The 61120-nt window shown below is 47.4% G+C and overlaps 1 protein-coding gene across 1 annotated transcript; it reads left to right on the top strand.

The window, feature by feature from the left end:
- The first annotated feature begins 11302 nt into the window (after window positions 1-11302).
- Window positions 11303-60626, top strand: ldhd (lactate dehydrogenase D). Its single transcript, XM_078211041.1, has 11 exons — window positions 11303-11445; window positions 18340-18452; window positions 21337-21478; window positions 26829-26970; window positions 35007-35166; window positions 36201-36400; window positions 38848-38976; window positions 51753-51880; window positions 51970-52060; window positions 54661-54772; window positions 59970-60626. The coding sequence occupies exons 1-11, from the start codon at window positions 11317-11319 to the stop codon at window positions 60133-60135; spliced, it is 1512 nt and encodes a 503-aa protein (XP_078067167.1). The 5' UTR covers window positions 11303-11316; the 3' UTR covers window positions 60136-60626.
- The last annotated feature ends 494 nt before the right edge of the window (window positions 60627-61120 follow it).

The raw sequence follows: 61120 nt of genomic DNA on the forward strand, positions 1-61120 counted from the left end.
TGGTATAGAGTGACTCCTGCTGGATATGACATGTATGTATGTCAAGAGAAGGCAGACTGGGTTAGATTGGTAATTCCCTCCATAGTGCATGTTTGGATAGAAAGTGTTCAGTGTTATGTGACCCTGTGAACAGGGTCCAATGTGCAGAATTATCCAGTCGTCCAGTTAGAAATTGCTGCTGTAATGTTGAAACTTTTTTTTTTGAGTGTGTTTCTTTGAAAGGATCTTTACATTTAAACCTGGTGGGATTATGTGCAGGTGAAGGACGTGGAATCAGAGACTGATGTAGTGCAGAAACAAGTCCATTTTGTCAGTGGTGCCTGTTTGAAAGAGTTATCCAACGAGTCTCACTCCAATGCCCTTTCCTGCTATAATTCTGAAAAATGTTCCTCTTTAAGTGCTTATCTAATTCCTTTTTGAGTGTTACTATTAAATCTATTTCCTCAACCCTTTCAGTGCATTCCAGATCACAACAATTCACTGTGTAAAAGATATATTCTCCTCATGCGCCAAGTCCTGGTGAACTGTTGTGTGAGTGTGTTCTGGGTATGTTTTGAACACTTAACGCCAATGTAACTGTTAAAGCTGTTGGAGTCTTACTGCAGATATTTTTCTTGGGTTCAGCATCACAGGCCATTCGCACTGGTGGGCTCTTGCCTGCCAGCCAGGCACTGCCCACTAGGCACCCTGGCATTGCCCACCAGGCACCGGACAATGCCAAGGGGCGGGGCCTGAAGGGTGGGCTTGAAGGGGATGAGGGGAGTGACAGATTCCAGTGCACTGCGTACACTTGTACAAAAAAGACAGAGAGAGGTTAAAGGGCACTGCTCAACCCTGCCCCTGATGACCCTGGGGGCTTCAATGGCCTTTGGTCCCACTGTTGGTGGGGACGATACGTGATCTTCGCCAGTGAGGACCTGCACCGGTAAGGTCGGAAAGGCAAGTGAGCCCGGACAATTGCATCCTGAGCTCACTAATAGTATTAAAATTAGGTAATGAATATTAAAATCAGCCTCACATCCTTCCCTGGCACAAGGTTCATTACGCCAGCAGGACAGGGCCGGTAATATCACGAGAGGTGAGAAACCGGGCGTGAACCCAGTTTTTCACCTCTCGCGTGATCTTAGTGGCTTGCTACGCTGATGGGCTAGTGTGACGAGCCAATAAGATACCCCCAACATGTTGATTGTCTGTTATTTTTACATATTTCAATTAATTTTGTATCAAAGCTATTGTGAACACTTGCACTAATTAAACAATATATACCCAAGTATCAGTTGTCAAAGTGCTCAGTGAATATTCAGCATCAGTCAGGTCCCAAACGTGGACTTGTCAAATTAAGTTTTCTCTGAAGAATGAATATAATTTTGCACCATTAAAAGCACACTGGACATTCCACACAGAACACATAATAGGAAATTAAATTCTGTGTTGGAAAGTTTTGATCCAATTTGACATCAGTGCAACTACCAAGACATAGAATGATCCACAACATCATCGGCCTGTATGAAGGGAAGGGTAACAACACCAGGTTAAAGTTCGACAGGTTTATTTGGTAGCAAAAGCCACAAGCTTTCGAAGCCTTAAGCTCCTTCTTCAGGTGAGTGGGAATTCTGTTCACAAACAGGGCATATAAAGACACAAACTCAATTTACAGAATAATGGTTGGAATGCGAATACTTGCAGCTAATCAAGTCTTAAAGGTACAAACAATGTGAGTGGAGAGAGCATTAAGACAGGTTAAAGAGATGTGTATTGTCTCCAGACAGGACAGCCAGTGAAATTCTGCAAGTCCAGGCAAGTTGTGGGGGTTACAGATAGTGTCACATGAACCCAAGATCCCGGTTGAGGCCATCCTCATGTGTGCGGAACTTGGCTATCAGTTTCTGCTCAGTGACTCTGTGCCGTCATGTGTCGTGAAGGCCGCCTTGGAGAACGCTTACCCGAATATCAGAGGCCGAATGCCCGTGACCGCTGAAGTGCTCCCCAACAGGAAGAGAACAGTCTTGCCTGGGGAGTCCCACTCACCTGAAGAAGGAGCTTAAGGCTCCGAAAGCTTGTGGCTTTTGCTACCAAATAAACCTGTTGGACTTTAACCTGGTGTTGTTAAACTTCTTACTGTGTTTACCCCAGTCCAACGCCGGCATCTCCACATCATGAAGAGAAGGGTGGCAGATATCCTCAGCTAGGCCTTCACTACAATCCATCCTTTCTAGAAACAGAGTATATCTGAATCACAGAAAAAGACCATGTCTGTACATAACAGTAATCACAGGAGATAATCTAAATGGAAAACTGTATCAATCCTCAGCCTAATCTGAACTGCTTATAGAGCCTTTGGCAGAGCGGGAACATTCCTGCCTCTGAGTCTGCAGGCACAGAGTTCAAACTGTTCCCGACCATTTGGTAACTACAGACAGGAGCTTGGGCTCTGAATTCTGTGCCAATCTTCTGGGCATGCTTGTATCTGGTGGGTGCGGCCCATCCCCCTCATTGTGTGGGTTAAGAGCCCATAAAATCCTCTCACCAAACAGGGGCTAACCCCGTCCACTCCGATCAGCTGGTACAAGGATGGTTCTGACTGTGGAAGGAGTGCCCAGTTCTGGCCAGCCAGCTTCATAATCCTTCCTTTTTCACATTAGCTTCCAAGGGATGAGACTGAAGATTTGAAACTAATAATTGCCAGGTAAAATGCAATCCTTTTCAAGTTTGTTTTCAATTATAGGCACTCCACATTTAAAATTATTTTCCATTTTCAGCTTGTTCACCTTGTTAATGAAGGCAGGTGAAGGTGAAGACAGGCATGGTGGCCCAGTGGTTCGCATTACTGCCTCACAGCGCCAGGGACCCAGGTTCGATTCCCGACTTGGGTCACTGTCTGGCACAGTGGTTAGCCCTGCTGTCTCACAGTGCCAGGGACCTGGGTTTGATTCCCGGCTTGGGTCACTGTCTGTGTGGAGTTTGCACATTCTCCCTGTGTCTGCATGGGTTTCCTCCGGGTGCTCCGGTTTCCTCCCACAGTCCAAAAGATATGCTGGTTGGGTGTATTGGCCATGTTAAATTCTCCTCAGTGTGGCGACTAGGGGATTTTCACAGTAACTTCATTACAGTGTTAATGTAAGCCTACTGGTGACACTAATAAATAAACTTTAAACTTCAAACTAATGGTCAGGGATATTTCTCACATGTTTAAATCACCTTTCACACAGAAGCAATGGTAAACCCAGGTACCATCCAAACAATGCACCCAAATACCCCTTGAAGTGTATAGAGGGTGTAGGAGTAGAGTTAAGAGAGAAATCAGGAAGGCAAAAAGGGGACGCGAGATTGTTTTGGCAGATAAGGCAAAGGGAAATCCAAAGAGCTTCTACAAATACATAAAGGCCAAAAGAGTAACAAGGGAGAGAGTAGGGCCTCTTAAGGATCAACAAGGTCATTTATGTGCAGATCCACAAGAGATGGGTGAGATCCTAAATGAATATTTCTCATCAGTATTTACTGTTGAGAAAAGCATGGATGTTAGAGAACTTGGGGAAATAAATAGTGATGTCTTGAGGAGTGTACATAATACAGAGAAGGAGCTGTTGGAAGTCTTAAAGTGCATCAAGGGAGATAAATCCCCGGGACCTGATTAAGGGAATCCCGGGACATTGTGGGAGGCTAGGGAGGAACTTGCGAGTCCCCTAGCAGAGATATTTGAATCACTGATAGTCACAGGTGAGGTGCCTGAAGATTGGAGGGTGGCAAATCATAGAATCATAGAATCCCTGCAGTGCAGAAGGAGGCCATTCGGCCCATCGAGTCTGTACCGATCACAATCCCAGCCAGGCCCTATTCCCGTAACCCCACATATTTACCCCACTAATCCCCCTGACACTAGAGTCAATTTAGCAAAGCCAATCAACCTAACCCGCACATCTTTGGAGTGTGGGAGGAAACCGGAGCACCCGGAGGAAACCCACACAGACATGGGGAGAACGTGCAAACTCTGCACAGACAGTGAGCCGAGACCGGAATCAAACCCAAATCCCTGGTGCTGTGAGGCAGCAGTGCTAACCACTGTGCCACCGTGCCGTGCCATGTTGTGTTGTGCCTTTGTTTAAAAAGGGCTGCAGGGAAAATCTTGGGAATTACAGGCCAGTGAGTCTCACATCTGTAGTGGGTAAGTTGTTGGAAGGTATTTTGAGCAACAGGACCTACAGGCATTTAGAGACACAAGGAATGATTAGGGACAGTCAGCATGGCTTTGTATAGGAAAATCATGTCTCACAAATTTGATTGAGTTTTTTGAAGGGGTAACCAAGAATGATGAAAACAGTGCAGTTGATGTTGTCTACATGGACTTTAGCAAGGCCTTTGACAAGGTACCGCATGGTAGGTTGTTGCATAAGGTTAAATCTCACAGGATCGAGGATGAGGTAACTAAATGGATACAAAATTGGCTTGCTAATAGAAGGTGGTTGTAGAGGGTTATTTTTCAAACTGGAGGCCTGTGACCAGCGGTGTGCCTCAGGGATCAGTGCTGGGTCCACTATTATTTGTCATTTATATTAATGATTTGGATGAGAATATAAGAGGCATGGTTAGTAAGTTTGCAGATGACACCAAGATTGGTGGCATAGTGGACAATGAAGAAGGTTATCTCCAATCGCAACGGGATCTTGATCAATTGGGCCAGTGGGCTGATGAATGGCAGGTGGAGTTTAATTTAGATAAATGCGAGGTGATGCATTTTGGTAGATTGAACCAGGACAGGACATATTCAGTTAATGGTAGGGCGTTGGGGAGAGTTACAGAACAAAGAGATCTAGGGGTACAGGTTCATAGCTCCTTGAAAGTGGAGTCACAGGTGGACAGAGTGGTGAAGAAGGCATTCAGCATGCTTGGTTTCATTGGTCAGAACACTGAATACAGGAGTTGGGACGTCTTGTTGAAGTTGTACAAGACATTGGTAAGGCCACACTTGGAATACTGTGTGCAGTTCTGGTCACCCTGTTATAGAAAGGATATTATTAAACTAGAAAGAGTGTAGAAAAGATTTACTAGGATGTTATCGGGACTTGATGGTTTGAGTTATAAGGAAAGGCTGGATAGACTGGGACTTTTTTCTCTGACGCATAGAAGGGCTGAGAGGTGATCATATAAAGGTCTATAAAATAATGAGGGACATAGATCAGCTAGATAGTCAATATATTTTCCCTAAGGTAGCGGAGTCTAAAACTAGAGGGCATAGGGTTAAGGTGAGAGTGGGAGATACAAAAGGGTCCAGAGGGGCAATTTTTTCACACAGAGGGTTGTGACTTTCTGGAACAAGCTGCCAGAGGTCGTTGTAGAGTTGGGTTCAATTTTGTCTTTTTAAAAGCATTTAGACAGTTACATGAGTAAGATGGATATAGAGAGATATGGGTCAAATGCGGGCAATTGGGACTAGCTTAGGGGGTTTTTAAAAAAAGGGCGGCATGGACAGGTTGGATCGAAGGGCTTATTTCCATGCTGTAAACCTCTGTGACTCTATGGCCTGGGCACCATCAGAAATCTGCTGCCTGCACCAATTAGTAGATTTAAAAACGGTAAAATTGGAAGCCAGAAATGGATGAAATAAGCTTGCTAGAACTCCAAGCTTCATGCAGATGACCACACCTTACACAAGCACCTTTAAAGAACTGGCTTTGTTCACTGTACAATCGCAAAATGCTTGATGTGTTAGTGCAGACTTATTTAAAGCAACATGTATTTTATAAATAGTTCCAGTAATAAATTTATAATACATCTGAGTGGAATAAAGTCAGTATGTTAGTTCAGTCTGTAAATAGCATTTATGAAACTACTCAACGTGCAATCTGAAAAGCCTCATGATGGGATTTGATTTACAGAAAAGTGATTTTGAGTATGAGTCAGGACTATAGAACCCTTTGGGGCCTTTGTGGCTCACCCCCATGTCAGGGAAAAATTGTTCCATAAGTAGGACTCAAAGCGTTGTGAATCTGTGGAATTCCCTGCCCACTGAAGCAGTTGAGGCTACCTCATTGAGTGTTTTTAAGGCAAGGATAAATTTTTGAACAGTAAAGAAATTAAGGGTTATGGTGAGCGGGCGGGTAAGTGGAGCTGAGTCCACGAAAAGATCAGCCATGATCTTATTGAATGACGGAGCAGGCTCGAGGGGCCAGATGGCCTACTCCTGCTCCTAGTTCTTATGTTTTTATGACCTGTCCATTCCCCTGTAATCAGCATCGGGTTCATTTCTATGAACATGTTATAGTGACATTATCCGTATTTCGTAATAAGAAAGACTTGCATTTATATAGTGCCTTTCACAAAATCCCATGGGTGGAATATAGTGCCACCACACAGTGAGTTAGGAGATGTATGTGGGGGGAGGGGGGGCGCATTTAAATGATTGGGAGAGTACCAGGGGGTACCCTGCTACCCAATGCTGATTAAATCCAGGGTGGGAAGGCTTATGGATGGCTTTCCTGCCCTGACACTAATTGAGGTCCTTATAAGAACATAAGAAATAGGAGCAGGAGTAGGCCATCTAGCCCCTTGAGCCTGCCCCGCCATTCAATAAGATCATGGCTGATCTGACGTGGATCAGTACCACTTACCCGCCTGATCCCCATAACCCTTAATTCCCTTACCGATCAGGAATCCATCCATCCGCGCTTTAAACATATTCAGCGAGGTAGCCTCCACCACCTCAGTGGGCAGAGAATTCCAGAGATTCACCACCCTCTGGGAGAAGAAGTTCCTCCTCAACTCTGTCTTAAACCGACCCCCCTTTATTTTGAGGCTGTGTCCTCTAGTTTTAACTTCCTTACTAAGTGGAAAGAATCTCTCCGCCTCCACCCTATCCAGCCCCCGCATTATCTTATAAGTCTCCATAAGATCCCCCCTCATCCTTCTAAACTCCAACGAGTACAAACCCAATCTCCTCAGCCTCTCCTCATAATCCAAACCCCTCATCTCCGGTATCAACCTGGTGAACCTTCTCTGCACTCCCTCCAATGCCAATATATCCTTCCTCATATAAGGGGACCAATACTGCACACAGTATTCCAGCTGCGGCCTCACCAATGCCCTGTACAGGTGCATCAAGACATCCCTGCTTTTATATTCTATCCCCCTCGCGATATAGGGCAACATCCCATTTGCCTTCTTGATCACCTGTTGTACCTGCAGACTGGGCTTTTGCGTCTCATGCACAAGGACCCCCAGGTCCCTTTGCACGGTAGCATGTTTTAATTTGTTTCCATTGAGATAGTAATCCCATTTGTTATTATTTCCTCCAAAGTGTATAACCTCGCATTTATCAACGTTATACTCCATTTGCCATATCCTCGCCCACTCACTCAGCCTGTCCAAATCTCTCTGCAGATCTTCTCCGTCCTCCACACGATTCACTTTTCCACTTATCTTTGTGTCGTCTGCAAACTTCGTTACCCTACACTCCGTCCCCTCCTCCAGATCATCTATATAAATGGTAAATAGTTATGTGAGCAATTAATGCCTTTCTGGAAACCTGAAAAGCAGATGCTTGTTGGGTAAGTTTGCAGACTGCCAGGGAGGGTCCCTCAGTGTCTGATCAACAGAGCTGGCATTGGGAAGCAGAGCAACTAAACCACCTCGGCTTGCCTGTAAACCTCCCCTCCCATAACCCCAATCCCAACCTCACTCAGCTTTGGCTGCGGGTCCTTCATTGGTCCCTGGGCCTCAGGTGGGTGCATACCGGCACTGCATCACTCCCAGTGGTACTGCCTCTGGTTGACTGGAAGCTCCTGGGGTGGGGGTGGGGGCGGGGAGATTTCCTTCGCTAAAGGACATCCAAGAGCAAGTTGGGTTTTTACAACAAACTAGAAGTTCCGTGGTCACCATTGCCGATCCGGATTTATTTAATTCACTGAATTTAAATTCTCCAAGTGTTATGTTGGGATTTGAACTTGCATCTCTAGATCCGTAGTAACATAACCACTACCAAACCCAACATCTTAAAGTCAGCACCTGCTGGCAGTGCAGCACTCCCTCAGCACTGCAGTGAAGCATCGGCCTAGATTTCATGTTCGAGTCTGTGGACTGGAACCTGACCTCAAAATCTCGCCCAGAGGCAAAAATGTTACCCAGAGACAGCCTGGGCAGTTATCCTGCAAGGAAAGACCAAAAGGAAAATCAATACCATGAAAAAAAACTTTAAAAATACTGTATCCAGGCCAGGAAATGGACCCATTTCCAATCTTGCAGTGAAAGGTCCTATTTAGCAGTTTCTGTTATTCAATGGTGGGACATGGATGTAGCTGGCTGGCCAGCATTTATTGCCCATCCCTCGTTGCTCTTCTTCAGAGGGCAGTTGAAAGTCAACAACATTGCTGTGGTTCTGGAGTCACATGTAGCTCAGACTGGGTAAGGTCAGCAGATTTCCTTCCCTAAAGGACATTAGTGAGCGAGATGGGTTTTTCCGATAATCAACAATGGTTTCATGGTCATCAGTAGATTCTTAATTCCAGATTTTAAAAAAAATTGATCTCAAATTCCACCAAGTGCCATGGCAGGATTCAAACCCAAGTCCTCAGAACATTAGCTGAGTTTCTGGATTAATAGTCTGGCAATAATACCACTAGGCCATCGCCTCCCCAGAATCAGTGGAAGAATCTTTGTGAATGTAGAGACATCAGGGGCATGAGACCCATTTGGGATTTCCATAGTGTTTGACTCTGACTTTAAAACATTCATTTAACCTTTTATGGTTGGCAGGATTTTACTTACTAAATTCTTTAATGAGAAAAGAGCAGCTCGTTCTAGTTAGTTCCAGCTGGGCCAACCTCTGCCATACCCGGTGTTATCTAAACTTCCCTGATTAGAAAAGTGTTGTGCTCAGGGCTGTAAATCCAACTCTGATGTTAAAGCAAAACTCTGCGAATGCTGGAAATCTGAAATAGAATTAGGAAGGCACATGATATGTTAGCCATCATTGCAAGGGCATCTGAGTACAGGAGTGAGGAAGTCTTGCTGAAGTTGTATAGAGCTTTGGTGAGATCACACCTGGAGTATTGTGTGCTGTTTGGGTCTCTTTACCCAAGAATGATATACTGGCCACAGAGGGAGCGCGACAAAGATTCATCAGTCTAATCCCGGGAATGTTTTCTGAGTAGATACTGAGGAGATCGGGCCTATATTCTCTAGAGTTTATAAGAGTGAGTGGTGATCTCATTGAAGTGGATAGAATTCCTACAGGGCTTGACAGGATAGACGTAGGAAGGATGTTTCCCCTGGTTAGGGATCTGGAACCAGGGGACACAGTCCCAGAATTAGGCCACTTAGGACCGAGATGAGGAGGAATTTCTTCAGAGGATGGTGAATCTTTGGAATTCCCTACCCGTGAAGGCCCAGTCATTGAGTATGTTCAAAGCAGAGGTCAATAGATTTCCAGATACCAATGACATTAAGGGATACAGGGATAGCGCGGGAAGATGGCATTGAGGTAGAAGATCAGATCTGATTGAATGGCAGAGCACGCTTGGTGGGCTGAATGGTCTACTCCTGCTCTTATGTTCCTGAAAATGAAGATACTGGAAATGAATGCTCAGCAGGCCGGCAGCATCTGTGGAGAGAGAAACAGCTAATGTTTAAGGATCCCTTTGAGGCACTGCTTTTCTCAAGGGGGCGGGGGGGGGTCTCCAAGGGACACTGTGGCTCAGGAGGGTGGTGATGGGGCATCAATATGGGTAGTGTGGGGGGGGGGGGGGGCAGGAGGGGCACCAGATCAGATGGGAATAATGGAAAGGCACCAGGTCGGAAGGAGGGTGGTACAGAGACAGGGCACCAGGTCAGACTGAGGTGGGGTGCTGGGGCGGGGAAGGGGGGGGGGAGGGGGGGTGGAGGTGCAGAGGTTTAGTGTTAAAATAGGAATCTCCAGATCCCAAGGGGATCCCTTCAGCCATTTGACTTATGTATCTATTCACTTCCTAGAATGTCACTAATAGAAATAAACCTTCTCTAATCGGTTTCCTTCTGTATAGCTGGTTCATATGTCTTGGAAATATATCAACCAATTCAGTACCTTTCACCATGATATCAGGAAACAACTGAGCAATACGTGGGGGGGAAGGGAGCAGGGTGGGGGGGAAGGGAGCAGGGTGGGGGGGAGGGCATTCACAATGTCTACCAGTCCTCATGACATAACAGCTGAAAACTTGTGCCTGTGCTTCAGAAGAAACTGTGCCCTTAGCCAAGCTGTTCCAGTACAGCTACAACACTGGCATCTACCCAATAATGTGGAATAATGCACAGATAGGTGTTGTCCACAAAGATCATGACAAATCCAATCCAACCAATTACTGCCCAATTACTCTCAATCATCAGTAAGATGAAGGAAGGGGTCATCAACAGCGCTATCAAGCAGCACTTACTTAGCAATAACCTGCTCACGGACACTCAGTCTGGGTTTCACCAGGGTCACTCAGCTCCTGACCCAATTACAGCCTTGGTTCAAACATGGACAAAAGAGCTGAATGCCAGGGGTGAGGTGACAGCCCTTGACATCAAGGCAGCATTCGACCGAGTGTGGCATCAAGGAGCCCTAGCAAAACTGGAGTCAGTGGAAATCGGGGGAAAACTCTCACATTCAAGAAGTGTGGTACCATCTAGGTCAAAGCAGTCCGCTAGACCCATCCACCACCTTAGCATTCACTCCCTCCACCACAGTGGCAGCAGTGTGCACCAGCTACAAGGTGCATTGCAACAAGTCCCCAAAATCTCTTTCAACTGAACCTTGCAAACCCGGGACTTCATTCCACCTCTTCAAAGGGGCATCATGGCCAAGTGCCCATCCAAGTCATATTCAATCCTGACCTGATAATAGGGTGGTACGGTGGCACAGTGGTTAGCACTGCTGCCTCACAGCGCCAGGGACCCAGGTTCGATTCTTGGCTTGGGTCATTGTCGATGTGGAGTCTGCATGTTCTCCTCGTGTCTGCGTGGGTTTCCTCCAGGTGCTCTGGTTTCTTCCCACAGTCTGAAAGACATGCTGGATAGGTGCATAGGCCATGCTAAATTCGTCCTCAGTGCACCCGAACAGGGGCCAGAGAGTGGCGACTAGGGGGCTTTCACAGTAACTTCATTGCAGTGTTAATGTAAGCCTACTTGTGACACTAATAAATACACTTAAAATGTCATACAGTTCCTTTATAGTTTCTGGGGTAAAACCCTTCCCCCTGGACAGTTAAGGGACTGAGACCGGGTGATGGTGAGACAGCTGCCATTCTTTGGGTGTCGGCTGCTCCTCCAGGGGCGCTGCGGTCTGCTTAGTGGGTTGTAATTTGTTACATGGTGGCCGGAGTGTTTCAATCTGTCTGGGATCTTGCTGAAATGGCTCTGCGCAGCGCTCTGCACTGGCGGCTGCTGGCTCTCAAATACACCACAACATGCAGGAGAAAGCAGCGGCTTCAACCCCAGGTACAGGCTCCGGGCACTGTTTGTCATTCAGTGCTGGCACTATGTCATTGCGCTTCAATTCCCAGTGAAATGAACAGGGAAATGAACCAAACCCCCTCGAATCGCCCAGGCAAAAATTTCTAATCGGCTTAAATCCAGAGCTACTGTTTTGTAATTCATGCAAGTTTAATCGTTTCACTTGACTTGCAATCCTTCATTTACAATTAAAATCACAATTGTTTCCATCCCGACCTGGTGAGCAGAGGTACAATACCGCCAGGTCAACAAGGGACTGCAATCGACTTCCACACTCCACCCCCCGCACCCGCGGTCGCTGCAAACGGGTTAATAGAAAGTAAATGCAGAATAAACCGGACCAGAGCTGGGATAAACATTTAAGTAGAGTTAGACTAGTTGCTTTTGCAGTCAATTCCGATGTTGACATCCAAATTCCGCTAACTGCCAGTTTGAAAGTGAAACTACTTCGCATCGAATCTCACCTCAAGATGACATTCAGTTATTTTTAGAATCCCTCTTATAAACAAACACAGTTCTCTATATGTTTGCAATGTATCCCTTTATTGCAACTCATAAATGCCCACCTCATGTAACCAGTCCCCTGTCTGCCCATTGCCTCCTGCCCCTTGGTTCACTTGAGGCGAGGACAATATTATAGTTAAATTGGTCAATATGGGCACATCAACCGGGAGCACTGCAACGTTACAGCAGCAAAACCAAGCAGCTCACAATCACAATGAGACTATTAGAAATCAGGAGTCGTTTCGCAGTCTGGGATTCATCCAGCAGACACCAGGAGTAATGAAAACAATACAGACTATACACTCCTAAAATATCCTCATTCCTTGCTTTTCATCTCTCTAAACATATTAGTGTCTGAATATATTTGTCAGGGTTTATTTTCAGTCTTTGTTTACACTGATCTACATTTCATCCTCCTTGCTGATTTAGTCTGTCGCTTCCTCATTGTTCTTTCTATGCTACATTTTCCTCGTTTGTTTTATTTTATTCTTTCCACCCTATTATGTCTCCGCCTGTGTTGTTTACTAGTCCCTCTCAGTAATGCCCACACACTGAGCTTCAATCAGTGTCTCGCAGCCCTTGGCACAGATTCACTGGTTCCCCATGGTTCTGCTGCTCCATGGTTCTTTAATATTGTGATTAATTTTATTTAATTGGAACCCGTTAGCTTCAACCACCCCCCCACACCCCCCCCTATTACGGAACACTGAGCATCTGCACTGTCCAGCGTGGCAATGAGGCCTGCAGTCCCTTTATCATTTTGAAGTCATCCAGCATGTCACCCTTAATGCTCTGAGCTTCAGTGAAGATGACCACAGTCTTTCCTCATGTCTGTGCCACCTTGAGGCCTGAGAACATCCTAATGAATCTATGCTGCATAGTTCTTAATGATTTATACTGCCAATCTTTCACTGGACATTCAAATCTGCACTTAATACAACTTCAACATAATTCAGATCATATATAAATTCAATAGCTCCTCCTTGTTTTGTATATGGCCTCGAGACAAACTAAGGATCCCATTTTTCTGTGGCCTGATCAGCTCCAGTTAAAACCATTTAAGGGTTTTCCCTTTCCATATTGTTACTTGCCTAATCTGCCCCATTGCCCACCCGTCCTTTGAGCCTGTCTGACCCTCAGGCAGTCTTTGTTCCAATTTGCTGTACTTCACAAAGCCGGCCCTGTTCCTTCAATTCCTAAACCCAGATTAATTATGTTTCCCATAAGTAAGGGGGAAATGGGGAGGCTGCAGAATGACTTGGGCAGGTTAGGAGAATGGGCAAAGAAGTGGCAGATCAGGGGTTATGGGGAAAAGGCAGGAGAATGGGGCTGATAGAGAACCAAGAGAGGGAACTGTGGCAGATTCATTCCCCCCTTACTGATCCTCCCCCTCTTTCCTACATCCCCAACCCTCCCCCTCTTCCCCCCAGGACCGACCCCCCATCTCTTCCCCTGAACCCCCCTCTCATCCCCCAACCCCTCCCCTCTCTTCCCCCGACCTCCCCTCTCTTCCCCCGACCCCCCCTCTCTTCCCCCGACCCCCCTCTCTTCCCCCAACCCCTCCCCTCTCTTCACCCGACCCCCCTCTCTTCCCCTGACCACCCCTCTCTTACCATGACAACCCCTCCCTTCGCCCAAAACCCCCTCCCTTCCCTGACACCCCCTCCTTTCCCCCAATCCCCCATCCCTTCCCCCGACCCCCCTCTCTTCCCCTGACCCCCCTCCCTTCCCCGATCCCCCTCCCTTACCCCGACCCCCCCTTCCCCAGCTCCCCTCCCTCCCCACCCCCCTCCCTCCCTTCCCCTGACCCCCCTCCCTTCCCCTGACCCCCCCTCCCTTCCCCGACCCCCCTCCCATCACCCAACCCCTCTCCCTTCCCCCGAACCCCCCTCCCTTCCCCCAAACCACCTCCCCTCTTCCCCCGACCCACCCTTCTTCCCCCGATCCCCCTCTCTTCCCCCAACCGCTCTCTCTTCCCCTGAGCCACCATCTCTTCCCCCGAGCCACCATCTCTTCCCCCGACCCCCCTCTCTACCCGACCCCCCCTCTTCCCCGACCCTTCCTCTTCCCTGACCCACCCTCTCTTCCCCCGACCCCCCCTCTTCCACCAACCCCCCTCTCTTCCCCCGACTCCCCCTCTCTTCCCCCGACTCCCCCTCTCTTCCCCGACCCTCCCTCTCTTGCCCCGACCCCCCCTCACTCCCCGACCCCCCTCTCTCCCCGGCCCCCTCTCTCGCAGACCCCCCTCTTCCACCAATCCCCCCCTCTTCCCCCGACTCCCCCTCTCTTCCGCGACCTTCCCTCTCTTCCCCTGACACCCCACTCTCTCCGGCCCCCCCTCTCTCCCCAACCCCCCTCTCTCCCCGACCCCCCTCTCTTCCCCTGACTCCCCCTCTCTTCCCCTGACTCCCCCTCTCTTCCCCTGACTCCCCCTCTCTCCCCGACCCCCCTCAATTCCCGACCACCTTCTCTCCCCGACCCTCCCTCCCTTCCCCAACCCTCCTCTATTTCCCCGACCGCTCTCCCCCCTCTCTTCCCCGACCCCCCTCTTTTCCCCCAACTCCCCCCTCTTTTCCCCCAACTCCCCCCTCTTTTCCCCCGACCCCCCTCTCTCCTGACCCCCCTATCTCCTCCACCCCCCTCTCTCCCCGACCCCCCTCTCTCCCCAATCCCCCCTCTCTTCCTGACCATCCTCTCTCCCTGACCCTCCCTCCCTTCCCCAAACCCCCTCTATTTCCCGACCCCCCACCCCCTCTCTTTCCCGACCCCCCTCTGTTCCCCTGACCCACCCTCTTTTCCCCCGACCCCCCCTCTCCTCCCCCAACTCCCCCTCATCCGCTGACCCCCCCTCATCCACCGACCCCACCCTCATCCCCCGACCCCCCCTCTCATCCTCGACACCCCCTCTCTTCCCCTAACCCCTGCCTCTTCCCCCGACCACCCCCTCTTCCCCCGACCCCCCCTCTTCCCCCGACCCCCCCTCTCTTCCCCCGACCCACCCTCTCTTCCCCTGACACCCCCTCTTCCCCCGACCCCCCCCTCTTCCCCCGACCCCCCCCTCTTCCCCCGACCCCCCCCTTCTCCCGACCCCCCCCTCTTCCCCCGACCCCCCCTCTTCCCCCGACCCCCCCTCTCTTCCCCCGACCCACCCTCTCTTCCCCTGACACGCCCTCTTCCCCCGACCCCCCCCCTTCCCCCGACCCCTCCCTTCCCCCGACCCCCCCTCTTACCCCAACCCCCCCTCTTCCCCCGACCCCCCCTCTTCCCCCGACCCCCCGCTCTTCCCCCAACCCCCCCTCTCTATCCCCGACCCCCCCCATATCCCCCGACCCCCCCTCTTCCCCCGACCCCTCCTCTCTTCCCCCGAACCCCCCCTCTTCCCCTGACCCCCCCTCTCTTCCCCCGACCACCCTCTCTCTTCTCCCTGATCGCCCCTCTCTTCCCCGACCCTTCCCCCGACTCCCCTCTCTTCCCCCGACCCCCCTCTCTTCCCCCGAATCCCCCTCCTTTCCCCCGACCTCCCCTGTCTTACCCCGACCCCCCCCCCTCTTCCCCCAACCCCCCCTCTCTTCCCCCGACCCACCCTCTCTTCCCCTGACACGCCCTCTTCCCCCAACCCCCCCTCTTCCCCCGACCCCTCCCTTCCCCCGACCCCCCCTCTTACCCCGACCCCCCCTCTTCCCCCGACCCCCCCTCTTCCCCCGACACCCCTCTCTTCCCCCGACCCCCCCCTCTCTATCCCCGACCCCCCCTCATCCCCCGACCCCCCCTCTTCCCCCGACCCCTCCTCTCTTCCCCCGAACCCCCCTCTCTTCCCCTGACCCCCCCTCTCTTCCCCCGACCACCCTCTCTCTTCTCCCTGACCGCCCCTCTCTTCCCCGACCCTTCCCCCGACTCCCCTCTCTTCCCCCGACCCCCCTCTCTTCCCCCGAATCCCCCTCTTTTCCCCCGACCTTCCCTGTCTTACCCCGACCACCCCTTCTCTTCCCCCGACCCCCCCTCTCTTCCCCCCCGACCCACCCTCTCTTCCCCCGACCTCCCCTCTTCCACTGACCCCCCCTCTCTTCCCCCGACTCCCCCTCTCTTCCCCGACCCTCCCTCACTTCCCTGACCCCCCCCCTCCCTGACCCCCCTCTCTCCCGACCTCCCTCTCTCTCCGACCCCCCTCTCTCCCTGACCCCCTCTTCCCCAACCCCCCTCTCTCCCCCGACCCCCCTCTCCTCCACCCCCTCTCTCCCCGACCCCCCCTCTTCCCCCGACCCCCCTCTCTTCCCCCGAACCCCCCTCTCTTCCCCCGACCCCCCCTCTTCCCCCGAGCCCCCCTCTCTTCCCCCGAACCCCCCTCTCTTCCCCCGACCCCCCCTCTCTATCCCCGACCCCCCCATCCCCCGACCCCCCTCTCTTCTCCCGACCACCCCTCTCTTCCCCCGAACCCCCCTCTCTTCCCCTGACCCCCCCCTCTCTTCCCCCGACCACCCTCTCTCTTCTCCCTGACCGCCCCTCTCTTCCCCGACCCTTCCCCCGACTCCCCTCTCTTCCCCCGACCCCCCTCTCTTCCCCCGAATCCCCCTCTTTTCCCCCGACCTCCCCTGTCTTACCCCGACCCCCCCTTCTCTTCCCCCGACCACCCCTCTCTTCCCCCCCGACCCACCCTCTCTTCCCCCGACCTCCCCTCTTCCACTGACCCCCCCTCTCTTCCCCCGACTCCCCCTCTCTTCCCCGACCCTCCCTCACTTCCCTGACCCCCCCTCTCCCTGACCCCCTTCTCTCCCCAACCTCCCTCTCTCTCCGACCCCCCTCTCTCCCTGACCCCCTCTTCCCCAACCCCCCCTCTCCCTCGACCCCCCCTCTCCCCAACCCCCCTCTCCCCCGACCCCCTCTCCTCCACCCCCTCTCTCCCCGACCCCCCTCTCTCCCCAATCCGCCCTCTCTCCCTGACCACCTTCTCTCCCCGACCCACCCTCCCTTCCCCAACCCCCCTCTATTTCCCCGACCCCGCACCCCCCCTCTCTTCCCCGACCCCCTCTGTTCCCCGATCCCCCTCTGTTCCCCCGATCCCCCTCTTTTCCCCGACCCCCCTCTTTTCCCCTGACCCTGCCTCTTTTCCCCCGATCCCGCCTCTTTTCCCCAACCCCCCCTCTCTTCCCCCAACCTCCCCTCATCCCCGACCCCCCCTCATCCCTCGACCCCCCCCTCATCCCTTGACCCCCTCTCATCCCCCGACCCCCCCCTCATCCCCCGACCCCCCCCTCTCATCCCCCGACCCCCCCCTCTCGTCCTCGACCCCCTCTCTTCCCCGACCCCCCCCTTCCCCCGACCCCCCCTTCCCTCAACCCCCCCTCTCTTCCCCTACCCCCCCTCTCTTCCCCGACCCTCCTCTTCCCCGTCCCCCCCTCTTCCCTGTTCCCCCCTTCCCCCGACGCCCCCTCTCTTCCCCGACCCCCCCTCTCTTCCCCGACCCCCCCTCTCTTCCCCGACCCCCCCTCTCTTCCCCCGACCCCCCCCTTCTCTTCCCCCGACCCCCCTCTCTTCCCCCGACCCCCCTCTCTTCCCCCGACCCCCCTCTCTTCCCCCGACCCCCCTCTCTTCCCCCGACCCCCCCTCTCTTCCCCCGACCCCCCTCTCTTCCCCGACCCCCCCTCTCTTCCCCCGACCCCCCTCTCTTCCCCCGACCCCCCTCTCTTCCCCCGACCCCCCCTCTCTTCCCCCGACCCCCCCTCTCTTCCCCCGACCCCCCCCCTCTCTTCCCCCACCCCCCTCTCTTCCCCCACCCCCCTCTCTTCCCCCACCCCCCCTCTCTTCCCCCACCCCCCCTCTCTTCCCCCACCCCCCTCTCTTCCCCGACCCCCCCTCTCTTCCCCCGACCCCCCCTCTCTTCCCCTGACCCCCCTCTCTTTCCCTGACCCCCCCTCTCTTCCCCCGACCCCCCTCTCTTCCCCCGACCCCCCCTCTCTTCCCCCGACCCCCCCTCTCTTCCCCCACCCCCCTCTCTTCCCCCACCCCCCTCTCTTCCCCCGACCCCCCCTCTCTTCCCCCGATCCCCTCTCTTCCCCCGACCCCCCCTCTCTTCCCCCGACCCCCCTCTCTTCCCCCGACCCCCCCTCTCTTCCCCCGACCCCCTCTCTTCCCCCGACCCCCCCTCTCTTCCCCCGACCCCCCTCTCTTCCCCCGACCCCCCCTCTCTTCCCCGACCCCCCGCTCTCTTCCCCCGACCCCCCCTCTCTTCTCTGACCCCCCCCCCCCTCTCTTACTCCCACCCACCCACCCATCCACTTTCATGAAAGTATGTTGTTACTCAGTTGAGGAAATAGTGGAAAGGAAACGCTAATGATTTTTTAAAGCGATTTGTCCAAGTGTTTTGTTCTCACTCCTCAGAGGGGATTGCATGGTAATATTATTGAGGCTCTGCAAGCAACAGCAGGGACTGAAAATGTTTCCACGACAACCGCTGTCAGGGAGCAGCATGGAAAAGACGAATCATATCACAGGTAAGAACTTTGGTTTCATGTTTGAGAATCCTGCCCCCGCCCCACTAAAACCAAGCTCACATGATTTGAACTTATAAAGGCTTCAGTTGGAATCTTGCTTCATCCCCTTATGGTGTTGAATCTACCCCCTGTGAGGGCACTGTCTCACACTCTGTGTCCCTAACTCAGAGTAAATATGGATGGGTCAATCCCATAGAGGCGGCAGGGTGGCTCAGTGATTAGCACTGCCGCCTCTCAGAACCAGGGACCCGCTTTCAATTCCTGGTTTGGGCCACTGTCTGTGCGCAGTCTGCCCATATCTGTGTGGGTTTCCTCCGGGTGCTCCGGTTTCCTCCCACAGTCCGGAAGACGTGCTGGTTGGGTGCATTGGCCATGCTAAATTCTCCCTCGGTGTACCCGAACAGGCGCCGGAGTGTGGCGACTGGGGGATTTTCACAGTAACTTCATTGCAGTGTTAATGCAAGCCTACTTGTGACACTGATAAATAAACTTTAAAGAACTAAACGTAAATATGGTGTTACAGCCAGAGAGTCGCAACATATTGTAATAAATTTTAATTTTAAAACGTACTCTATTTCTTAATCTGGCCTGCATTAGAGTGTAAGAAAGTTAATTATTCAAATATGCATATTGTTCATATATTTTTTATTTTACTACATTGAGAGGCTGTTTCTCACTTGTGTTTGGAGACTAGAGGCAAGATTAGGATGTCTGTTTATGCATTGAGTCGGTGAGATCACAGCCTGAAATGGTGGTGGAAAATTCAATCATAACTTTCAAAAGGAAATTGGATCAATATTTGATGGGCTATGGAGATTGGCAGGGAATTTGGATATTTTAAATATTTGTTCCACAGGATGTGGGCATTGCTGGCTAGGCTAGTATTTTTCTTGCCCGTCACTATCTGGATAACAGAACCCAAGAGCAGCACCAGCACAATGGGCTGAATGATCTGCTGCTGTGTTGTAATAATAGATTCCCTCTGAAAGGGGTTTCTGCATTCATTATATCAATTTCATATCACGTACACAGTAGGATAAGTCCTCTGATAGTGACAAGGATCGGGTCATAGACTGAGTCTCTCAACTCAGTGGCACAGTGGTTAGCACTGCTGCCTCACAGCACCAGGGATCTGAGTTCAATTCCGGTCTCGGGTGACTTGCACTTTCTCCCCAGGCTGCGTGGGTTTGCTCCGGGTGCTCAGGTTTCCTCCCACAGTACAAAGATGTCGGGTTAGGTGGATTAGCCATGCTAAATTGCCCCTTAGTGTCCCAGGATGTCTAAGTTAGGGGGATTGGCCATGGTAAATGCACGGGATTATGGTGATAAGGTGGGGGGAGGGGGGCATGGGCCTGGGTAAGATGTTTTTTCGGAAAGTTTATGTAAACTCGATTAGCCAAATTTAGCCGCCTCCTGAACTGTAGGAATTTAATGGAAAAGATACAAATAATTTTTTTAAAAGGGGCGGCACGGTAGCACAGTGGTTAGCACTGCTGCTTCACAGCTCCAGGGACCTGGGTTCGATTCCCGGCTTGGGTCACTGTCTGTGTGGAGTTTGCACATTCTCCTCGTGTCTGCGTGGGTTTCCTCCGGGTGCTCCGGTTTCCTCCCAGAGTTCAAAGATGTGCAGGTTAGGTTGATTGGCCATGCTAAAATGGCCCCTTAGTGTCCTGAGATGTGTAGGTTAGAGGGATGAGTGGGTAAATGTGTAGGGATATGGGGGTAGGGCCTGGGTGGGATTGTGTTCGGTGCAGACTCGATGGGCCGAATGGCCTGTTTCTGCACTGTAGGGTTTCTATGATTCTATGATTCTAACTCTGCCATTAAGCATGACATCCGGGGTATGTATGTTTCCATTTATATCTCCCAATGACATAGCTTCACGGTTTGCATTGGTCAGTAAGTGGCCTTGATGAAGCCAGGCTTGAAGTGTCAATCGTTTAACCCAGATGCTGCGAGTGTGTGAAGATCAAGAAGTGTGCACTGTGGGGTGGTTGTTTCAGTTCAGGAGATAGATCATCATCTGCCCCATTGCCAGCTCATGCTGACCAGGTAAAAGAAGCTGCTTTTATCTTACACCAGACCTGCACTAAGGGTACCAGCTTCGAGTAACAATCCAAAAGGAAATTTGGTGCAAGTCATTCAGGTAGGTGACCAGAGTGGTTTCTTTAGGACATATTTATTGTTTAGACTAACAGCACTAAAGCAGATGATCTGGCTGTTTCTCTGTGTTTTGTTTGTGGGGCCCTGCTGTAATACAAATTAGTTTTGGACATTCTAAGGTCATTAAGGACACTAGCTAATTGTAAATCCCTCCTTCTCCCTGCACACTTGTTTTAAGAGGCTGTCCTATTATTTGAAAAATGGCCCAAGCTGATTTTGCGGTCAGTATATTTCAGGCATTGCTGAGGTGTTGGGCATTAGTTCCTGAAATTGGGTCTCACTGCCCTTGTTTAACAGTTTCCAAATAGGCAATGAGGGCCAATTGTGTCAAAATTTTCAATTTTTTATGGTTTAGTGTCTTTACAGCAACTTCTTGCCATTATAAAGTAGCTTTAATATCAGTAAAACATCCTAAGGACACTGAGCCAAAGGAGATATCGGAATAATCAAAGGATGCATTAAGGTAAAGGAGGCGAATGAGGAAAGGATTGTCAGAATGTGAGGCTTAGCCAACTAATTCTGAGTTATCAATACCAGGAATAATCACAGATTAAGGGCATGTTATCTGCTTGTGTTTCCCGAGGCAACATTATTTTAGTTCCTCTTGCAATGTAATATCTGTCAATATGATAGGCTAGATAGTTTTGATTAACCTGCTCAGTATTGGGACATTGATCTGAAGAACCCACACATAATCCACAACGTTCTGTTCTGTGTGAAGGTGCAAACCTCCTGACGTCGTTGTGTGGCCACAGAATGTGGAGCAGGTCAGCAGAATGGCTCGAATCTGTTTTGAGAACAATATTCCCATCATCCCTTTTGGTACAAGCACAGGGCTGGAAGGAGGAGTCCTCGCCATGAAGGTAGGTGCTGTTATATTGTCCACAAAAATAAAAATCAGTTTTCTTTCCTCTCTTTTTAGGTACACGTGGTGGCACAGTGGTTAGCAGTGCTGCTTCACAGCGCCAGGGACCCAGGTTCGATTCCTGGTTTGGTCACTGTCTGTGCGGAGTCTGCATGTTCTCCCCATGTCTGCGTGGGTTTCCTCTGGGTGCTCTGGTTTCCTCCCACACTCCAAAGATGTGCAGGTTAGGTGGATTGGCCATGCTCAATTCTCCCTCAGTGTACCCGAACAGGTGCCGGAGTGTGGCAGCCAGGGGGTTTTCACATTAACTTCATTGCAGTGTTAATGTAATCCTGCTTGTGACACGAATAAATAAACTTTGAATGGTAGCTCATGTAGCCCTGATGTGGCATTATTTGATCGGTGAACATTAAGGCTTTGTTTTTTCCAGATAGTTCCAGTGCTAAAAAGCCTCCAAGAGAGGTCAGGATGGAGGTCTAGAGTTGCAATGCTAGCTGGCCCGGGTTTCGTGGTGGATGTCATTTTGGTAAAGGAATTGAAACAAGTGCTGGTAATGGCTTCCCAAAGAATTGTTAATCTGATTGCCACTGAACTTGCCAGTTAGCTTTCATTAAAGAACTTGCATTGTATTTTGGTAGGTAATACATGAACTACTGCCCTCAATGACCAGCTAAATGGGAGTTTTGCTGAGGATTCTTGTGTCCTTACTTAACTTTCAATGCTCACTTGCTGCTGGAGATTTGAAGCGGACTTTTAAAACAGCTTCAGGAGAGCTTGACGGGCACTTTACCAAGACCTCGACAGCATTCTATCAATGTTTACTCCAGAATTTCTCTGAAAGTAGAAAGAGCGAGTGCTGTACAACTTCAACTTATTGGCCACCTTGTAGGAATCGGTCGGTGAATGGGAGTGCTTGGGTCATGGCCATCTTGCTGGGATCACCTTAGGTCTGCAGGAGGAATGGTAGGAGGCCAGGCAGAACAGCAGCGGCTCCTGCAGGACAGGGGAGAGGAGGCAAGAATCTCCTCTAGACCTCCTCCACCAAGACCTCCAGTGCCTCCGAGAACCTGTGTGTGTGCCTGCTTCTTGAAACATGCCGTTATGCACTCCTGATTTGATTTGATTTATTATTGTCACATGTATTAGTATAGGGTGAAAAGTATTGTTTCTTGCGCGCTATACAGACAAAGCATACTGTCCATAGAGAAGGAAAGGAGAGAGTGCAGAATGTAGTGTTGCAGTTATAGCTAGGATGTAAATAGCTCGGGTGAAAATGGTGCGTGGAATCCGTGTACACTGGAGCGTGGAAATTGCTTCAAATCAGGGCCTAAGTGCGAGCCTTGTAGCTGTTTGCTTTCGCACCTCCAAGCAAGTTCAGTCTAAGGTAAAAAGCAATTAGGCCCAAATTGTGTGTTAATACTTTCAAACAGTCATGTCATATTGAGACAGCCTCTATTTTACCCCTTTCAACAAAATAAACCCCTAACTAAAAGTATAATTTCATTATAAAATTCCACAGATTCATGCAAACTGTGCCCAGCATTCCTTCTAATTGTATATTTTACTCTTGTTCTATGCTTCTAATACTTCATTCTAACTCTTTTAAACTCCCTCTACACCCTAGCAATGACTGTAACACTACATTCTGCACTCTCTCCTTTCCTTCTCTATGTATGGTATATTTTGTATAGCGCGCAAGAAACAATATTTTTCACTGTATACTAATACATGTGACAATAATAAATCAAATCAAAATTATTAGAATAGAATCGAATCTCTACAGAGCAGAACGAGGCCATTCGGCCCACCGAGCCTGCTCGACAACAATCCCACCCAGGCCCTATCCCCACTAGTATTATATCAGTGTTACTCCTGTGTTTCCTACTTAACACCTCAAAATGTTCTAGCTGTAAATTGCTCTGGGGTGTCCTGAAGTTGTGAAAGGTGCTATATAAATGTATGGACTTTCTTGTTTGTCTCAGAGCTTCCAGGGTTTAGAGCAGTGCTGGGTAATTAATGACTATCAGGTTAGTTATCTGATACACCTCTTCCTTAAAAGGGCATGGATGATTTATCTTACTATAGACTTTAAACTTCTGAAAGGAGATGCCCACCACAGGGACAGTTTCAAAGTCCTCTCTGACTGTTCTCCTTAGAGTAATTAATCAAAGCGAATCTTTGATTCTACAGATCCAGGACTGAGGGCCGTATGGTCAATATGATCAGAAGCATCCAGAGTAATTATATTTCTGGATCCAGTGATGTTCATTGTCTCATTGTCACAAAAAGTGTAGAGTATATTTACCCATGCAATAGTAATCACAACTTTACACTGAGTGCCCAGCTGAAATAAGGTTACACGTGTTGTTTTGTGCTTTGTAATTAATTTAAAAGTGAAGAGACTTTCTATTGGTGATTGGACGTGAATTAACCAGGATCATACTAAATAATCTGACACCGGTATATTAAACATTTCACTGAATCGGAGGCTGCAAACCTCAAGGTAAATTTGCCAGGTGATTTTTAGCGTTAGAAATGGTCAGGTTTGTGTAGTTCGAAGGCATTATGCACTGAAGTACATCGACTTGTTGGGATTTGGATTCACAATCAAGCCAAAGGTAGGTGGACCCGTGCTGGTTGGAGATGGGCTGGCACGATGCCAGTCTGACACTCAGTACTTAATTTGAAACCATGTGCCCACTGGATGGAGATGTTAGGTTTAAGCATTGAGGGGCTCTATAGAATTCTCTTGTCTCTTAGTCAGATTGCTTTTCATTTCAAAGATGTACCTGTCATTGAAAACTGACCCATTACAATAATAACATTATTCAGTTATCCGGAGGAACCTTCAGGGAGGCAGGGACAGCAGGGATTTCTTGGTCTTGGGAACCTTCAGCTAGGTCTCCAAGGCATTGATTCTTCCACCTGCCAATGGCACTTTCTCCTTTACAAACAATTATAATAGACCAATCGTCACGGCATCACAAGATTCTGTGGACAGTGGAAGAGGGGCTTGTGCCCTTATCTGGAGCGCCCTGAGAGGAACCCACAGAGATTTCAGCGTCCACCAGTGTGAGGTACACTTGGACCTCCCTGCTCACCATTAATGGGCAGACATCTAGCAGAGAGACTAGGTGCCTCATCCATCTCTCACACTGCCACTGACCCCCTGAGGTCACAGCCGGTGTTTTGAGTTGCAGGTCCGAATGTGACCCCTGGAACCCCTGAGGCTGTTCCTGAGAGTCGCCACTCTCTCAGTGGAGGCTGTGCACTCAGTGCTTAGGTCAGCACAGTAATCATGCCCCGTATGGATTCCTCTGTGACATGGACAATGGCACGCAGATTTGCAGGGATCGCCGTCACATTTTCCCACGCATCCCACTGGGACATCCAGCATCTGCTGCCTGATGGACATTTCCAGAGACTCACTATTTGCCACAGATTTACCATGGTCTGGGCCTCCAGCAGTGCTCTCACTGTCGACGTGCTGGGACCTCTCTGCCTCTGCCATCTCCCCACATTGTGTGATGTGTCCTGACTGCTGTGTATTACTCATGGAGCTGATAACCCAATGCCCACCCACCTGCTAGTAAATGCGCTGGTGCAAGTGTCAAAGTGTCTTCCTCTGAGCTTAGCATGGGTTCATCAGGGTCACTGGAGAGTCTGGCGGATGGTGCACTGTGGGAGGAAGCCAACATCTCAGTAACTTCAATCATCACAGCCACTGTGCGTGCTAGGCGGTCCGATGTGACCATGGAGACCAGCAGCATGATGCCATCTGCATTGGACCTTCAATGGGCACTCTTACGGTGACATTTCCATTCCAGGTGAGATGAGCCCACCATGTTTTCACTCCATGCTGCGCCCACACCTGTGCCCTGCACTCTTACCTTCATCCGAGACCCCTGCCCCACCAACGACTGGTGGAGAAAGCTCTGTGGTGGCTGAGGACATGCAGATTGGGTGCCCCACCACCCATTCATCTGCGCTCTGCAACATTGTGGCTTTTCTTCAGAAAGGGAAAGGTAGAATTCATCCATCCCTCTCCCCAGAAGGATAAATCCAGCTTTCCACCCTCCCTCCCCCTCCACACCCAACTGCCAGTTAGCCAGGTGTATCACTGCCGTCCACCTCACCCTCCAATACACAGAGGCCAAACACTCAGACCTCCCAGCCCTGGCAGCGCAGGCCTCAGTGCCAGTTGACACAAACACTCTTACACCCCTGAGTGTCCCAAGGAACCGGCCTTCTCGGCTAAGTGAGGCAGCCTTCTCTTGTCGTATGTGGGCACCAGAATGTCCCGCCTGGCACTGACCTCCTCCAGAACCCGCAGGCACTCAGAAAGCCCGCCAGACATGCCCTCCCACTCTCTAATTTTAACACTAACTGTGTTGCTTGTACTGCATTCACCCACCAAACCTCAGTTTGATCACCGTCTCATCCTGCTGAACTGAGGAGGATGCAAACCAACCTCCTGCAGCCTGTGCTCACAATTTAGCCCTTTGAGTATTTGATGGTGAATTTACACTGTAGAACATCCAGGGCCAGCATCTGTGTCATATGGTGTGGTGTCCAATACTGAAGCCAGGACTGCAAATGAGCTCTGACTAAGGCTCTGTGTAACCATAGAATCACTTTTGTATTCCAACCTCCTTGAAATAAAGGCCGATGACATTCCATTGGCCTTTCTGATTGCTTTAGGTACGTGTGAATTTGGTTTAGTGATTTGTGTATCAGAACACCTTTGCTCCGTACAGTCAAGTTATCAGCTTCCTTCCCAACAGCCACTGGGAACTGAAGGCAAAACAATCCGCCCTCAGCACTGGCCAACACTCTGTAACCATAGCAACACGCTCCATCTAGGCTTCCACTCTTTGTAAAATTACTGCATAAACGGATCCCTTCTGTCTTCAGATAAACTCATTATATTCAATAAATAAGAAAAATCTCTCACTTTCCTTGTTGTGTCTCTATGAATTACTGAATAAAATATATTCTGTCCTTGATGTGGACTTCACTAAATTAAAATAAAATGGATTCCCACACAATCTGTTATCATAAAGTAACGGCTTCCAGAACTTTCTGGTGCCTGATGTATTCTATCTGGACAACGCCCACCCCAATGAATGAGTGTTTTATTTGCTGCTATGGAACCTCAATTTTGTACAAGAGCAGTTTCCCATGACACCAGGACAATAACCCTCCGCTGAATAAATCTGTTTATTTCAACTTTTTGAGGAAATTGAATGAATTTACAAGATGTAAGTCACACAATCTGGATGCTGTAATGGTCGATGGATTGGGTTACATTCATTATTCTCACCAGTGGCTGTTTGCTTTCTCGCCAGGGAGGTGTGTGCTTTGATCTCACCAAGATGGATAAAGTTGTGGAGCTGAATACGCTCGACTTTGATGTGACAGTTGAACCAGGTGTCACCAGGAAAGGCCTCAATGAATACCTTCGAGGCAGCGGCCTCTGGTTTCCAGTTGGTAAGTTTGGTGGAATTGGGCCCAAGACACTGACCCTTAGGGTCAGCAACTTGAGACACTTGACCTCGTGAGGTTGTTAGCAATCTGTAGAACTGAGAAACATCCCAATGAACTCCCCCCCCCCCCCCCCCCTCAACTCCTCCTCACCCCCAACCCCCTTACCCTTCATAAGATTTATCTTGTGTATTCTAACTCGCACCAAGTTCCAGTCACCCATCACTCCTTCCTCACTGACCTAGGTTGGCTCCTGTTCAGCAACACCTCAAATTTGAAATTCGCATTCTTGTGTTCATAGAATCCCTACAGTGCAGAAGGAGGCCATTCGGCCCATCGAGCCTGCACCTACAACAATCCCACCCACGCCATATCCCTATAATATTTATCCCGCTAATCCCTCTAACCTAAGCATCCCGGGACACTAAGGGGCAATTTAACACGGCCAATCAACCTAACCTGCACATCTTTGGGAGGAAACCGGAGCACCCGGAGGAAACCCATGCAGACACGGGGAAAACGTGCAGACTCCGCACAGACAGTGACCCAAGCCGGGAATCAAAGCCAGATCCCTGGAGCTGTGAGGCAGCAGTGCTAACCACTGTGCCACCCTCTACCGCCTCATTCATCTCTGTAATTTCCTCTGCCCCTAACAACCCTCCTAGATATCTGAATTCTTCCAAGCTTCGTATCTTGTGCACTCCCGACTTCCATTGCCCCACCATTTGACAGCCCTGCCTTCATTAGCTCAGCCTTAAGCACTGGGATTCCTGTCCTGAACCTCTCTCTCTCCCTCTCTCTCTCATTCCATAGACGCTCATTAATACCTATTTCTTTGACAAAGCTATTGGTCAACTTTCCTACTGTTTCCTTTAGCCTGGTGTCAGTTTTGTTCGGGTCCCAGACCAGAATCCCATGAGGAGGCCAAACTAGACAAACAATTTTTCTATTTTGGCATAAATGTGAGGAAAGGATACTTCCTTCCAGGAATGATTCCACTGACAAAGTAAAGTTCAAAGTTTATTTTTATTATTATTATTTATTATTGTTACAAGTAGGCTTACACTAACACTGCAATGAAGTTACTGTGAAAATCCGCTACTCGCCACACTTCTGCACCTGTTCGGGTACGTTGAGGGAGAATAGCATGGCCAATGCACCTAGCCAGCACGTCTTTCAGACTGTGGGAGGAAACCGGAGCACCCGGAGAAAATCCACACTGACATAGGGAAAACGTACAGACTCCACACAGACGGCGACCCAAGCCGGGAATCAAACCCGGGTCCCTGGCACTGTGAGGCAGCACTGCTAACCACCGTGCCACCCAAGTAGGGATCTTTTATAGTAAAACATAACACAATTTAAATACAACTCTAACAAATGACACAGTTCAACTAACGTGATGACGCTGTGCCTTGAGGAAATGTATTTATATCATGTTTTTTTTGTGACGGGTATGTTTAAAATTCAGCTCTGGTTTACCTGGAGCCGATCTGTCTGCAAACCAGGCAGCTCCATGCTGAGAATGCAGGGGAATAATTGATCCTATGTAATAAGTGTTAGCTTTAATCTGAGCTAATGCATTTTTGTTTATTTTTGTTTTTTTCCCCTGGTAATTTAGAGTAGTGTTTGATTAGTCTGATTGACAAGAGAGACAGTCATGTGAATGGGAGGAGCTAAGCTTACAGGGGGAAAAACAGTTTAGTTTCTGCTTGATCCTGAAAGAAGCAAGAGGCATCACTCTCTCTCTCTCAGTGCTTTCAGAGAGATATGGTGAAGGAAGGGAGAGAGTTCTCAGGAACTTCCTGCACGTCTCTGTCTTCTGCAGAGCTGCACTCCAAAACTAGATGCAAAAGCCCGTTTCTCTCTGCGTTCTGCTCATTATCACATGACCCTGTCAATCAACTTCCCAATGGATCTTTTGATATAAGCAAATGTCCATCCGCTTTATGAAAGTAACAAATTCCTAGCTGAAATGAGTAATTAACTTGCCTTTACAGCCTGGGGCTAAATGTTTTCCAGACACACTGATTGCCTGCAGAAAAGAAATCTGAAATTTTAAACATTCCACTTAAACAAGACAAATCAATATATATATATACACATCGATCACAATCTAATTGTCTGGTTGTGTGAAATGCCTCAAGATGTTTTATTATACTACAGATACTACAAACAAGCCAGTTGCTGTTGCATGCACATGGAAATGCCAGTTTCTGAGTGATAACTAAGTTTTTGTGTTAGTCATGAGGGAGCGCTGTGCTTCCCAGTTCAGCCAAGTTGAAAGCTAGAGAAAGGGAGGGACATAAGCTCGAGCAGCATCAGCAGACATCCCTGGGGCATGTGACATGGCCACTCTCTCTGAGGAGTTTACTCCTTAGTGCAATGGGGCAACTGACCATAATGACTGGTGTGGGGAGTAAAAAAAAAACTATATATCCGAGCTTTCATGATGTAAATAGAATCGCCTGTGTTTAAGGTGACCTGGAGGTACAGTCAGTGTCGAGGTATTTGTTGTCTGGCTTTTATGTCCAGTGGGGAATAGAATACGTGGCAGAGAAAAATAAAAGTTATTTAAACATGCGTGAGGAAAGGAATATAAATACATTTAATCCTAGAAAAGCACATCTTCCAAAAAGCAGGCTGTTATTAGGATCAGACTAACTGGTGGAAATCTTGACAGAGCAGCACATCTTTCATGTTGATATTTGCAGAGTCTGATGCCACCTACAGGAAGCTCCACTTTCCTCAAACTCTTGGTGTAAACCTGGTCTGAAAGTCATTGTAAGCAAGCAGCCTAGCACTAGCAGCTTGCAGCACCACCTGAATCAATGCTATGTCATGACTGAACTTGCCCTGGTTACCGTGACTGAAGTTACCTTGGTTACCATGACTGAAGTTGCCCTGGTTACTGTGACTCAACTTGTCCTGTTTACTGCTACTGAAGTTGCCCTGGTTACCGTGACTGAAGTTGCCCTGGTTACCGTGACTGAAGTTGCCCTGGTTACCGTGACTCTAGTTGTCCTGGTTACTGTGACTGAAGTTGCCCTAGTTACTGTCTTGCCCTGGTTACCGTGACTGAAGTTGCCCTGGTTACCGTGACTCTAGTTGTCCTGGTTACTGTGACTGAAGTTGCCCTAGTTACTGTCTTGCCCTGGTTACCGTGACTGAAGTTGCCCTGGTTACCGTGACTCTAGTTGTCCTGGTTACTGTGACTGAAGTTGCCCTAGTTACTGTCTTGACCTGGTTACCGTGACTGAAGTTGCCCTGGTTACTGTGACTGAAGTTGCTCTGGTTACTGTCTTGCTCTGGATACCGCGACTGACCTTGCCCTGGGTACTGTTACTGCTGTTCTTCGTGTGTAAGGTGGACTCGTATAAGTGAGAAATTGTCTTTATAGCGAGAACTGAGCTACACTCACTGGAGAAGAGTTTCTATCCTCCCGTACCTCCCGAATTACTACACAATGCAAGAGGCTGGGAGGATTGGATACGGAGGCTGGGAGGATTGGATACGGAGGCTGGGAGGATTGGATACGGAGGCTGGGAGGATTGGATATGAAGCTTCTGCTGGTGCTTCTATATAACAGTCCCTGTGGTAGGTGTGAGAAATTGTTCCTGGAAGGATTTCCGCTTTGGCCATTGTCAATCCATTTCCCTAGATAGCTCAGGCTGAAACTGAGAATTGAGCACATGGAGAACAAAGTACTTGAATGTTATCGTATATCGTGATTGGGTGGCACAGTGGTTAGCACTGCTGCCTCACAGCTCCAGGGACCCGGATTCAATTCCCGGCTTGGGTCACTGTCTGTGTGGAGTTTGCACATTCTCCCCGTGTCTGCATGGGTTTCCTCTGTGTGCTCAGGTTTCCTCCCACAGTCCAAAGATGCGCGGGTTAGGTGCATTGGCCATGCTAAATTGCCCCTTAGTGTCCCAGGATGCATAGGTTAGAGGCAGTAGTGGGGTAAATATGTAGGGTTTCGGGGATAGGGCCGAGGTGGGATTGTTGTCAGTGTTGACTCGATGGGTCGAATGGCCTCTTTCTGCACTACAGAGTTTCTATGGTGAGGGGAATTGAATGCAAAAGATGGGAGGTTATGATTCAGTTGTACAGGGCACCAGTGAGACCACATCTGGGGGATTGTGTACAGTACTGGTCACCTTATTTAAGGAAGGATGTAAATGCTTTGGAAGCAGTGCAGAGAAGGTTTACTAGACTAATACCAGGAATGGGCGGGTTGTTTTATGAGGAAAGGTAGAACAGACTAGGCTTGTCTCCACTGGAGGTTAGAAGAGTAAGAGGTGACTTGACTGAAACATAAGATCCTGAGGGGTATTGACAGGATTGATGTGGAAAGGACGTTTCCACTTGTGGGAGAATCTCAAATTAGGGGTCACTGTTTAATAATAAGAGGGTCTCCCATTTAAAATGGAGATAAGGTGAAATATTTTCACTCAGAGGGTTCAGAGTCTTTGGAACTCTCTGCCTGGAAAGGCGGTGGAAGCAGAGGTGGATAGGTTCTTGGTAAGCAAGAGGGTGATAGGTTATCAGGGAAAGGCGGAATCCAGATTTGAGGTTACTATCAAATCAGCCAGGATCTTAGAACATAGAACATAGAAAAAATACAGCACAAACAGGCCCTTCGGCCCACAAGTTGCGCCGGTCATGTCCCTACCTACCTAGGCTTATATATAGGCTTACCTATAACCCTCAATCCTATTCCGTCCCATGTACTCATCCAGAAGTCTCTTAAAAGACCCGATCGAGTTTGCCTCCACCACCGCTGACGGCAGCCGATTCCACTCACCCACCACCCTCTGAGTGAAAAACTTACCCCTGACATCTCTTCTGCACCTTAAACCTGTGTCCTCTTGTAGCAGCCATTTCAGCCCTGGGAAAAAGCCTCGGAGAATCCACCCGATCTATACCTCTCAACATCTTGTACACCTCTATCAGGTCATCTCTCATCCTTCATCTCTCCAAGGAGAAAAGACCGAGCTCCCTCAACCTATCCTCATAAGGCATGCCAACCAATCCAGGCAACATCCTTGTAAATCTTCTCTGCACCCTTTCAATCATTTCCACATCCCTCCTGTAATGAGGTGACCAGAACTGAGCACAGTACTCCAAGTGGGGTCTGACGAGGGTCTTATATAGCTGCATCATTATCTTATTAAATGGTGGAGCAGGCCCGATGGGCCAAATGGCCTACTCCTGCTCCTAGTTTGTAAGTTTGTATGCACGATCCTGCAGTCTGATGTGGCACTGTATTGCATTGCAGTGTGACTTCAATCATTTAACACTTATTTGACATTATTCCATTGTTATGAGTACAAGTACATTGTGTGTTTGGAACTGTGAATTCCTGTTTATGTAAAGCGAGCATTTTCCATGGAACTTGATCCTATGACATCATTTGTGACTGTGCCCATGAAAGATTGTCCCTCTTGACCTCTCAGCCATGTTTGGCCATTCTGTCCTCCTCCTCCTCTCTCAGGTCACCTCATGACCCACCTCCACAGTCTTCACTGGGTTCACTCTGACTCTTCCAAAATTTCCATCACATCTCCAGAAAAGGCTTCTTCTCCCACTGCAGCAGTTATCTTGGCCGTCCTCCAAGCTCTCACTCTGGGCCCCGTGTCTATTCCTTGTTGACATGTTACATTGGTGACATCGTCAATAGGCCTGAGTTTGCTGGTCACACCCAGCTCCCATCCACTGGCCTCCACCATCAGAGCAGCCACTTCTGCCTGACTACCTGCCTGATGTCAGGCTGCGGATGAGTTAACTCTCTGCTGTTTGGTATCAGCAGGAGGAGGATACCCATACACTGACATCCTCACCAATGATTCCTGTTCTGCTGGACTCTAATATCTCCATCCTCTCCTGCTCCGTTATATTCAGCATTGCTCTTACCCTCACCAATCTCTAATGGTTCACTGCTTAAACACTTTAAATTCGGAGTCCTTTAACAAATCCTGCCATGGTCTTTCCCAAGTATCTGCTTTCTTCTCCAGCTTCGTATTCCTGTACAAACCCTCCACTCATCTACACCTAGTTTTCCCTTCCTCATTCTATCTGTTCCACTACTGGTGCCAGAGCCTCCAACCATCTGGGGCCTATGCTATGTGCACCGTCCCATGGGTAGCAATCTTGTCTCTGAATCAAGAGGTTGTAAGTTGAAGCACTGATACAGGAGACTGATCAGGAATTAGACAGATATTTCAAAGTACACCCGACACTTTGTACAAAATTACCAACAAATCACAGATCAACTATTTCAAACCAGGACCCAACAAGCCAGCAATCAGCCTTTTATCGACCTCAGGACGTACCTGCTGATCTCAGGGGCTTAAAAGAGACAGAGGGTGGCATGGTGGCACAGTGGTTGGCACTGTTGCCTCACAGCGCCAGGGACCCAGGTTCAATTCTAGCCTCGGGTCACTGTCTGTGTGGAATTTGCACGTTCTCCCCCTGTCTGCATTGGTTTCCTCTGGATGCTCCAGTTTCCTCCCACACTCCAGGTTAGGTTGATTGGCCATGCTAAATTGCCCCCTAGTGTCAGGGGGATTAGCAGTGTAAATATGTGGGGTTACAGGGATAGAGTCTGGGTGGGATTGTTATTAGTGCAGGCTCGATGGGCTGAACAGCCTCTTTCCGCACCTTAGGGATTCTATGATTCTAAGATTTACACAGAGTGTTAGCCAAATAACAGAATAAGACAGTTGTTGGAATAAGACAATTTTACTGACTTGCAGAGCGGTATTCTCCGTTGGCCTTGGGTAGGATGTTACAAGCCTCAGGCGGGCGAGGTGGTAAAATTCGGGCAGGTGTGTGTGAGAGATGGTATAATGTCCCTGTCCTGTCCCAGTGTCAGCCCTGGATCAGTTAATAGACCTCTCACCCTGAATCAGAAATAAGTCCCCCTTCAGAAAATAAAGTCGAGGTCGATGTTTCAGGGTAGCTCAGAGAGAGTGCTGCACTGTTGGAAGTGCTGTTTTTCAGATGAGATGTGAAATGAGGTCCCTGCTGCTCTCTCAGGTGGATACAAAAGGTCTCATGGCATGAGTTCAAAGAAGGAATTACCCTGCCCATGATCACTGTCCTGCTTGTGGGAGCTTGCTGTGCACAAGTTGGCTGCTTTGTTTCCAACGTTCCAATAGTCACAACACTTGGAGAAATATTTAATTGTCAAATCCTGAGGCGCTACATCAATGCAAGTCTTTTATTAAAACAAACGATCATCCCACCTACAATGTGTAGATCTACAGGTCTATTAGTACAGTCAGAAAAAGCAAGTCTAATTGAACACGAAACAAAATAGATTGCTTGGCAAATGCAGCTCTCCCATCAGCACTGGGAAAAGCTACTAAACATTATCCAGTTCGTGAGAGATTTTTCCAAACCCTGATCGGTTAGTCACCGGGTATTTACTTAACCAACACCAGTGGCAACTAACCTTTAACCACAGTGGCAACTAACCTTTAACCACAGAAATCACATCAAACAGACATTGGCACTGGTTCACGTACAGAGATATTAGAACAGGTGATCAAAGCTGGGTCAGAGAGGTAGATTTTAAGGAGCATCTTAAAGCATGAAAGTGAGAAGGATGGGGTTAGCCAGGGAACTCTGAGCACACAGCATGGACAGCTCAAAACACCACCACCAGTGGAGGAGCGCTGGAAATTGGAGATGCACTGAGGCCATATTTGAAGGAGCACTGAGATCTCAGAGGATCGTCAGGCTGGAGGAGATAGGGATAGGAGATAGGTAATGAGGGGCGAGGCAACTGAGACATTTGAAAAGAATGACACAAATTTTAAAATGAAGCATCACTTGGATGTCAACCTTGGCTCAGCTGCTGGGAATGCAGCCAGTACAGGTCAGTGGGCATTGGGTCATTCCGGGTGAAGGGACTTGGTACACGTCCTGATTGGGATGTTTCCCTGAATACTGGAGCCCCCACAAGAGGAGGGACGAAGTTAAAATGCTGAGACAATGAGAGCTGACTCCAAAGCAGATTGTTGTTTGTTTTGCAGATCCAGGTGCTGACGCCTCTCTGTGCGGAATGGCTGCCACCAGTGCCTCGGGTACAAATGCAGTGCGATATGGCACCATGAGGGAAAATGTCATAAACCTGGAGGTGGTGCTGGCAGACGGCAGGATAATGTACACAGCAGGACAGAAGCGAAGATTTAGGTATCAAAACAGTACATCCCTCAAATACTAGTTCTTAACTTTACATTATATTTTTTAACATATTATTAAATGATATTTCTGTGGCTGGTCTTGGAGAACGTTGGAAATTGCCAGTAGGAGGGATATGAGTGGGTTGTAGCAAAGGGTCATTTTTTTGCCATTGAATCCCCTTATTCATCTGCTTCTCAACAAAAGATAGAACATCTTGTTTCTAAGTATCACTTGGATATCAGCCTTGGCTAAATTGGTAGTTTAAGCCACACTTGAGCATGTAATCTAGGCTGACAGGCCAGTGCAGTATTTTTTGGATGCAGCGCTACACCAAGACACCATCTACCCTCTCTGGCAAACGTAAATGATCCCAATTTGATGAACAGCAGGGCAGTTCCTTCCCATAATGTTCTGGCCAAAGCCTATCCCACAAGCAGCAACTAAAATCAGTTCATCCCAACAGTTATTTCATTCCATTTAGTCTGTCTTTGCTATTTAATCCTGCCTTTCCCACATTACTCTTATATATTTATGTGGTTGTATAATTGCTTTAAGAGCTGACCACAACTTGATGGTGATGTCATTGGGGTGTTTCACAGGCTGCTGTTTAGTTTCAGTTTCTACTCTGCAAAGGCCACAGCTCCTTCAATAAATCTGTTGTTGTTCGTCGGAATCAATGTGTGCAAATCACATCTTTTCTTTTTGTTTAAAACCCACAAACCCTCTCATAGTTAGGACATTACAGTTACAATAGTGACTGCACTTTAAAAGCTCCTCATTGATTGTGAGGTGGTTTGGGATCTGCTGAAAGGTGCTATATAAATACAGCTGTTTACTCGTTTTACTTCAGTCAGTGACTGACCTCAGAGTGGAACAATCTCATGTAACAAACAAGTGAGTCTTCATGGTGAGTACTCGCAGAACTCAAAGCTGTGACTTTCCCAGTGTGGGAGGGGTATTCAATCTGTGGACCTGTTTAGCCAGCATGGAGAGACATGACATTGAGTTGATGCATGGATTCAACATGATACTCTCTGCTACAGGAAGACGTCTGCAGGTTACAACCTGACCAATCTCTTCATTGGCTCTGAAGGAACTCTGGGAATTATCACCAAGACTATGTTGCGTCTCTATGGAATCCCAGAAGCCATGGTGTCTGCAGTCTGCTCCTTCCCAACAGTGCAAGCAGCGGTGGATTGCACTGTGCAGATATTACAGTGTGGCATCCCCATAGCAAGAATAGGTAAGCTTTACAGTTTAAAGTGTAATGTTATACCTAAAGCACCAACGAGAGGGAATGAATGAGATTGCTGTCGGATTGACATTGCAAAATAAGTAGGATGGATAAAGGCACAATGAGTTACCTTATCTTTGATCCTGGAATGGTTTGACCCTGGAATGGTTTGACCCATCCATGGTCTGTATGAGGTGCGGCATGACCTTTACACAGCATGCTGTGTTTATACACGGGTGCAGGCGAGGTATGGTTTGTACACGAATGCTGTTTGATTTGTACATAGATAGGTACACGGGGTAAGGGATGACTTATACATAGATGTGTTGTGATTTGTATGTGGCTGTGGTTTGATTTGTGCATGGGTGAGGCATGACTTGTACATGGGTGAGGCATGACTTGTACACGGGTGAGGCATGACTTGTACACGGGTGTGCTGTGACCTGTATGTGGGTACAGGATAAGTGACGATCTCAGGCGTCTCTATAAAGTGCAATTTGAATGTTCCACCTGATGAAGAGATTGTATTTTGAGTTGGATGGGGCCAAATGTTTTTAGCTTTTGAGCCCAAAATGTTAATTACCAATTTTCCATTAATTCTCCCCTTGTTGACATACCACCTTAGTTTCCTTGAATAAGAATCATAGAATCCCTGCAGTGCAGGAAGAGGTCTTTCGGCTCATCAAGCCTGCGTTGACAACAATCCGACTCAGGCTCTATCCCCGTAACCCCACGTATTCACCCTGCTAATCCCCCGACACTAAGGGGCAATTTATCATGGCCAATCAACCTAACCCACACATCTTTGGACTGTGGGAGGAAACTGGAGCACCCGGAGGAAACCCACGCAGACACGAGGAGAATGTGCAAACTCCACACAGACAGTGACCTAAGGCCGGAATTGAACCCGGGTCCCTGACGCTGTGAAGCAGCAGTGCTGGCCACTGTGCCACCTCTTAGACATCAGGCAATTGAAGCAGCTTCATTTCCAGTAACTAAGCTGCTTCATATTGGGTCCTTCATTAACCTGAGAAGTAATCCTGAGCTTTGTCTTTTCAAACATGTCCCGGTGTAGGGTGTAGATACGCAGAGGGACCTGGGTGTGCAAGTCCACAGATCCTTGAAAGTGACGTCACAGGTGGAGAAGGTGGTGAAGAAGGCATATGGCATGCTTGCCTTTATAGGACGGGGCATAGAGTATAAAAGCTGGGGTCTGATGTTGCAGATGTATAGAATGTTGGTTCGGCCGCATCTGGAATACTGCCTCCAGTTCTGGTCGCCACACTACCAGAAAGACGTGGAGGCTTTGGAGAGAGTACAGAGGAGGTTTACCAGGATGTTACCTGGTATGGAGGGGCTTAGTTATGAGGAGAGATTGGGTAAACTGGGGTTGTTCTCCCTGGAAAGACGGAGGATGAGGGGAGACTTAATAGAGGTGTATAAAATTATGAAAGGCATAGATAGGGTGAACGGTGGGAAGCTTTTCCCCAGGTCGGTGGTGACGTTCACGAGGGGGTCATAGGTTCAAGGTGAAGGGAGGGAGGTTTAACACGGATATCAGACGGACATATTTTACACAGAGGGTGGTGGGGGCCTGGAATGCGCTGCCAGGCAGGGTGGTGGAGGCGGACACACTGGGAACGTTTAAAACTTATCTAGACAGCCATATGAACGGAGTGGGAATGGAGGGATACAAAAGAATGGTCTAGTTTGGACCAGGGAGCGGCGTGGGCTTGGAGGGCCGAAGGGCCTGTTCCTGTGCTGTATTGTTCTTTGTTCTTTGTTGTTCTTTGTTCTTTGGAACCACCTCCAGTGCCAGTCTCTCTCTATCTCCCCCTTGTCTCCTTTACCAACTTGTTTTGATACCAATTTACATTATAAACGAGGCGTTATTTACAACACAGTCACCAAATCAACATCTTTTATTTTGGTGATAAGTTATCTTTATAAAGAAAGTAGCAGCATCATTTCACTCTATATAATAGAATGGGTGGCATGGTGGCACAGTGGTTAGCACTGCTGCCTCACAGCACCAGGGTTCGATTCCCGGCTTGGATCACTGTCTGTGTGGGTTTCCTCCAGGTGCTCTGGTTTACTCCCACAGTCCAATGATGTGTGGGTTAGTGGGTTGGCCATGTTAAATTGCCCCTTAGTGTCAGGGGAACTAGCTAGGGTAAATGCATGGGGTTATGGGGATAGGGCCTGGGTGGGATTGTGGTCCGTGTAGACTCGATGGGCTGAATGGCCTCCTTCTGCATTGTAGGGATTCACTGATTCTATAATTCTATAAAACTATTCCAGTGAAAAGCAAATGAGCGTCACTGGATAGGTCTTTGACTGGAAATGACTGCTGCACTGTTGAACATTGTGGTTAAGTCTGGCATACCGAACAGTAACTGTCTTCAAACAATTAGACCACAACAACTTACTTTAACGTACAAACATCTGTTCCCCAGAGTTCCTGGATGATGTAATGATGGATGCCTGCAACAAATACAGCAAACTGAGTTATACTGTCGCTTCAACATTATTCCTGGAATTTCATGGCACTGAAAAAGGGGTGGAAGAACAGATTCAGACCACGGGTAAGCTCTCAATCTCTCTCTCAGACTTCCTTCTCTCTATCCTTCCATTTGCAGGGGTTGGGTTTTGTTTTTGCAGCCCCCTGACCCTGACACGGTCATTTTACCTCCATCTTTTAGTCACAGTGACAAATCAGACAAGGTCAGAAAAATCTGTCAGTGACATTGATGTTGTAAAGTGAAGGGGAAACGGCCATAAATGGCCTTTGTACACAAGGCAGAAATGGCATCTGCTGTCTCAATGATAAGAATGGAGAATGGAATTGGAAAAGGTTCACAGTTCTACTTTCTACCGCACACCTTCTCAGAATCTCGACCCTGTATATTTACACTGCACAGTAAGAAGTCTCACAACGCCAGGTTAGAGTCCAACAGGTTTATTTGGTAACACAAGCTTTCGGAGCGCTGCTCCTTCAATGAAGGGGCAGCGCTACGAAAGCTTGTGTTACCAAATAAACCTATTGGACTTTAACCCGGTGTTGTGAGGCTTCTTACTGTGCCCGCCCCAGTCCAACACTGGCATCGCCACATCATATTTACACTGCACATTTTCACACTGATGTGAAGTGAGTTGCATTTAATGTCAGTGCTAAAATGCAGTGTAAATTGAGAGCCAGGACCCTTTGCAATGAGATTCCTGGAGACATTAACCTTGGATCATTTTTTGCTGACACTGTGTGATGTGAAAATTAAGCGCAGCATAAAGACCGTTGAGGGTTTTGTGGCCACCTTTTGAAATCTTCTTTATCTTAGATTCAAAGGATAGAGAGTAGCAAGCTCTACAGATTTCAATTTCTGACGACTGGTGTGTGTAGCAAGGCAGGGATTTCTCATCAGCAAACACCAAATCTCCAGTAAAGCAAAGCCATGTGAAGAGAGTACAGTCAGAATGGCACCTGGCTGACTGCACTCAGATTGATAGCTGCAGTAGAAATACATAGAACATTACAGCGCAGTACAGGCCCTTCAGCCCTCAATGTTGCGCCGACCTGTGAAACCAATCTAAAGCCCATCTAACCTACACTATTCCAACAGCTTGGAGGAACAGAAGATACGAGATCCTGAGGTGACATTTTATTGGGAAAATTCCAGAGATTTCCTTTAAATTACAGAGACAAAATGTTGTAACAGTGTTGACCACAGTAGCACGGTGGCCAGCACCGCTATCTCACAGCGCCAGGGACCCGGGCCTAACTCCAACCTCGGGTGACCGTGTGTGTAGAACCCGCATGTGCTCCCCGTGCCTGCATGGGTCTCCCCTGGGCGCTCCGGCCCCCCCCCCCCACAATCCAAAGACGCGCATGCCAGTTTCATTGGCCATGCTAAATTTCCCCTTAGTGTCCCAATATGATTAGCAAGGTAAATCGATAGGTAAATACGTGGGGCTGCAGGGATTAGGCCTGGGTAAGATGCTCTGTCGGAGAGTCAGTGCAGACTCAATGGGCCAAATGGCCTCCCTCTGCACTGCCGGACTCTATGATTCTAAGAGAACGTCTCTGGTTTTGAAAATGGGGTCTTAAAAGGCAGCAACGCCACCATTGCAGCAACGCCACCATTGCAGCAACGCCACCATTGCAGCAACGCCACCATTGCAGCAGTACCTCAATGCTGCACCAAGGTGTCAATCTAGATTAAGCAAGTTTCTGAAGAGGGTCTTGAACCCACAAACTTCTCGTATCAAATGATAAACCTCAATGGACCAGTTTCATATGGTTTCTGTAGATGAGCTAACACTGACTGACATCAGTACATTCCCCATCTCCCGATTGAAAGTATAACATGAATCTTCCCTAATTCCCAAAGATAATAGAGCAAGGCTCTGGAATATTTATCAACCTCCTCCTGGGTCTGCTGCCCTCCAGCGACAATATCCTCCCCTCTCCCAACTCTGACCCCAGTGCCCTGCCCCTCAAGCTATTTAATCACCTCGGTCGACAGCTGCGCCCATAATCTCAAATTTTATTTCTAACCAAATATTTATTCAGATTGCCTCTGAAGATGTTAACAGGCAGGGAATCTGCTCTAGACAGAATAAACTGGCAAAAGAACGAGAGACGAGATCAGAAGAATGTTCTAAATGCAGGGAGTTGCACAAGGGCAGTGGAACAGGTTCAATAGTAACTTCCAAAAGAGAATTGCTTTCAAACTTGAAGCTGAAATTTTGCAGGGCTATTGGGAAAGGGAAGGTGAGTGGCCCTAAATAGATTAATCTTCCCGAGATCCAGAACAGGTATGATGGGTTGAATGGCCCCCTTGTGCATGACACCATTCTGTCATTCATAGGAACATTAAGAAACTGTTAACTGAACAGTACATGGAAGTGGAAGCAACCTATTAGTTTGGATTGAAATATAGACAGGAAGGAGAAAGGGTGTGATCTCAAATTGGCAGGATGGATCTAGTGGGTTTCTCTGGGGGTCTGTAGTGGGGCTATGACATTTCACTGCATAAATGGTACAGATGAATGAACAGAGAGCCATATATCAAATGCATTAGCTACTTTACAGCCTTCAGGGTTCAACATTCAGATTCAGACTGGCAAGGGTTGACTGACTGAATCGCTGCTTCACAGCAGAGGATGAGGACACTATATCAAAGGTTCAGGGAAACGAGGAATGAATCAAGGGGCAGAGCTAACTAGATTCAGTCTTTTATTAATGGCGGTGGAGGAGCTGGTTGAAGGCCCTGAAAGTAGTAAGTGAGGAAATTGTCACTGGGTTAGTCATCAACTCTCAAAAGGTGCTTCCTCAGATGTCACTTCATTGACTAAGAAGGGTAGAGGAGACAAATTAGGAAAATTTAGGTGTATTATTCTGACAAAATTAGAATTCATAGGAACAGAGGACCAGGAATGATCCATTCAGCCCTTCAACTTGTTCCAACATTCAATTAATCATGTACCTCAACCTCATCTGCCTGCTTTGGTTCTGTAACCCTTAATGTCTTTGCTTAACAATGACCTATAAGAACGTAAAAATAGGAGCAGGAGTAGGCCACCTGGCCCCTCGAGCCTGCTCCACCATTCAATAAGATCATGGCTGATCTTTTCCTGGACTCAGCTCCACTTACCTGCCCGCTCACCATAACCCTTAATTCCTTTACTGTTCAAAAATTTAATCTTTGTTTTAAAATTTCAATTGTCCCAAATCCAACAGCCAATGGGGGTAGAGAGATTTCCAAATTTCCATTAGCCTTTGCATGTTCTTCCTCACACCAGCCCTGGGGTCTAGCTCTCATTTTGAGATTATGCCTCCTTGTCTGCATTTTTCCACCTGGAAATTGTTTATATTTATCTGATTAAATCCTTTCATTTTCTTAAACACTTCAATTAAATCTTCTATATTCAAGTGAATAGTCCATGCATCCTGCACTTGTATTTGAAACTGTTTTTAGTCCAGTTATAATTCCCGTAAATCTGCATCCCTTTCAAGGCCTTCTACAGGTGTCCAGGTCTCAATGTAACTCCAACCCGGGTCGAACCAGAGATCTACACAGCTCAATCAGAATTTCCATCTCTTTATATTCCAGCCAACGTTCCATTCACCTTTTTAATTATTTTTTGTAAATGTCATAGAGTCCCTACTGTGTAGAAAGAGACCATTGAACCTGCACCGACAATAATCCCAGCCACGCCCTATCCCCGTAACCCCACACCTTGCAAATCCCCCTGGCACTAAGGTGCAAATTAGCAAATTGGCAAATCCATGTCCTTTAGCTTTTAGTGATTTCTTCAGTTGGATCCCTAAATCACTCTGTTCATCCACAGGTCTTAGCTTCTCACCAGTAAAAACATACTGTGTCTATCAATCTTGGATGCAAAGTGGATTCCACCACACTTATCCACATTGAAATCCATCCGTAACAGTTCTGCCCCCTCTTTTGCTTTATCAAAAGCCCTTTACAACCTACTGCTCCCATCTATATATATACTGCAACAATGTGAAAGCACAATACTGTGGACGCTGGAATAGCCAGCAAGTCAGTCAGTGTGTGTGGAGAGAGAAACAGAGTTAACGGGCGAGATTTCCCAGCCTTGCTTGCCCCGAAACCGGAAACTCCTGCTCGAGGTCAATGGACATTTCCATGGTCTGCCCCTCACCCGCTCCAATTCCCATGTTGGGCAGGACGGTAAAATTTGCCCTAATGGTTCAAGTTGATGATCTTTTGTCAGAGTTGAAAGAAATTAGAGATGTAACAGATTTTAAACAAGTACAGGGGCAGGAAGATCAAAAGGGAAGGTCTCTGATAGGCTGGAAGACAAGAGAGATTAAGGGCCCCAAAGCCGGAAGAACCTGCCCGAGGTCAACAGACCTTTTCATGGTCTGCCCCTGCCCGCTAAGATTCCCGTGGCGGGCCGGATAAGAAAGTTCGACCCGAAGAGACAACGGGATTGATGGTGCAAGGCAAAAGAAGATGGTGATTGGACAGAGAAAGAAACAAGTGATGGGTCAAGAGAAAGTGTATGTGGGAATTAGCAGAATCCTCACTAATAGCTGCTGTCTGAAGAAATTGGGTCAGAGGTTATGATCTGAAATTGTTGAACTGAATGTTGAACCCTGAAGGCTGCAAAGTAGCTAATGCATTTGATATATGGCTCTCTGTTCATTCATCTGTACCATTTATGCAGTGAAATGTTATAGCCCCACTACAGACCCCCAGAGAATCCCACTAGGTCCATCCTGCCAATTTGAGATCACACCCTTTCTCCTTCCTGTCTATATCCCAATCCAAACTAATAGGTTGCCTCCACTTCCAAGTACTGTTCAGTTCACAGTTTCTTAATGTGGAGCCTTGTTGAATGTCTTCTGAGAGTCCATGTAAATAACATCCATTGACACTCTGTTATGTACTGTGCTAGTTACCTGTTGAAAATATTCAACTCAGTTAATTAGACATGACCCAATGATTATAAAATCCATGTTAATCAGCTCACAATTGTTCAAGTGTTCACTCACTCCATCCCGAATAAGATTCTAGTCATTTTGTTAGAATAATACACCTAAAGTTTCCTAATTTGTCTCTTGTACCCTTCTTAATCAATGGAGTGACATCTAAGGAGAGTTGATGACTAACCCAGTGACAATTTCCTCACTTACTTCTTTCAGGGCCTTTAACCAGCTCCTCCATTGCCATTAAGAAAAGACTGAATCTAGTTAGCTCTGCCCCTTGATTCAATCCTCAGTGTCCTCATTCTCTGCTGTGAAGCAGCGATTCAGTCAGTCAGCCATTGCCAGTCTTTTTCTTTTTATTCATTCATGGGACGTGAGCATTACTGGCTGCGCCAGCATTTATTGCCCATCCCTAATTACCCATTTCTGAGGGCATTTAACAGCCAACCACATTGCTGTGGGATCTGAAGTCACATGAAGGCCAGACCGGGTAAGGACGGCAGATTTCCTTTCCTAAAGCAAACACACATTAATGAACCAGATGGGTTTTTATGACCATTGACAATGGTTTCATGGTCATCGTTAGACTTTATAAATTCCAAAATTTTACTGAATTCAAATTTCACCATCAGCCGTGTCCACAGCACATTAGCCTGGCTCTCTGGATTACTGATCTAGTGACAATACCACTGCACTATCGCCTCCCCAAAGTGACAACCTGGGCCTCTCATTAACCTTAGCTAAACACTTTCTCTTAATGCATTTGCAAAAACCATTACAATTTCCCTTGCCATCTCTCACAAGCTTTTTCATTGTTGTGGCTCTTACCAATTTCTTTGTAGCTCTTTCCTGTTTTTTAAAATAATTCTCCCAGTCTGTGGGAGTAAAACGTCTGTGTAAATTCTTTCTTATACCATCCATCACTGCAGTTGTTTAATTATACAAACAGAGTCTTGTCCTCTCGGGTTATGTATAGGTCTTGCATTCTAATCAATATTATTCTGAACACAGCCCATTGTTCATCTGTGTTTTTATCAGTTAAAATTTCTGCCCAGTCTACTGCAGTCAATCCCTGCTTCATCCCTCCAAACTAAGCCTTAACTAAATATGAAACCTTGGTTCATTATTCACCCTTCTCTCCCTCAAAGCTAATATCAAATACAATCAAATAAAGGCCACTTTTAGCTAGATGTTCCCTTAACATCGGATTATTGACTAATCCAATCTCATTATGATTACTATACCTAAATTGGTTCAAGATCATTTTGGCATGGTGGCACTGCTGCTCACCTGAAGAAGGGGCTTGGAGCTCCGAAAGCTTGTGTGGCTTTTGCTACCAAATAAACCTGTTGGACTTCAACCTGGTGTTGTTAAACTTCTTACTCTGCTTCACAGCACGAGGGACCCAGATTCAATTCTGGTCTCGGGTGACTGTGTGGAGTTTGCACATTCTCCCTGTGGGTTTCCTCCGGGTGCTCCGGTTTCCTCTCACAGTCCAAAGATATGTAGGTTAGGTGGATTGGCCATGCTAACTTACCCCTTACTGCCCCATTATGCAGTGGGGCAAATACGTGGGGTTACAAGGATAGAGTCTTGGTAGGATGCTCTGTCAGAGAATTGGTGTAGACCCGATGGGCCAAATGGCCTTCTGCACTGTAGGTATTGTATGATATTGGCTGGAATTTTACGGAATGGAATGGCAGGTGTTGAGAGAGGGAATGGAAATAGCACCATGCCAACCTACCCCCATTCTGAGGGAGGTGCCAGGCAGCCTGCTCATCCATGGGACACATGAGGCTCCTATGTGACCAATTCTTCTTTTAAAGTTTATTTATTAGTGTCATAAATAGGCTTACATTTCGCTGCAATGAAGTTACTGTGAAAATCCCCTAGTCTCCACACTCCGGCGCCTGTTCGGGTACATTAGGGAGAATTTAGCATGGCCAACGCACCTAACCAATCTTTTGGATTTCTTGTTGAGTTGTTCGCCCAAAGGTCCACAGTGCCATGTCCTCCACCATAGGTAGGGCAAGGAGGCAGGTCCTGGATCCACCCCAGCAGAAACAGCGATCGACCCCCATGCTGTTGGCACCAATCTGATCCACATTGGCTGTCCCGCCAATTGAGCCAACCGCCTCACCCTCAGAAGTCCCGAGCTGTTGTGACAAACATTCAGTTTTACATACATGTTCTCATAGAATCATAGAATCATAGAACCCTACAGTGCAGAAGGAGGCCACTCGGCCCATCGAGTCCGCACCGACCACAATCCCACCCAGGCCCTACCCCCACATATTTACCTGCTAATCCCTCTAACCTATGCATCTCAGGACTCTAAGGGGCAATTTTTAACCTGGCCAATCAACCTAACCCGCTGGCCTGGAGCTACAGATAGCAATGGTAGAAGCTCCAATTTCTTTCCAAGTATCTCTCCCATTCTTCTCACCTGCTGTTGGCAGGATTTACATGTTGCTATTCAACCTGTTCAGCTGTATATAAACACATCTTCCTTGGCCATCAAGTCCTGGAGTGGGATTTGAGCCCAGAACTTCTGGTTCCGGGGAAGGGATGCTACCCAGTGTGCGACAAGACCTCTCACATGTAGCCAATTAATAACCACTTAAGGGCTTCCTTCCACTGCCACTAGGTGAAACCTGGCAGACTGGTAGCCAGGCAGTGGGGGGGGCGGGGGGTGACTCCTTTTCTGGCACCTTGTGCCCATCAGAGACTCCAAGGTCACTCTTGCTCCTGAGTTTCCCCTATCTCTCCCTCTGCTTCCGCCTGGACAATCATGCCCCCTCACCCCTGCCACCCTTGCCAGCGCCTGCCAGCCTTCCCTTTAAGTCTTGCTCTATTGGTATCTTCCCTCTGGGAATGCTTATAGTCCCAGCAGTGGCCGCCACTCCTAATGGCACTGTGGATCAACTTATCTGCTGGCCCACTGGCCAGCAGTTCTTGGAGGTGACACTTCCTCTCCTATAATGTTGTGGTTATGATGATGTTGTACCTTTAAAGGAGGGAATCTTAAATTACTGTCAGTCAGTACACATTGAATTGCCCCTTTATATTCAATGGCAATACCATCACTGAATGCCCCACTATCAACATCCTGGAGGTTACCATTGACCTGAAATTGAACTGGACTAGCCATATAAATGCTGTGGCTACCAGCGCAGGTCAGAGGCTAGGAATCCTGCAGCGAGTAACTTACTTCTTTATTCCCCAAAGCCTGTCCACCATCTACAAGGCACAAGTCAGGAGTGTGATGGAATACACCCCACTTGCCAGGATAAGTGCAGCTCCAATAACATTCGAGAAGCTCAAAACCTTCCAGAATAAAGTAGCCCGCTTGATTGACATTCCATCCGCAAACATTCAATCCCTCCACCACTGACGAACAGTGGCAGCCGTGTGTGCCATCTACAAGATGCGCTGCAGAAACTCACCAAGCTTCCTTAGGCAGCATCTTTCAATCCCATGATCACTACCATCTAGAATATGCCTGGGAACACTCCCACCTGGAGATTCTCCTCCAAGCCACTCACCATACTGACTTGGAAATATATCGCCATTCCTTCACTGTCACTGGGTCAAAATCCTGGAATTCCCTCCCCAACAGCACTGTGGGTGAACCTACACCTCGGGGACTGCAACGGTTCAAGAAAGCACCTCGCCACCAACTTATCAAGGGCCACTAGGGTTGGGCAATAAATGCTGGCTTAGCCAGCAGTGCCCGCATCCCATTAATTAATTAAAAAAAGCTCCCCCTCTAACAGCACCATAAGTGTACCTACATCACATGGACAAAGCAGTTCAAAAGGCGGCTCACCACTACCTTCTCGAGGGCAATCATGGATGGGCAATAAATGCTGGCCTGGCTCACATACCAAGAATGAATATGGGCGACACAGCGGTTAGCACTGCTGCCTCACAGTGCCAGGGTCCTGGGTTCAATTCCAGCCTCAGGTCACTGTCAGTGTGGAGTTTGCATGTTTTCCCCGTATCTGCATGGGTTTCCTCCCACAGTCCAAAGATGTGCGGGTTAGGTAGATTGGCTATGCTAAATTATCCCTAGTGTCAGGGGGATTAGCAGGGTAAATGGTGAGTTTACAGAAATAGGGCCTGGGTGAGATTATTGTCGGTGCAGACTCGGGCCGAATGGCCTCCTTCTGCACTGTTGGGATTCTATGAATAAAGAAAAATTACACACCTTGACAGGATGTGATGTATTAGTCCATGACTTCTCGTCAATCTGCAAGCAGCAGTGTTGGGAACCAGATGTACAATGCCTAGTCGAACAAAGGACAAAGAAAATTACAACACAGGAACAGGCCCTTCGGTTCTCCACGCCTGCACTGACCATGCTGCCCGACTGAACTAAAACTCCTACCCTTCCGGGGACTGTATCCTTCTATTCCCATCCTATTCATGTATTTGTCCAGACGCCCCTTAAAACTTACTATTGCATCTGCTTCCACTACCTCCCAGCAGTGAGTTCCAGGCACCCACCACTCTCTGTGTAAAAAAACCTGCCTCGTACATCTCCTTTAAACCTTGCCCCTCGCAGCTTAAACCTGTGCCCCCTATTAATTGACTCTTCCACCCTGGGAGAAAGCTTCTGACTATCCATTCTGTCCACGCCTCTCATAATCTTGTAGACTTCTATCAGGTCGCCCCTCAACCACCGTCGTTCCAGTGAGAACAAACCAAGTTTCTCCAACCTCTCCTCATAGCTAATGCCCTCCATGCCAAGCAATATTTTGGTAAATCTTTTCTGTACCCTCTCCAAAGCCTCCACTTCCTTCTGGTAGTGTGGCGACCAGAATTGAACACGATATTCCAAGTGCGGCCTAACTAAGGTTCTATAAAGCTGCAACATGACTTACCAATTTTTAAACTTAATGCCCCGGCTGATGAACAATGAACACTATCTGTTTATAAAGAACCCACATTATTGTTTCACCATCCTTTTGTATGAATGGTACGTTCACATTGAAGATAAGAAGAATGTAACAGATAGTGAGAGGAAGGCCCACCTCCGGCCTGTTAGTGTCCTGACAGCTGCCACAGATGAGGTGACCAATCAGAAGTGGGGTCACCACTTCCCTCCCAGTGTAAAATTCAGCCTGTTCCAGAGAACTGACCTGAATTCTCTCCATTCTGTGCCTTTGTGACTTGAGCTGTTCCGCTTCTCCTGGCCTGTGTGAAAATGAAAGTCTCCCATTCTAACAACTCTGTTTTTCTGGAACAAGCTTCTCAGAGTTCTGTGTTTATTTATCTCACTTTTTGAACCCAGATCTCTATAAACAACTCCAATCAAAGTCCTGCCTCCTTTTCCCTTCCTCAGTTCTACTCATGGGGCCTCTGGGTTCTGTATTTACTACCCTGTAAGAAAAAGTAATTCTGATGATCTTTAGTCTGGCTTGAGGCTTCTTGGCGTAAACATACTTTTTGCTTCTGTAAACTTATACTCTCTTATGGGCGAACAATCAAAGGACTTAGAGGCCGGTTCAGAGTTTTGACAAATGCCGACATGAATTCTGCTTCCATGGTCTTAACCGTCTTCATATCAGTCGATGGGGTTGTTAGTCCTACTCAACAGAAGGGGTTTATAAACTCCTACAATCTGTATGATGAAGAGTTGTCACACCCACCCTCCAGATGCTGGTATCCCACAGGATGTCAATCGAATTCAGTGCCTTGAATTTTAGGTTGACCTTCCAGACATAACGTCACTTGAAGGTTTCTTCGTGTGCATATTTTCGGAGTGATCTGAGTTCCTTGAGATTTCATTAACATCCACGCTCCATGGAAAACCATTCACTTGCAGAGGAGCACAGAACTAGAACATGAAGCGTGGAATTGAGAGTTGTATAGAGGATGAAAGGAGGCTTCAAGGTGATTTAGACAAGTTGAGTTGAGTGGACAAACACATGGCAGATGCAATATGATGCGGCTAAATGTGAAGTTATACATTTTGGTGTGAATAGATCATTTTTTAGATTTTAATGGTGTAAAGGTGTATGGGGAGAAGGTGGGAATATGGCATTGAGATCGAGGATCTGCCATGATCACATTGAATGGCAGAGCAGCTCGAAGGGTTGAATGGCCTACTTCTACTCCTAGTTTCTATATTTCATGACAATGGAATGCTACAAACTCTGAATAGACCCAGTCAAATTTCTGATCTAAATCTTGTAAGACAATTTTTGTCAGCCATTATAAGCATGGACAATCCTTTTATTGAAGATGCTGCGGAGGAAACCTGGAATGTTTTGTCCTGACTCCCTCTATTTTTCATTAGAAAAACTGCAGCTTTGTCCAAAGCCATAACTCTGTTACATTTGTTTGTCTTCAATGTCACAGAGATGCGACACTGGCCGTTCAAATGAGGTCACGATTTTTAAGCATGCACCACCACCCACTCCAACCAAATAACTGGAGAATGAATCACTGAAGATAATCACTGGGTTAATGCTAGTATAAAATTTGTCTATTTTATAATCCTTTTCTACAGTTTTTCCTTCACTTGAGCTGGGTTGCAGATGGCTTTGTCACACAATTATAGAATCCGACAGTGCAGAAGGAGGCCATTCGGCCCATTGAGTCTGCACCGACTACAATCCCACCCAGACCCTATCCCCATAACCCCATGCATTTAGCCTAGCTGGTCCCCCTGAGACTAAGGGGCAATTTACCATGGCCAATCCACCTAATCCGCACATCTTTGGACTGTGGGAGGAAACCGGAACACCCGGAGGAAACCCACGCAGACACGGGGAGAACGTGCAAACTCCACACAGACAGTGACCCAAACCGGGAATAGAACCTGGGTCCCTGGTGCTGTGAGGCAGCAGTGCTAACCACTGTGCCGCCTTCAATCAGACGAAGCCCCGTTTTAATATCCATCACTGATAAACTGCGCTTCTTGACATTATGTCCATACCATTGAGAGGAGATGGGATGAGCTGCTGGGTAAAATAGATTTTTTTATAAACACATTGTCCTTGCAAGTCGAGCTACAGTGATGCAGGAAGAGGGTCAGCACAGGGGTAACAAGTCACCATACTGCCATCTGTTGTGCTTAGAAACATAGGGGGGAGTTTTCCTGTCCCACCTGCCACGGGAATCGTAGCAGATGGGAGCTGGACCATGCAAACGTTTGTTGACCTCGGGCAGGATTTTCCAGTTTTGGGGCAAGTGCAGCCGGCAAATCCCACCCACCGAGCCTATTCTCTCCACAGATGCTGTCAGACCTGCTGAGATTTTCCAGCGTTTTCAATTTTTGAGAAAAATGAAATGTTGTTTGGCATTAATCCTGTGTCCACATCCATTGTGCCAGTGGCTTTATTGTACAATACAACCGCCCCCCCGGGCTGATAAAACAGACCGTTCAAACTGTCTGAGGCAGATTTATACTGGAAACCACTGACAACAGGGGGCTTCCAGACCCATTAATGTGACGTTTACAGATGTTTGTACATTTATTTAAAGCTGCGAATTGGGGTCTGGATGTATTTAATATTTTTGCTTTTTCTTCTGCTTCTATAAAGCTATGATGCGCAGATGCTGGCGTTGGACTGTGGTGGGCACAATAAGAAGTCTCACAACACCAGGTTAAAGTCCAACAGGTTTTTTTGGTAGCACAAGCTTTCGGAGCCCCTTCTTCAGGTGAAGGCTCCTTCTTCAAACTCACCTGAAGAAGGAGGAACACTCTGAAAGCTTTTGCTACCAGATAAACCTGTTGGACTTTAACCTGGTGTTGTGACACTCCTTACTGTCTATAAAGCTAACCAGAGCTGACAAACTAGTCTTCATGCAGTCTGCTATTTCTGCCCCAATTCTTTGTTGGATTGCCACCCTGTCACTCTTGTCTTTGGTTCCCCACAGAGGAGATAGCGAAGGCAAACAGTGGTTCTGAATTTGCTTGGGCAAAAGATCAAGAAACCCGGAACAAGCTGTGGCAAGCGCGGCACAGTGCATGGTATGCTGCTCGGGCCCTGCACCCAGGCTGTGAGGTAAGGAGGCTCTGACCTTCATTTCACCAACTTCAAACTGCCTTTTCAAACTAGCTGAACTAAGAGACAACATCTCCCTCATTCCGAAGGGTTATTCCACAGATGTGTGCGTCCCAATCTCTAAGCTACCTGAAATCATCGTGGCTACGAAAGAAGACTTGGTGAGGTCAAACCTTACAGGTTAGCTGTAACTAATGCTAGGATTTACCTATACCAAACCATTGTGATTCCAGCATCTGCTGCTGCAATTTTTTTTCCTGAGCTGAGAACGGTGAGCCACCGCTGGTGCTCAGTGTCACACTGGGTGCCATATGTTTTATTTCCTGGGTCGCTCTGTGACTATTCCAGGAGATAATCTGTTAAATAGACTGACGAAACACTGTGGGTGATCCCTGTCAACAGTGCAGAGTAAGGGAATACCCTGCTGTTTCTCAGCTTGTTGCTCAGTCCTAACAGACATTAGCACGCATCCTGTTAGATACTCACAGAACGGCGATGGAACATGCGGTGCAGACCATCTTACTGTCTCGCGTCTGGGTTGCAGTATAGCAGAAACATTACAATGGGAAATGATTGTTCACGCACAATTTGCCCATTACAATATGTAAAACCGTAATATCTGATCTATTTTGAAAAAGAAGCTTACATTGACCAACACTGTAATAAAAACAGGAGATAAGAAACATAGAACATAGAACAGTACAGCACAGAACAGGCCCTTCGGCCCACGATGTTGTGCCGACCTTCATCTGAAACCAAGATCAAGCTATCCCACTCCCTACCATCCTGGTGTGCTCCATGTGCCTATCCAATAACCGCTTAAATGTTCCTAAAGTGTCTGACTCCACTATCACTGCAGGCAGTCCATTCCACACCCCAACCACTCTCTGCGTGAAGAACCTACCTCTGATATCCTTCCTATATCTCCCACCATGAACCCTATAGTTATGCCCCCTTGTAATAGCTCCATCCACCCGAGGAAATAGTCTTTGAACGTTCACTCGATCTATCCCCTTCATCATTTTATAAACCTCTATTAAGTCTCCCCTCAATCTCCTCCGCTCCAGAGAGAACAGCCCCAGCTCCCTCAACCTTTCCTCATAAGACCGTCACTCCAAACCAGGCAGCATCCTGGTAAATCTCCTCTGCACTCTTTCCAGCGCTTCCACATCCTTCTTATAGTGAGGTGACCAGAACTGCACGCAATATTCCAAATGCGGTCTCACCAAGGTCCTGTACAGTTGCAGCATAACCCCACGGCTCTTAAACTCCAACCCCCTGTTAATAAAAGCTAACACACTATATGCCTTCTTCACAGCTCTATCCACTTGAGTGGCAACCTTTAGAGATCTGTGGATATGGACCCCAAGATCTCTCTGTTCCTCCACAGTCTTCAGAACCCTACCTTTGACCCTGTAATCCACATTTAAATTTGTCCTACCAAAATGAATCACCTCACATTTATCAGGGTTAAACTCCATTTGCCATTTTTCAGCCCAGCTTTGCATCCTATCTATGTCTCTTTGCAGCCTACAACACCCCTCCACCTCATCCACTACTCCACCAATCTTGGTGTCATCAGCAAATTTACTGATCCACCCTTCAGCCCCCTCCTCTAAGTCATTAATAAAAATCACAAAGAGCAGAGACTTAGCAACTTTTTCTATCATTTTAATGATAAAAGATTGAGAGCTGATCAAATTGAGATCTTTAAAATGAGAAAGTGACATCATGGTTAGCAAGGGCGGCATGGTGGCACAGTGGTTAGCACTGCTGCCTCACAGCACCAGGGACCTGGGTTCGATTCCCGGCTTGGCTCAGTGTGTGTGGAGTTTGCACGTTCTCCCAGTGTCTGTGTGGGTTTCCTCTGGGTGCTCTAGTTTCCTCCCGCAGTCCAAAGATGGGTGGGTTAGGTGGATTGGCCACGCTAAATTATCAAGGAATCTAGCTAGGGTAAATGCCTGGGGTTGTAGGGATAGGGGCGGGTGGGATTGTGGTCGGTGCAGACTCGATGGGCCGAGTGGTCACCTTCTGCACTGTAGGTTTCTATGAAGGGATTTGCTGGAGTAGGTACAGAGAAAGATTAGGAATCCAGAGCAGGAGGGCTTCATTGTAAAATTACGGCTGGACTCTTTGGGAGCAGAATCAGGAACAGGTTTTCCACAAATAGAGCACTGGGAACCTGGAATTTTGTCTTTGAAAAAGGACGATTGAAATTTCCAAGATACAGATGAGTAGATTTGTTAGTTAAGAGTATTAATAGATATGGAGCAAAAAAAAGGGTAATTTCCATGTTCTAATAGAATGCTGGAGCGAACTCGCGGCTGGATTGATTAAATGTTCCTGTGTTTTAAAAGGAATATCCAAAGGAAGCAATGTGCTTAGCCATCTAACAAACATGGCTTAAACTGTGGCTCCTTTCAGGAACTTTTATTCTATTGGATATGATTGAACGTAGTTAGATGTCCAAATGTTTTAAAATGCAGGAAAAATGCAGCAGGTCTGGCAGCATCTGTGGAGAGGGAAACAAAGTTAATGTTTTGAGTCTGGATGACTCTTCTTCAGAATTAGGGTCATACTAACTCAAAATGTTAATTCTGTTTCTCTCTCCACAGACGCTGCCGGACCTGCTGAGTTTTTCTGGCATTTTCTGTTTTTATTTCAGATTTTCAGCACCTGCAGTATTTTGCTGTTTATATCTAAATGCAATTCTTGTTTTCTAGAATCTTTTGATTGCATCGGTCATGAAAGAGCTCACCATTTGTTTTGTTCAATTCAAGGACCTATTGTTGGCCACGTAGGAGATGGCAACTTCCACTGCTTGATGATTATGAACACAGAGAATGAGGATGAAAAGGGGACAGTGAAAGAGTTCACGGATAGATTGGCCAGGTACAGCGACCTTGTCTTGTTTAGAACAAGGGCAGCAATCGTACAGGCAAGGTCGCAGCTAAATCCAGGCAATTGATGTAATTAGCCTATTTTAACTCAATCATCGTAAGTAGTCTCACAACACCAGGTTAAAGTCCAACAGGTTTATTTGGTAGCACGAGCTTTCGGAGCGCCGCTCCTTCATCAGGTGAGTGCACTACTTACTGTGCCTACCCCAGTCTAACACCGACATCTCCACATCATAACTCAATCATCTTTAGCAATAATAAAAAGCTTTCAATTCCGTCAGGTCATCCAACTGGCCCTTAAATTTATCAAAGCCTTTTGCCTCCTTCCCCTACTGGGAGCCCATTTTAAAAATATTTTTGCATAAGAAGCCATTTCTAAATTAGTCTTTCACATTCTTTAAGCTATCCACCCTGCCCAACTATCATAACTAATTATCTGGTACTAAAGATTGATCTTTATCTGTACCATTTAGACATTTCCTTACAATAACAGCTTGCATTTACATAGCATCTTAGAGGTCGTAAAATATCCGAGGCACCTCACAAAAAGATTGGCAAAGAGCCTAAAGGGATCTGAGGACCGGTGACCTAAAGCTTGATCAAAGGTGTGTGTTAAAGGAGGTAAGGGAGGTTTAGAGAGGGAATTCCAGAGCTTAGGGCCGAGACAGTTGGAGGCACAACCACCAGCGAGTGGGGCAATGAAAATCAGAGTGAACTAGAGGCCAGAGCTGGAAGAGTGTCGAGTTTTCCGAGTATTGTGACACTCAGCATCAGCATCCTGGTTCTCTATACTGTCCAAAACAGGGCACAGCAGCGAAGGTGATTAGAGCACTGTTTATCACTCGATTCAATTAACAATATAAGTCACAGTAAAAAGTCTCACAACACCAGAATCACCTGATGCAGGAGCAGTGCTCCGAAAGCTCATGATTCCAAATAAACCTGTTGGAATTTAACCTGGTGTTGTGAGACTTCTTACTGTGCCGACCCCAGTCCAATGCCGGCATCTCCACATCAATATAAGTCAACACTCTATTCACTTTGTTTATTGATAATGTGAGTGAGTGAATTCACAATTAGCACCGATTCAATTGACACTGCAGATCTAATGGTTAGAGTATATAGAACACCCATTGGCCTTTCTTACTTTGCAACACCATTAATTTACTGATTAAATTTTATTTGCCACTGTTGGACCCATTTGTGGATTGTATTCAACTTTTCACACTCAAGGTGCCCTCCCTCAGGCTGTCAAGCACTTTGCTGACCTCATGCTTAGTCGTAATGCCCTAAGGTGGATACTATACATTCCCAAAGAATGTGTGTTCATCACTTCAAGCCTTCTTAGAAATCTCTGTTTCATTGATGTCAAAATAATTAGCACGTCTGCTCAGATTAACTCTGTTCATGTGGAGTCGGTAGCATGCTCCTCCATCAAAGGAGAAGATCCAATCAGACTCTCTAGTGAATGCTGAAAGGAGGTTGAGTAGGTACACAACGAGACGCCCCTTTTCTGATGCTGCGATACCTGATTTCCCGTAAGAGAAGAAAGTTGCATTTTTCAAAGTGTTTTCAGATGGGTTGAGTTGTGATCTTGTTGTTGAGGTGGATTACTCCAGTTCAGCAATGGATACAGTGTGGAAAATAACGGTATGTAAAACGCAATCCCAAATGATCGGAGGTTGAATTTCACAGGATGATCTGTGCTTCAGTTGCTTAGAGCCGGGATTAAAAGATTTACACATTGCCAGTGATGCAAATTGTTGGGCTCTGCTGGACGTATTTCCCCCAGAGTGCCTACAGTATGAAATGTGCATTGTTGGCTGCAGAGTGCCCAAGTTTACTAGTTCCCTAAAGCTGACAGCTATTAGTGTGTTGACAAAACAAAAGGAAAGGAGATTGTGGCCTAATGATTAGCAGATGCTATTGGTCTGCAGCAGCCTCAGTATTGTTCATTCTGATACTTGCTCAGAGTAGCTGTTTGATGTTCCCACAATATAAGCTAGAACATGTTCAGAGGAGCAGATCTTTCTGTCCTCTCTCCCACTCCCAGCAATAAGAGAAGCGAGTGCAGCCTCTGTATACATAGGTCGGAACTTCAGTTCTTGGGAAAAGTTCCTCTCCACAGAATGTAAACCTTCCAATCCCTGCCTCGTGCGATGAATGGCACTGGGAGAATAGAGCCACAGTTCTGAGTCATTGGATGTGGGAGGAAATGCCATTGCAGCACTGCCCTGGCCTTAAACACAGACACACTGACCAAGCCCCCTAAAGCCACTGCCAGTTGGCAAGGATGCAAATCCAAGGACACATTGGAAAAAAGGAAGAGGGGTATTGAATATATTGAATCAACTTAGTGGGCGGAAACCAAAAGAAATCCTGTCATTGCAGAACTTTGCAAAATAACAATGCTGAACTAGATAGCCAAATCAAGCAAAATATAACATTGAGACTGAAGCTGTACAATGCACTAGTCACACTATGGCCGAATTCTCCAGATGTTCACGCCAGCGGGATACTCCAGCAGTGCACCCCCGCCCCGGGTTTTCCGCTGGTATGGGATGACGTCAATGGGAATTCCCATTGACAGCAGTGGGACCAGAGAATCCCGCCACTAGCAAACAACACGCTACTTCCCCCCGGCAGGAAACACACGGCTGAGAGGCTGGAAAATCTCGCCCTACATCTTCAAGTTAGAGAGTCATAGAGTTTTACAACACAGAAAGAGTTGTGACCAAAGCATTGAATGGTATCTGGCTGTAAAACAATAACTAATTTCCGGATTCATTGGAGAGAGGTCCACTTGATGTAGTGTTTGGCGCGCACTTCTATGAAGGGATGATCTGGGGAGGTCAAATAGACTACCTCACTTGGGAAGAAATCATCAGCATCAGTGATTAGAAAATAGGTAGGAATATTTATAAAAGCTCAGTACACATATAGCACTAACACATTGCGCCACAGAGATGAGTTCCCGAGGAGTAGTCAGAGAGCAGAGTTCCTCACGTGCTCCCCTAGCAGCCACGAGAAGAGCTGCATTGTTGAGAACTGCAATTGCTTTTCCAGTCACTGAACCAGTTACAGGTGAGTGTGGATGAAAGCTACAGAAAGTATTTGGGGAAAAACAGAATAAGTTTTGAATCGGCATCTACCCTTTGAAGACTGGAGTGGTACTTATGTAAAAACTGAAATTGGCCGGAATTCTCTGGCTGTTCACGCCCCGCTGCCAGCGAGAACGGAGAATTTGCCACTTAGCCAAGTGTCTGTTCACTGCAACAGGGCTGGAGAATCCCAGTTGCCGGCGAGGTTGGAGAACCAGGCCCATTATTTTTAGGTCATTTAAAAAAACTAAAATTGTCAATGTGTCCCTCGCCTAACCAGAGAGGCAGACAACAGCTTCAATATCAAATTTATAGATAGAATGTCCAGAATTTTACCAGCCCGCCCGCCACGGGAATCGGAGCAGGCGAGAGACGGACCATGGATAGTCCATTGACCTCGGGTGGGTTTCGGGACGAGCGAGGCTGGAAAGTCCCACCCATAGTTCAAACGTAGCAGTCCTTTGAAAAAGGATTGAACAAGTTCCCGAGGGATGATGTTTGCGGGAAGGTCTCTGGGTCACTTAACCTCATTCAAAGCTGCTTAGATTGCTTTCTTGGAAACAATTTTGCAGTTTTTCCTGAAATTAATTGTGTCACCTTGGTGTTATTATCAGATGTTAGTGAACGAAGCACAAGAGGCTGCAGTGTCTACAGAGGAGGAGCATTGAGGGACAGAATCATCTTTCTCCATCCTGGTATTTCATACATTCACATTTACAAGTGTAACATGGAGAGATTTACAGTCTTGGGAACACACTTAACATCTGCGTGTACATTAGTCACGCTGACACTGAGTCAACCAAGTGGAAGTCCATGGAGCAGCCCTGGGGTTTTGTTGAAGCTGTTGTTATTTGTGAGAATGCAGTGAGGTAATGTTTTATAAAGATCGCTGTTCTCAATGGAGATAGAGAATGAGGTTTCCTGTTGAAAAAAGGTTGTGTATTTTGATGTTGATATGCCAGCGTTGGACTGGGGTAAACACAGTAAGAAGTCTCACAACACCAGGTTAAAGTCCAACAGGTTTATTTGGAATCACGAGCTTTCGGAGCACTGCTCCTTCATCAGGTGAGTGTATTTTGAAGGCGAGGATTTGCTCATTGCTGGGCATGGAAGATATTTTTAATAGCTTCTTTGCAACTTGTTGTCAAAGGCTTACCTGGTCCGGCTGTGAAAGAGAGACTGCATTGGAACAAAAATGGTAGGGAATATTTTTCAGAATAAAACAACTAAACTAAAATAAAAAGAGGTTCTGAGGTATTTTCAAAGATTTTGAAACAAAATGAACTTGTGGGTTTTACTCACTGTTCCTATCCTTGCAACTGGCAAAGCAGTGTGTAGAATCCGTACAGTGCAGAAAACGGTCATTTGGCCCATCATATCTGCGCTGACTCTCTGAAAAAGCATTTTACCCCCCGCCCCGCCCTGTCCCCATGCATTTACCGTGACTAATCCCCCTAACCTGCACATCTTTGGACTCTAAGGGGCAATTTAGGATGGCCAATCCACCTAATCTGCACATCTCTGGACATTGGGAGGAAACCGGAGCACCTGGAGAAAACCCACGCAGACACCGGGAGAACATGCACACTCCGCCTGAACTGTCACCCAAGGCCGGAATTGAATCCGGGTCCCTGAGGCAGCAGTACTAACCACTGTGCCACTTGTGTCACCAGAGCATAGTTTGGTACGGTTAGGTTGATTGGCCAAGCTAAATTGTCCCTTGGTGTCCCAGAATGTGTAGGTTAGGGGGATTAGTGGAGTAAATGCCGGGGTTACAGGGATGGTGGGGGGCTGGGAAGGATGCTTTTTTGAAGAATCAATGCAAACTCAATGGGCTGAATGGCCTCCTTCTGCACTGTAGGGATTCTCTGATTGTATGGAATGATGATTCAGTATTGATTTATCCCATTCCTCGGTTCATGGGTCAGCTGGGAACTGACAAAGTTGTCTTAGTAAAGGTTCAAACAGATCTGTGTGAGAGTTGGTGCTTTATCCAGTTAAGCTGAGGCATTGTACAGAATGGGGAAAATACTGTATTGTAACAGGCTAGCTCACCAATTGGGTTTTTCCCCTTTCTTTCTCCCACAGGAGAGCTCTGGCCATGGGCGGAACCTGTACTGGGGAGCACGGCATAGGCCTGGGTAAGCGACATCTCCTGTCTGAAGAAATTGGTGCTGTCGGTATGCAAGTGATGAAGGAAATTAAGGCGACGTTGGATCCAAAATCCATCATGAATCCTGGCAAAGTGGTGTAGAGCACTCCAGAGAGGGGATGCTGCCTTTTTCCTGTCCAAAAGTCTTATGAGGGTCATTGGGGAAGATGAACAAAAATTTAAAGTCTCCTTCGGAAGGAAATACATGGGAAAGTTTTACAGGGTAGCGTTTCACATCAGGAATGAGTATCGGACATTAGCTGTGAAAGAAAATATTTGTGGACAGGTAAACGTTACTCCAGTTTTAATGAGTGATTTCTCAGTTGATTTGTTGAAAATGATTTGATTCCTTATAAACAGCAGGCTTGCTGGATATAAAATTATTAATTGCACTTGAATCACAAAGTAGCGAGGAACACAAACGAATACAGAATCTGTCGAATATTCTACAAAAAGATTAAATGAATCAAAAGCACAATTTTATCCTCAGATGTTCCTATTTAATTTTTTTAAATTCAAAAACTCCTTCAAGAAGGAAGATACATTATATATGTCACATGTTGATTATATTGATATAAAAATGTTATCTCCAATGCAGTGTCGTCTTTAATTCTTTGGTGAAAATTCAGCTTCCAAATGCAAATAGGTTCCATCATCGAATCCCCACAATGCAGAAGGAAGCCATTCAGCCTATCTATCCTGCACCGACAACAATCCCATCCAGGCCCCATCCCCATAACCCCACATATTTACCCCCGCTCATCCCCCTGACACCAAGGAATAATTTAGCATGGCCAATCAACCTAACCTGCACATCTTTGGCATGAGAGGAAACCGGAGCACGCGGAGGAAACCCATGCAGACACGGGGAGAACATGCAGACTCCACACAGACAGTGACCCAAGGCTGGAATTGAACCGGGTCCCTGGCGCTGTGAGGCAGCAGTGCTAAGTACTGTATCACCCATGTCCTGCCATGGAAAGAAACCTGAGTCGGGAAACACTCTCCCTTTAGAGAACATCTTGCCCGAGTAGAACTACACCTTTCTCCACTCCCAAAAAACATTTTGTTCTAAAATGCAATGATG

This window comes from Mustelus asterias, chromosome 4 (assembly GCF_964213995.1).
Source record: "Mustelus asterias chromosome 4, sMusAst1.hap1.1, whole genome shotgun sequence".
Classification (NCBI taxonomy): domain Eukaryota; kingdom Metazoa; phylum Chordata; class Chondrichthyes; order Carcharhiniformes; family Triakidae; genus Mustelus; species Mustelus asterias.

Bases quoted from the DNA above. Each gene is read 5' to 3' on its own strand.
- ldhd (XM_078211041.1), top strand. From the start codon at position 11,317: ATGGTGGCCGGAGTGTTTCAATCTGTCTGGGATCTTGCTGAAATGGCT. The intron at 35,167-36,200 runs GTATCAAAACAG...TCTCTGCTACAG, and splicing joins GGACAGAAGCGAAGATTTAG to GAAGACGTCTGCAGGTTACA. The intron at 51,881-51,969 runs GTAAGGAGGCTC...CTCATTCCGAAG, and splicing joins CCCTGCACCCAGGCTGTGAG to GGTTATTCCACAGATGTGTG.